Below are 71,912 nucleotides of genomic sequence, written 5' to 3'. Positions count from 1 at the left end.
CCCACTGAGATGGTGGGGCTGATCTAATGGGAACTCACCAAAGCAAGCTGGACTGGGACTGATGGAGCATATGATCCTTCAAGGTTTTATAACAGGATATTTTGACCTAAGGTGTGCTTCCAGAGTGTTTTGCCTAGACAAAATGATATTTTGACCTACAGTATGGTTACTTGATGTTTGGAGATGTATGGAGGAAATCACTTTGTTTGTTCTTTGTATCATGGCAAGGAAGTCTTTTGACTTGCCATCTTGCTTTTTGGATTGGGATATATTAGAACTTTGAGTAATAAACCTGAGGCGGATCACAGTATTCACTGGATGCCACCTCAATTCTGTCTATTGTCTCTTATCTATTCCTTTCTTCAATCCATACTCTCCTCCTCTGGAACATACAAACTCATTGGGCCAGACCCAACAACTACTCAAATGTGATCCTCATTAGTCTTATCAATAAAAACCAGGAGTCAGATCGGGGTAAAAATCTGGAAGATCAAAGAACCAGGAGAAGCTGACAGTTGCTTCCTTGCTCTCTCATTCCTCAGGCCAAAAGTACTGAGAGCCTGTCTACACCCTACCTTATCGCGTCTTGTCTCCACCTCCTGAGTGCTGGGATTAAAGGCATGTGCCATCATTGCCTAGCTTCTGTGGTTAACCAGTGGCTAGCTCCACCCTCTGATCACCAGGCAAGCTTTATTTGTAGGAACAAAAACAAAATATCACACAACAGACAACTAGGAGTGAAAAGGTTTAAATAGGATGAGGATGGAGAAAGGGAAGATAAGACAGAGGGTTAAGAAAAACAAAGGAAATATGAAAAGGCCATACAGAATCATATTACTTTACAATCCAACCAAAAATATAACTGAATAAAGAGCTTATATAGGTGAATAATGCTGCTCTCTGAAGTCACGGTGTTTTTGTTGTTATTATTTGTTTTTGTATTAGTTACTTTTAATATTTTGAGATTATAATTTGATTACAACATTCCTCCCTTCCCTCTCCTCCCTTTGAACTCTCTCATATACCATTCTCTACTCTCCTTCAAATTCATCATGATATGTATATTTTTTGTTTTAATAATTACTTATGCATGCATGTTAGTGTACAAATTCCAGAGCCAGGTGCAGGACATATTCATATGTTATTAGCTCCCCAAATAAAATACCTTTATCGCCATTGCTCTTGGTTGCCCACCAAGGTTAGATGGTGAGACCCTATTATCAAAACATAACACTTTGTCCACTGAACACAGAGAATCCAAGATAGAATTGAGTTGGGAGATTTCTGCTAGTTAGTGCTCATAGCGCCAGAAACTGCTGTGCAGACTGCTTGAAGAGAAAAGGTATTGGTGGTCTTACCCAACTGTGGAACCCGTATGATACAATACTGCTTGCCAAGCAAGATGTGCCCACTGGTACAATGTTTGGGGGTGTAGCCAACAGGTTTGTGGTAGGATTTGAGGCCCACACCATGGGAAGAAATACACTCTTGGTACTGTTATCTAAATCAAAACCTATTGCTGGGGGGCTCAGAGGTTAAGAGCATTGCCTGCTCTTCCAAAGGTCCTGAGTTCAATTCCCAGCAACCACATGGTGGCTCACAACCATCTGTAATGGGGTCTGGTGCCCTCTTCTGGCCTGCAGGCATACACACAGACAGAATATTGTATACATTATAAATAAATAAATATTTTTTTAAAAAAAACCTATGGCTGGGAGGAGGGTTCATAGGCCCTAGTGGGGAGCCTACCACTGTTGCTTTGTTGATGGGCAGGTACTCAAATATCTTCTAAATAATTCTGTTCATGCCCATAAACTAGTGCTGCTCTCAACCTTGCACGAAGATGCTTTTGTTGCAGTGGGTGAAGATTAGTGAATAGACATATCTGGTCAGTGGACTGAGAGAAAATGACTGTTGAAGGTCAACTGTAAACAGTCCACTTGCATCATATCTGTCAACACCCAGGGAACACTGTTGAAAAGGGGGTTGAAAGAATGTAAGATCTGGAGGATAGAGAGAAGTGCTAGGAAACTGACATCCAGGTAGAAAATGTTACAATCATAAATACATAGTATCTGTTCATATCTATATAAGGACTGTACAGATTTGGGCTCATCAATGTTTCATAAGCAGTGAAGAAATTGCCTCTGAGGCTCCTACCCTTTCTTAAAGAGCTGTTGGTGGTTAATGGTTCCAGTGAAGGGGGCAACATGACTTGCTTATGCTCCAGCAAATATTCCCCTATCCATGCTTATGCAACCAGTCCAAACTAAACTCGGTAGATACAAAGCAAGAGGGGACCTTGTGAAGGAAAAGCGTTCAGAGGGAGGGAGCTGAGGATAAGAGAGTAATATGGGAGACTGAATGTAATCACAATACATTGTATATTGCATAGAATTTAAGAAAGAAAAAGAGAAAAGAGTTTGTCATTTTTTTTACAAAGCTAAACATAATCTTGAATGATGCATCAATTGCTCTTTTAGATTTTTACACAGCTGATTGAAAAAGCCATGTCCTTACAAACTCCTGCATACTTTTTAGAAGACAGGGTCTTGAAAGGTAACCTAATCTGACTTCAGACTGGTGATCTTTCTGTGTGAACCTCTTGAGCACACTGTGGTGTTTGTCTGCATATGCTTATAACAGTATTGTGGTGTGGGAGGTCCTTCTGTTTATATGTTGATTTTATTGGTTAATGAATAAAGAAACTGGCTTGGCCTGATAGGGCAGAGGAAAGCTAGGCAGAGAAAACTAAACTGAATGCTGGGAGAAAGGAGACAGAGTCGAGGAGAAACCATTTAGCCCCATCCGAGACAGATGCTGGAAATTTACCCTGTAAGCCACTGCCATGTGGAGATACATAGATTAATAAAAATGGGTTAAATGAAGATGTAAGATTTAGCAGATAAGATGTTAGAGCTAACGAGTCAAGCAGTGAATTAAATAATATAGTTTCTGTGTGATTATTTCAGGGCTGAGCAGCTGGGAACCAACAAGCAACCTCCTTACAACAGTATTGTTCATAACTACCCAAACCAGAGAGCAACCAAGATGTTTCTTAATAGGTAAATTTATAATCTTTGGTACACCCATATATTCAGTTCTAAAGTAGAAATGAATATCAATTCATGAAAACACATGGAAGAAAATGTAAATGTAATAAAATAAGTCAGCCAAAGGAAATTATGTACCACACCATTGAGAGAATATTACATTTTAGAGAAGAGGCAGGTTTAGACACAACATTAATCATCACTAGTGCTTCAGTTGGTGGGAAGATGAAAGATAAAGCAGAAGGGATGTTTTAGGACACAAAAATAACTTCATAATAATGTAATGTTAGGTAATACATATTTCCCAAAACCCATGGGACAAGGAATGGATCTCAGGGTAGAGTGTGCAGTTCTCAAATGTCAGCTGGGTGGCCAGGGATCCTGGCAAGGAATGCAGACTGTGACAGGAGACTCTCAGAGCACAAGTAAGTGAAACAACGTCAGTGAAAGAAGTGAGGAGGAAAGGGTCCTGACCCTCACAGCCTTGGAAACGTGGAAACTGCAGGAGTACCACAAAGATCTATTCATAAGTACTGTGATAAAGCAGATAAAACCAGTTTCCCATAGGACTATGTGTTATCAATTATGATAGTGCTGTGCATACATACTGAAGTGAACAATTAATTATATAGATAGCCTATGGTGGGAACCAGATTTTTCACTGCTGGTGTAGAAATGTATAGATAAGCAAGAGGAGAAGGCTAAAATGATCCATGTGGTAAGTTAAAGCTGGAGACATCAGTATGAGCTCAGATTTAACTCAATGTAGATACAGATGGTTAAGTATAGAACTGGTTATAGAAATATCTATATAAACACATTAATATTCATGAATGTATTTCTTTGTTCTGTCAGCTGAGACTGTCTGAAAGCAATGAACCAAGCATACAGATCTTGGTTTCCAATACCATTTTTTTTTAAAAAAAAAAACAATGCATGAAAGCTTTTTGGGGAAATGGGCAATTTTAGGACTGTAGTGGGAAAGACATGAAATGAAAGCCTAGCGTTTTATAATGTCACAAATTGAGGAAGTGCTAAATGCACGCATACACTGAGGTTATGGCAAAGTGGTACCGGCTAAAGCTGGATGATTGGTTCTTTTTCTCCTTGAGTTAAAAAATTAAAAGACACTAGATCAGATAACTCATCAGTTAAGCTCTTGCTACGTTGTAGAACCCATGTTGAATGACTCATAACTATCTGTAGCTCTAGGGCCAGGGGTCTAATGCCTCTAGCCTCTGACATGTGTACACAACAACACAGAGATATGCATACATATACATAATTTAGAAGAAATAAAATTTTTATGAGAGAAAAGTGAGAGTGAAGTGTTTTGGCAAGTGGTACAGACTTCTGGAGTAGAGAAGGAGGTCCAGATCTGGGTCCTATTGATTCTGAGGAGGCTAGGCTTTTTGGGGGGTCTAAACACCCTCTTCCTGGTGATCCTCTTATCTCCTCTATTGGTCCAAGGTATCAATGTGTCCCCCTCACACAGGGATTGGGTTGCTCATTTCTTTCCAAGTGGATACTTGCTGGAAGGGTCTCTAGTACTGAAATGACTGCTGGTTGCTTATTTTGGGGTCTAACCTGGGAGGACTCTGTTGTAATAGCCAGGAAGAAGAAACTTAACAGGGCAGAGAAGGGGATCTGAAAACTTATCTCTCATCCCCTTCTCCCCTTTCCTGGGGCACAAGGCCTCAAAAGGAACCCAGGAGCCAGCTTAAAGAATTCCCAATGACTAAAGTCAGAATCAAGCTGGCAAGAAAAGAAATAAAATAGTACCTGATCATAACCTAAACCACAAGATAGATATCTGCAAATCTATGCTGACATAAATATCAGGATAAGGTAATAAATAGGGAGGAAACAAGTATTCTTTGCAGAATAATTATTAACATTTATGCAGGTACTATACTCTCAAGAAAGGAGAACACAATGACCAACTCTCTAGATGTGGGTAGGGCATTGTGATTTCCTTCCAAGTGGAATGGCATGGGGCGGGGGAAGAAATAGCAAATTCTAACAATACTACCCTGACAAGATCAAGAGCAACAGACATAAATCATTATCATATGTATCCTTATACTGTGTCATAAAATGGTACTTTAATTTTGTACTCTTCCTTCCGGTAATCCATGATCCAGTCTTACAGCTTGTCTGAGAAGGATATTCAACAAATTCCATAGTGTAGGTCCTAGAAAATACCTAACTGATGCTAAAAAAATTGCAAAGAAATCTGAGAGATTGCTGTAGCCGAAAGGAACTTAGGAAAGATGCTGTCAGCATATCATCTATTCTTAGTGAGATCCTGAAAGGTGAGAGTGATGGATATTAGGTTTAAAACTAGGGAAATCTAAATAAAGTATTGTTAGGTCTTAAACCCAGAAAAACAGGCTAACTGTGGAGCCTATTTATCATATCAAAGTGGACCTGGGTGTCAGATTATCCCAGCATCCCCCAGTCCCTAGTGTTAAAGAGTGTGGCTGACATACCTTGTCCCTATACTGAACTCTCCAGCCAAGAGGTTCTTCTCTTCCCCCTCCCACCTTGCCTCATCAACTCTTTGCTATACAATCCAGACATTTTGGCTATGCTAGTCCTGTTTTTCTTTTTACCCTTTACCCTCCTGGCTTCTTGGTCTCCTGGTCTCCTGGCTTCCCCCACTTTCCTTACATGGCCCAGCTCAGTGTATGTTCATTCTGAACTCTCCCAGATGTTTCTGCCTCTGGCTTTGTTCTCTAATATCTACAATAAACCTTTACCTCCACCATACTTAGGAACAGTCTTATCCTTCCTTTTTACTTCTTTGTTTTCACTCAAGTATGAACATTAGCAATAATAATGTTTTTTACTAGCTCATTATTTTGGTGAATAATATCATACTTATATAAAGCATTAATAATAGGATAAATTAGTTTTGGGGTACATGGGGACTCAAATATCATTTTTTTTCTAGAAATACAAAGCTGTTTCAGAAAACAAAGACTACTTTAAAATATTCCATAACCCAAAAAATGGTAAAGTCCATATCACTGTGTTTATTCTCAGTTTTCTTAAATGTGATGTTGAACAGCATTTTAATGTTTTAACAATTGTGCTTATTTTTCTATTTGTGTCCTTTGTCCACTTTTCCATTGGAGTATTTATACTTCTCTTAATAGCTTGTGATATAAAAAAGAAACCTTATCCTTTATATGACTCTTTCCAAACATTTTGCTTGTCTTTTAATCTTGTTTATGACATGTTCTGTTATATGGAAAATTTCTATTTTTATGTAGTCAAATCTGTCAATCTCCTCATTATGGTTTATGCATTTCATATTATGCCCCAAAAGGCCTCTGGTACCATGAGATTATAAAAATGCTCACTTATATTTCCTGCTGATTCGTTTTTGTTATGTCTTCCATTGTTATACCAAAGTATTATAGCTTTATTTAATTTCTAAACAACTAACTAGATATATCAACACTTACTTTGCCTAGTAACTTGCAATTGAGTCCTTTAACAACATAAATTTGTCTTTTGGAGCTGACTTCTGGATTTTTAAACTCTGATTCTAAGGAATTATTTCTCTCTTATTAGGATATTATAATATTTAATAAATGTAGCTTAAGATTCTCCTTGTTTACTTAGCTTCTCTGGGATTGTGGAATATAGGCTCATTATTGGTGTGGTAGAATGGTCTATATTCTGTCAATTATATTTTAAATAAACGCTGATTGGCAAGTAGCCAGGCAGGTAGTATAGGCGGGACAACCAGAAAGGAAGTAGAGGTGGGTCAATGAGAACAGGAGAATACTGGGAAGGAGGAAGCCCATTCCTCTGTAGTCCTGATCCATCCACAGAAGAAGCAAGATGTGACTATCTTGCTGAAAAAGGTACTGAGCCATGTGGTTAGCATAGACAAGAATAATGGGCTAATATAAGTTGTAAGAGTTAATAAGAAGCCTGAGTTAATGGACCAATCAGTTTATAGTTAATGTAGACCTCTGTGTGATTTCTTTGGGACTTAATGACTGTAGGAACTGGGCAGGACAGAAACCCTGACAACACATTATTCTTTGCTTTACAGCTAGTATCCACTTATAAGTGAGTACATACTATGCTCATCTTTCTGGGTTGAAGTTAACTCACTCAGGATGTTTTTTTACTAGTTCCATCCGTTTGCATGCAAATTTCAAGATGTCATTTTTTTTACCCCTGAGTAGTACTCCATTGTGTAAATGTACCACATTTTCCTTGGCCATTCTTCGGTTGAGAAACATCTAGGTTGTTTCCAGGTTCTAGCTATTATGAATAATGCTTCTATGGACATAGTTGAACAAATGTCCTTGTAGTATGATTGAGAATCCTTTGGGTATATGCTCAAGAGTGGTGTTGCTGGGTGCTGAGGTAGGTTGATTCCCAATTTTCTGAGAAACTGACAGACTGATTTCCAGAGTGGCTGTACAAGTTTGCATTACTACCAGCAAAAGAGGAGTGTTCTCCTTACTCAGCATCCTCTTCAACATAAGCTACCATTGGTGTTTTTGATCTTAGTCATTCTGACAGGAGTAAGATGCTATCTCTGAGTCGTTTTGATTTTCATTTCCCTGATGGCTAAAAATGTTGAATATTTCCTTATGTTTCTTTCAGCCATTTAAGATTCTTCTGTTGAGAATTCTCTGTTTAGATCTGTACCTACTTATTTATTGGATTATTTGATACTTTAATGTCTATTTTTGAGTTATTTATATATTTTGGAGATCAGTCTTTTGTCTGATGTGGGGTTGGTGAAGATCTTTTCCCACTCAGTAGGCTGCCTTTTTGTCTTATTGACTGTGTCCTTTACTTTACAGAAACTTCTCAGTTTCAGGAGGTCCCATTTATTTATTGTTTCTCTCAGTGTCTGTGTTACTGTTGTTATGTTTAGGACGTAATCTCCATGCATTGAAGGCTACTTCCCACTTTCTCATCTATCAGTTTCAGTGTGGTGGGATTTATATTGAGGTCTTTAATTCATATGGACTTGAGTTTTGTGCATGGGAATAAATATGGATCTATTTTCATTTTTCTACATGTTGACATCTAGTTAGAAACATATGTAGATCCCTTTGGGAAGGAGAAATAGACAAGATATCCTGAGAAAATCAGGAGTCTGGGAGTGGGGAGAAAAGGGAGGGCAGAAGGGAAGGAGGAAGAAGCATTTGAGGGAACAGGATAGACAAGATGGGGTAAGGACAGAGACCGAAAACAAGGAAAGAAATATCTTGATTGAGGGAACCATTTTGGGGCTAGCAAGAAACCTGGCACTAGAGAAATTCCCAGGAATCTACAAGAATGACCCCAGCTAAGACCCTAAGCAATAGTGGAGAGGGGGCCCGAACTGTAGTCAGATTGATGACTATCTTAAATGTCATCACCATAGAACCTTCATCCAGCAACTGATGGAAGCAAAGGCAAAGACCCACAGCAGAGCACTGGGCTGAGCTCCCAAAGTCCAGTTGAAGAGCAGGAAGAGTGAGAATATGAGCAAAGAGGTCAAGACCATAATGGGGACACCCACTGAAACAGTTTACCTGAGCTAATGGGAGCTCACCAACTCTGGCCAGACAGGGAAGGAACCAGCATAGGATGAAACTAGTCCCTCTGAATGTGGTTGACAGTTGTATGGCAAGGGCAGACTGTGGGGACACTGGCAGTGGCACCAGGATTCATCCCTACTGCTTATACTGGCTTTTTGGAAACCATTCTCTTTGGAGGGATACGTTGCTCAGTCTAGATATAGTAGGGAGGGCCTCGGTTCTCCTTCAGAGTAATGTGCCTTACCCTCTCTGAGGAGTGATGGGGGGTGGAGCATGAGGGAAGGTGGGAGAAGCGGAAGCGGGGAGGAGTGGGAATTGGGATAGGTATATAAAATTTAAAAAGATAGTTTTTTAAAAAAATAAAATAAAAAGAAATTAAAAAATAAATGTAGCTTTAAAAAATTTTACTTTTAAGTGTGTATATATTTATGTAAGTGTAAGTGAGTCATGTACCTTGGAGGCCAGAAAAAGGTGTCTGGTCTCCTGGGGCTGTAGTTACAGGCAGTTGCAAACTGCCTAACATGGATGCTGGAGATCAAATTTAGGTCCTCTGCAAAAGCAGTATTTGCTTGTAATGAGCAAACAGTCTCTCCGGCCTATTTTTAAGTCCATAATGAATTTCAGTGTACGATTGGGTAAATTCTTTCTTATGTTTCAAAATATCTTTTGTTCTTTAACATTTTTTTCTTCAGATAAGTTTCCTCAAAATGCTTAGAATTTTTGAGAATGTTTCTAATTTTAAGGCTAATTATGAGAAATTGGACAGTATTTACAGTACTTTAAATTAAGTCTTTTAATTTAAGAGAAAAGTATATCTTCCAAATCTTGTTTTACACTCGGCACTGTGGTAGTGGCAGGGCATTTATCTAATATGTACAAAATCCTGGATTTGATCTCCAGCACCAGAAAGAAAGAATTTTATTTTATCTACCTGTGGTGGTCTAAATGAAAAAAGAAAATCCCCCAAAGGCCCATATATTTGAATACTTGGTCCCCAGTTGGTGGCACTGCTGGAGGAAGATTGTGGAAACAGTAAGTGGTGCAGATTTGCTGCAGGGAGTCTATCTGGAGCGGGGGTCTCTAAAGGTTTAGAGCCTCGCCCTACTTGATCTGAGTGTACAAATTAGTCTCCTATTCTTGGGCCTTTTCTTGGACTTTTTTTCTTCTCTTAATTTGTCTTGTCCAGATCAGACGTGATAATTTTTGTTTTATCTTTTTATATTTTATTTTGCTGTATTCTATTATCTCTTTAAAGCCTGCACTTTTCTAATGAAAGACAGAAAGGGAGTAGTGGATCTGGTCAGGAGGGCAGGTGGGGAGGAACTGAGAGGAGTAGAAGGAGGTGAAACCATAATCAGGATATATTATGTGAGAAAAGAATCTATTTTCAATAAAAGGGAAATAGACTGTTTATCCTTTTGCTATTGATTTATATAATAGGGTTTCTGGGTGGTAGTATTATTGCTATTGGGGCCAAATAATCTTTCTTGTTTGTAGCTGCCCTGTACAATGTAAAATGTTTACCAGCATCCCTGCCTCTATCTCCTATGAAACACTAGAAACAAACCTCCCCACACCAATTTTGAAAACCAAAAATATCCCTAGACATGGTCGAGTATCCCCAAGATAAAAAAACCCACCAAGTTGAGAACCAATGATTTATAGAGACCCTTTATATATTCATGAAAAATCTTTTGTCATGCATATTTCTTACAAAATTTTGTTCCAGTCTGTGGCATACTTTTAAATTTTGTCAGTAATATCTTCTGAGGAACAGAAGATAAAGTACGTAATAGGTCTGAAGTCAATGGCATAGGAAAGAACTTTCTGGATGCCAATAGCACAGGCCTTAATAGCAACAATTAATAAATAGAACTCCTTGAAGCTAAATAGCTTCTCACAGAAAAGGATATCATCATTTGAGCAAAGTGGCAGCATCCAGAAAAGAAAAAAAACATTTATACATCTTAGAGAGGCTTATTATCTAGAATATATAAAGAACATTTTTAAAAAAAATACTCTCAATAAAACAACTCACTTAAAAATTGGGGCATGGAACTAAACAGAGTTCTCAAAAGATAAAACACAAATGGCTGAGAAACACTTTTTCTATTCTTCTCTCATACATTACATCCTGACCCCAATTTCTCCTTTCTCTACTCCTCCCAGATACCTCCTCCCCCTCCCCCAGATCCACCCACTTTTTAAAAAGTTCAATATCCTTCACGGTCATGAAAATGCAAATTAAAAGTACTTTGCGATTTCAACTCATGCCAGTAAGAATAGCCAAGACCAATACAATAAATCATAGCATATGCTTATGAGAATGTAGGGAAAGGGGAATGCTCATTCATTTTTGGTGGAAGTACAAACTATTAAATCAACTATGGAAATCAGTATGGAGGTTTCTCAGAAAGTTAAAAATTGATCTTCCTCAAGATCTAGAGCTACCATTCTTGGGCATATACCCAGAGGACTCTACGTCATACTGCATAGATACTTGCTCATCCTTGTTCATTGCTGCTCTATTCATAATAAACAGAATCTGGAAAGAGCCTAGATGTCCAACAACTGATGAATGCGATAATGAAAATGTGGTACATTGCACCAAGGAACATTATTCAGCTACTAAGACAAATGAAATTATAAATTTGTATAAATTAATGGATCTAGACAATTATCATGACTGAGGTAACCCAGACTCCAACAGTCAGATATTGCAAGTTTTTTTCTTGTACGTTGATGTTAGCTTTTAAGTTTTCCATAAGTATGCTCAGTCTGAATAACCACAGAGGGACCAGGAGGGAGGAGGAAATCTTCCAAGGAATGGGAAATAGAATATAGTGTTATGAAGAGATAGAAGTGATACTAGTTTAGGAGGAGGAGGAGAGTATGGGAGGGCAGGGATAAGGAGGGGCTTGGGGGAGGGAAAACTAACACTAAAGGCCTTTTGAAAAGGCATATGGAAACCTGCAACTGTAGATATTTCCTACATTATATACATATATTAAAGGAATTCAAATGGAATCACCATATAATGGAGCAGACAATGTCCCCCAACTAGACATCTTATACCTCCAAATACAACCTCTAGTACCAGAAATGGGTTACGGCATGTAGAGTCATTGGGTCATTGGCCCAATGGGTCCTATATACTTCCCAAACATTGCAGGACATTGCCAAGACTGTTGGTTATTCTCCATAACCCGATGGTAAGGCCCTATTGCTGAAGACACAACTTACTTAAGTCATCAAATATGGAGGAGTGGAGCTGGTACCCAACTGGATGTTTCATTCCTACTGACTAGCGTCCATATTCTGCAAAGTATTCTCCACCCTCCTAGAGGGAAAAAACAATTATCAAGATCACCTAGCTATAAACCCTGTGACCTATAAATACAACCTGCCTGCAAGATGCACTGGTGCAATAGTGGCACACATATTATGGGAGTAAGCAACCTCGTTTTGATTGGATTTAAGGCCCACACCGTGAAATGGAATCCAAACCCGAGATTGCTAAAGTAAGAAGTTGATGCTAGATAAGTTATGGGCCCCAGGGAGAAAACTCCTTCTGTTATTCTGCTAAAAGAACTTAAGAATAAAATAACTTCTTACAGCATACTGCTGCACTCAGCCCTCATCAGAGAAGCTTCTTTCAGTGGCTGATAACCAGCACAGAGACCCGCAACTGTGCAGTGTGCACAGAGTGAGGGACTTCAGAGCACTCAGCCCTAAACTGGATGTCTTCATCAAAGTTCTCCCTTCAGGGCTCATGGATCTATGAGGAAGAGGAGACAGAAAGGTTGGAATGACTCCAAGGAAACAGCATCTTTCAGACACAACAGGACTGATGCACATGAACTCGCAGAGGTTGAGACAGTACACACAGGAGCTGCCCTGGTCCCAAACAGCCAGAAATGTCAGCACTGGGAAGGGGAAGTAGACACAAAGTCCCACCCCTAACCAAGAAGCTATTTGCAACTGATACCTGCTGGGAAAGAGAAATCAGTTTTCTCCAGTGGAGTGTCACTGGACATATCTACTGCACTCCAGGGTATACCGCACGTCCAGGAGCAGTTAGCCAACACGAAACAAACCCCATGTGGTTTGTGGGGGCCTTTTGTTTCACTTTGTTGTTTGGGAATACTTTGTTCTTTGTGTGTGTGTGTGTTTTGAATTTTTTTAAAGAGAGAGACAGACATATTAATATAAAAGCATGCATATTTGGTTAACTCTTGTATCAAAGAAGGAACCGTATGTAAATGAGAAATACTTATAATCAATGCTAACGAAAATGCCTTACATCAAACTGTGTCAAGTGCAGCAAATGAAGACTGTACACAGAAAGAAATTAAGACTTTTTAAATTTTTATTTATTCATTTATTCTCCTCTCATCTATTACATCCCAACTGCAGTTTTCCCTTCCTCCTCTCCTCCCAGCCCCACTTGCACCTCCCCTTTCCCCCAGATCTATTCTTCTTCTTTTCCCTTCAGAAAAGAACAGGCCTCCCAGGGACATCAACCTACCACACGTAACAAGTTACAATAAGTTTAGGCACAAACCCTCATATTAGGGCTGGACAAGGCAGCCCAGTATAAGGAAAGGGTCCCCAAAGGAGGCAGAAGAGTCAGAGACAATGTACCAGGCTTTTTTTTTTGAGACACCAACCAGCTCCCGTATAATGACCCAGAGACTTCTTATTAGTTATAAACGCACCAACCTTAGCTTAATTCTTTTCTGACTCACTCTTTTACCTTAAATTAACCTGTTTCTCTTTATCTACCTTGTGCTTCAGGGTTTTTATTTTTCTTTTTGTGTAACTTACTTTCACTGCTTTCCATGTCTGTCTGTCTGTCTGTCAGCTGCCTGGCTTCTTACTCAGGCATGTCCCTCTCTTTCTTCCTTGTTTTTGTTTTGTTTTGGTATTTTTGTCTTGTTTTTCGAGAGAGGGTTTCTTAGTGTATCAGCTCTGGCTGTTCTGGAACTCACTCTGTAGACTAGACTGGCCTTGATCTCACTGAGAAACACCTACCTCTGTCTTCAGAGTGCTGCTGGGATTAAAGGTGTGTGCCCCACCGCCAGGCCTCCTACTTCCTCTTGTTCTTCCTTCTCTGAAGCCTAGACTTCGCCTCCTATTTATCATCTCTTCCTAGCAGCCCCAAGAGTTCCTTGGTAGCAGCTATAAGAGTTCCCTGGTAGAACTTTTGTAATCACTTATGTATACAATCATATCCTCTGCTAATAATGATATTTTGACTTCCTCCTCTTCAATTTGTATTCCCTTGATTTCTTTTAGTTATCTTATTGCTATAGCTAGAACTTCAACTACTATATTGAATAGATAGGGAAAGAGTGGACAGCCTTGTCTTGTTCCTGATTTTAGTGGAATTGCTTTGGGTTTCTCTCCATTTAGTTTGATGTTGTCAATTGACTTGCTGTATATTGCTCTTATTATGTTTATGTATGTCTTTTGTATCCTAATCTGCCCAAGACTTTTTTTTTTTATCATGAACGTGTGTTAGGTTTTGTCAAAGGTATTTTCAGCATCTAATGAGATGATCATGTGTTTTTTTTTCTTTTAGTTTATTTATATGGTGGATTACGTTGATAGATTTTCATATGTTGAACCATCCCTGCATCTCTAGGATAAAGCCTACTTTTTCTGTGTTCTTGGATTCAATTTGTGAGTATTTTATTGAGTATGTTTGCATCTATGTCCATAAGGGAAATTGGCATGTATTTTGTTTTGTTTTGTCTTTATGTGACTTGGGTATCAGGGTAACTGTAGCCTCAAAAATGAATTTGGCAATGTCCCTCCTGTTTCTACTTTGTGGAATAATTTGAGAAGTATTGGAATTAGCTCTTCTTTGAAAGTGTAGTAGAATTCTGCACTAAAACTGTCTGGTCCTTGGCATTTTTGGTTGGGAACCTTTTAACGACTGCTTCTATTTCACTAGGGGTTATAAGTCTATTTAAATTGTTTATCTGATCTTGTTTTAATTTTGGTAAGTGGTACCTCTAAGAAAAGGTATCCATTTCTTCAAGATTTTCCAGTTTTGTGGAGTACACTTTTTAAAGCATATGCTCATGTTTCTCTGATTTCCTCAGTGTCTATTCTTATGTCATCCCTTTCTTTTCTGGTTTTAATTTGTTTATTCTGTCTTTTTTTAAAAAAGTAATCATTTTTATTTTGCATATCAATTTCAGTTCCCTCTCCTTTCCCTCCTTCCACTCCCCCCACCTTCTCTCCTCACCCCATCCCTATCCACTCCTCAGAGAGGGTGAAGCCTCACATGGGGAGTCAACAAAGTCTCTCACATCACTTGAGGCAGAACCAAGGCCTCCCCTAACCTCCCCCCAACCGTATCTAGGCTGAGCAAGGTACCCTTCAACAGGGAATGGGCTCCAAAAAGCCAGTTCATGCACTAGTGATAAATCCTGATCCCACTGTCAGTGGTCCCACAATCTGTCCAAGCCACACAACTGTCACCCACATTCAGAGGGCCTATGCCAATTCCCCAAATGCCACCCTCTCTGTCTTTTAGTTAGTATGGGTAAGAGTTTATCCTATTGATTTTTCTCAAAGAACAAGCTCTTTGTTTCATTGATTCTTTGTATTGTTCTCTTTGTTTCTATCTTATTGATTTCAGCTCTCAGTTTGACTATCTCCTGCCTTCTACTCCTCTTGGATATGGTTACTTATTTATATTCTAGAGCTTTCAGATGTGCTGTTAAGTTGCTACTATGAGATCTCACTGCTTTCTTTGTGTCCCATAAGTTTAGGTATGTTGTGTATTCATTTTCATTCAGTTCTAGAAAGGCTTTAATTTCTTTCTTTTTTTTTTTCTGTGTTGACCCACTTTTTCAGTAAAGAATTGTTCAGTTTCCATGAGTTTTAAGTTTTCTGTTCTTTCTATTGTTGATATCCAGCTTTAATCCGTGGTGGTCTGAAAGTATGCAGGGATGTAGCTGGCTTTTTTTTCTGTTTTACTCTTTGGGGGCCCACCACCCAGCTGCTAAATAAATACATAGAGGCTTATTCTTACTTATGAATGACCAGCCTTAGCTTGGCTTATTTCTAGCCAGCTTTTCTAACTTAAATTATCCCATTTCTCTTTAACTACTTTTTGCCTCTGGGCTTTTTACTTTTGTTTATTCTATATATTTCTCTTTCCTTCTTACTCTGAGACTGGCTGTGTGGCTCTGTGGCTGTATTCTGGTGTCCTCCTCTCCTCCCTTTCTTGCTCCTTACCCTTCCTGTTCTTTTCTCAAGCCTAGAGTTCTCCTATTTATTCTCTCTGCCTAGCAACTCTATCTATCCCTCTCTTCTGCCCAGCTATTGACTGTTCAGATCTTTATTAGACAAATTGGCTTTCTAGGACAGGTAAAGTAACACAGCTTTACAGAGTTAAACAAATGGGACATAAGAAAGTGCAACATGTCTTTGTACCATTAAACAAATATTCCACGTCATGAATGAATGTAACACTTCTTAAACTAATATAGCACAACACAGGGATTTGTTTCAATTTTCTTACATCTATTGAAACTTGCTTTGTATTCAAGTATGGTGTCAGTTTTGGAGAAAGTTCCACGAGGTTTTGAGAAGAAAGTATATTCTTTCATGTTTAAGTAGAATGTTCTGTAAATATATGTTAGGTTCATTTGGTTTATAATGTCAGTTAACTCCAGCATCTCTCTGTGTTGTTTTCGTCTGAGTGACTTGTCTAGTGGTGCAAATGGGGTATTGATGTCTCCCACTATCAGTGTGTGAAAATCAAATATGATTTAAGGTGTAGTAGTGTTTCTTTGACAAAAGTGGGTACTCTCATATTTGGGACATAGATATTAAGAATTGAAATGTCATCTTGGTGGATTTTTCCTTTGATTATATGAAGTGTTCTTCATTATCTCTTGATTAATTTTGTTTTGAAGTCTATTCTCTTTTATTAGATAAAATGGCTACACCAGCTTGATTCTTAGGTCCATTTATTTGGAATTTATTTGAAAAAATCCAACCCTTTACCCTGAAGAAATGTCTATTCTAGATGTTGGGGTGTGTTTCTTGTATACAACAGAAAGATGGATCCTATTATCAAATTCATTCTGTTAGTCCCTTTTTTTTTACACAAAGACCGAAGTTTACCCTCCCTCCTCCTCTCCCCCAGTCCCTCACCTCCCCTAACATCCCTTCTGTTGTAAAAGAAGCGACGGGCTGCATACCACCACCTGGCTAGCTTAACCCCCGGAATAACCACACACAAATTGTATTAATTTAAACACTGCCTGGCCCATTAGTTCTAGCCTTTTATTGGCTAACTCTCACATCTTGATTCAACCCATTTCTAATAATCTGTATATCACCAGGAGCTCGTGGCTTACAGGGAAAGATTCAGCATGTCTGACCTGGCAGCTTCATGGCAGGCCGCTCTCTGACTCTGCCTCCTTTCTCCCAGCATTCTGTTCTGTCTACTCCACCTATCTAAGCTACAGTCCTATCAAAAGGCCAAGGCAGTTTCTTTATTTAACCAATGAAAGCAACACATAGAAAGAAGACCCTCCTACACCACCCTTCTGCTTCCCCCATCTACTTCTCTGCTTCTATTCAGAAAAGGATCCATGGATATTGTCAAAGCATGGCATATACAGTTCTAAGACTAGGCACTTTCTTTCATATTAAGACTGGACAGGCAATGCAGTATGAAAAGAAGGATCCCAAATGACACGAAAAAAGTCAAAAGCAGCCCTTGTTCCCTCTGTTAGGAGTTACACAAGAAGACCCAGCCACAAAACCATCACATACGTTCAGAGGGCCTAAGTCAGTCCCATGCAGACTCTCTGGTTGTTGGTTCAGTCTCTGCGAACTCCTATGAGCCCAGGTTAGTTGATCCTGTGAGTTTTCTTGTGACGTCCTTGATCCTTCTGGCTCCTACAATCCTTCTTTCCTCTCTTCAAAGGATTCCCTGAGCTCAGCCTAATGTTTGGGTCTCTGCATCTGTTTCCACCAGTTGCTGAATGAAGCCTCTCTGATGATTGTTGGGTTAGGCACCAATCTATGAGTATAGCAGAATATCATTAGGCATTATGACATTGAATTTTTTTCTCCAGTTGTGTTGGTTCTAGTCTAGGTCTCTGGACCATTCAGTCTCTGGATCCTGGTGTTCCAGGCAGTGTCGTGGGTAAGTTCACTCTTGTGACATGTGTCTCAGGCTGGACCAGTCATTGCTTGGCCACTCCCACAATCTCTGTGCCACCTTTACCCCAGCATATCTCACAGGCAGGACAGACTGTAGGTCAAAGGTTATGTGCTGGGTTGGTGTCCCAGTCCCTCCACTGGAAGTCTTGGCTGGTCACAGAAGATGGTCAGTTAAGGCTATGTATCTGCTATTGCTAGGAGTCTTAGCTGGGGTCATCCTTGTAGAATCCTTGAAATTTTCCTTGCTGGTATCTAGTCCCTAAATGCCCCCCTTTTCAGTCCCTCTGCACCCCACCTGATCTCCCACCTAACCCCGGTCCACCAGTGAAATCTCGTCCATTTCCCCTTCCCAGGGAGATCCATGCTCCCCCCCCCCCGAGGCCTCCTTGTTACTTAACCTCTCTGGGTCTGTGGAATGTAGCATGATTATTCTTTATTTACAGCTAATAACCGCTTTTTTAGTTTTTTGACAGAGAATTTCTCTGTGTAGCCTTGGAGCCTGTCCTGGCATTTGCTCTGTAGATCAGGCTGGCCTTGAACTCATAATATCCACTTATGAGTGAGTACACACCATGTTTGTTTTTCTGGGTCTGGGTTACCTCACTCAGGATGATTTTTTTCTAGCGAATTTCATAAAGTCGTTGCTTTTAACAGGTTAGGAAAATTTTTCTCTATGAATAATTGAAATATTTTCTGTCTTTTTGAGCTGGGATTCTTCTTCCTCTATTCCCATTCTTCTTAAGTTTGGTCGTTTCATTGTGTCCCAGATTTCCTGAATGTTTTGGGTCAGGAATTTTTTAGATTTAACATTTTCTTTGACCAATGTATCCATTTCTTCTACTGTATTTTCAATGCCTGAGATTCTTTGTTGCATCTCTTGTATTCTGTTGGCTTGCCTTTTTAGTTTCTGTTCGAATTCCCAAGTTTTTCATTTCCAGAATTCCCTTGGTTTGTGATTTCTTTATCGTTTCTATTTTCATTTTCAGGGCTTTAACAGTTTTATTCATTTCTTTTAACTGTTTGTTTTCTCTTGGCTTTCTTTAAATGATTTATTCCTTTCCTCCAGTTGTTTGTTTATGTTTTCTCAGATTTCTTTAAGGGGTTTATTAGTTTCATGTTTAAGGATCTCTATCATCTTCACAAAGTTGGGTTTAATGTCTTTTTCCTATGTTTCAGCTGTGTTGGAATATCCAGGGGCTGCTGTGGTAGGATAGCTAAACTCTCATGGTAACATATTGCCCTGAGTGATACTGATTGTGTTCTTATACTGGCATCTAGTTCTCTAGATGATTATAGACCTAGATGCTGATATCTGGAATGGTCTTTATTGGGTGGGTATTTTGTTCCTTGGTTTCTGTTTCTTTTCTGGATTTTCAGAGTGGGTTGACTGTGTGTTTTACTGACCTGCTTGGCTGGTGTGTTCAAGAGGAATGCTTATTGGTGCTGGAAGGTGGGGGATGGGGAAGTCAGGGAGAGATGGTTTGTTGCAGTGCTGGGGCAACCCTGACAACCCTGACAATTGGCTCTTGAGTAACAGAGTGGGTGGAGAAGGTCCACTGGCAGCCTACCTGGTAGTCTGGCAGGTGTGGCTTGTGTTTGAGCAGGTGGTGTGGTTGAGTTAAGGACTGGGATACAGCGACAACGTGGGGGAGGTGAGGCCAAGGGGGGTGGTCTGTGGGATCCACAGGAGGTGTGGAGGGGGGAGGGGAGCCTGCTGCTGGTGCTCTGTTGCACTGGCTAGGGGCAACCCTGAGAATTGGGTCTGGGGGAACAGAGAGAATGGAGAATGTTTATGGGCAGCCTACCTGGTCTTTTTGTCCTACGATGTCTTTTAAGGTGTTTTTTCTTTTAATTATGGGTATGTCTGTGCCCGGATATGTGCACATGTATTCAGATGCTCCAAGCATCAGGCATGGGTACTGGAAATCAGACTTAATTCCTCTGCAAGAGCAATACATGCTCTTAACCACTAAACCATCATCTTTTTGGTCCCTAAAAGTGACATAGTCTTTTAAAATTTCAACATTTTAAAATCCAAGTTAGCCATCTACTCTGCATCTACACTATGGCTCGGGAGACCTTAGCAGCCAGACCTTGTTCCTCTCACAGTCTCCAGTTTTTAGTCCTTGCAACTCCACCCCCATGTTCTGAGGCACATCTGGTCCAGGGCTCCATCCTGAAGAAGGTGCTGGTTACTCAAACCCCTCATCAATGGCACCTGCTGGGTCATCAACTTGTATGGTATGAACCTGCTGAGAAGAGATGCTCTGTATAGCTCCTTACATATCTCTCACGCTGCACTCTGAAGGCTTCCACAAAGGCTGCTTCAAACAACCTGGCCGTGGGCATGAGCTTCACCAGTATGTCCGAAATATTAACATGTGCTGGCAAAGAAGACATCATTATATTAAGGACTGAGGATAATGCTGACGCCTTAGGGCTAGTATTTGAAGCACCAAATCAAGAGAAAGTTTCAGCTCATGACATGAAGTTAATGGGCTTAGATGTTAAACAACTTGGTATCCCAGAACAGGAATACAGCTGTGCAATTAAGATGTCTTCTGGTGAATTTGCAATTAGATGCCTAGCCCTTAGCCATACTGGAGATTTTGTTGTTGTATCCTCTGCAAAGGGCAGGGTGAAGTTTTCTGCAAGTGGAGCGCTTAGAAATGGAAACATTAAGTTGTCACAAACAAGTAATGCTGATAAAGAGGAGGATACTGTAACCATAGAGATAAATGAGCCAGTTCAGCTAACTTTTCACTGAGGTACCTGAACTGTTTTACAAAAGCCACTCCTCCGTCTCCTACATTAACACCCAGTGTGTCTGCAGAGGGACCCCTTGTTGTAGGGTATAATATTGCTGACATGGGACACTTATATTATTATTTGGCTTTCAAGATAGAAGATGAAAAAGGATCTTAGGTATTGCTAGAATCTGAGAAAACCAAACCTTTGAGAACTGCTTCTGAGATGCCAGCATGTGCTGAAGTCTTTTCTATCACCAAGTCTGTTCCTGAGTACATATAAAAATATCTTCTGTAAATAATATATTTTTTTCTCCATTCTGAGGCACGGTTAATAAAACCTCAGGGTCAGAAATTGAGGTTCATCCTGAAGATCTGGAAAGCAAAACAGCCAGCCACTGGTTCCTACCTCAGTCTGAAATGGCGATCCTGCCTCCCACAATCTCAGAATAAGACTATATCTGAGAGCAGGCTCCCTTCACCCCCCCCCCCCGTCTTGTATTCATCTCTAGGGCTGGGATTAAAGGCATGCACCACCCGATTTCTATGGCAACCAGTGTGGCTACTGGGATTAAAGGTGTGTGTTATCATAACCTGGTCTGTAAGGCTGACCAGTGGGACTGTTTTACTCTCAGATCTTCAGACAGGCTTTATTAAAATAGAATTGAAATGCCTCTACACCATTCTCCACAATTTGTTTAAAGAATAAACTTGAGAGTAAGAACTGGTTTTGTTAACATAAATATTTCTACCTTAGACATACTGACAATATTTCAATCAAAATGGTTTTGATGCCAAACGCAGGGTTTTTTTTATTTTACATACCAACCACAGTCCTCCACTTCCCTCCTCCTGCTCTCTCCACCCCCCAACCCATCCCCATTCGCCGCTGGAACCACAGCTTCTGTGTATAGACCGAGAGGACATAGTCACAGGCTTCACCTCAGTGATGCTGGCCTCTGAATCACACAGTTCATGTCTCAGCCTCAGCTAATCTCTGTCCCAGGAAAGCAGAAGTTTCGTTTTAGTGATTCTGGTCACTTGTTCGTCACAGCTGATTCCTTTCTGCAGCTGACCAAAAGTCACATATTTATCCTCAAATACCACACAAATGGCCTCTTCCCTCTGAAACTTCACAAGTCGGGCCTCTATCATTGGCAACACTCTCAGAATTCCTATCTCCCAAGCTCCCACAACAACCCATTAAGTCCTGAACACTCAATGGTTTTTCCAGCCCAAAGTTTCAATCTCTTTCCACAATTTTCTCCAAGACAACATGTTCAGGTCAGTCACAGAACTCCCTCAGATCCGGGTATCAGTTTCTGTCTTAGTTTGTTTATCCTGTGATAAACACCATGATCAAAATCAATTTGTAAAGGAAAGAGTTAATTTTATCTTACAGCTTACAGATCATCATGAGAAGCCAGGACAGGAACTAAATGCAGGAAACTAAAGGCAGGAAGTAAAGCAGAGACCATGGAAGAGAACTGCTTACTGGCTTGTTCCTCATGATTGCTCAGACTGCTTTCTTATACCACCTAGGACCATATGCCAAAGGGTGGCACCATTTTCATTGGTCTGGGCTCTCTAATACAGATTGTTATTCAAGAAAGTACCCTCCATGGGATGAAGAATTGGCTCAGCTATTAAGAGAATTAATGCTCCTATAGAAGACTTGGGTTCAGTTTCCAGTACCTACATGGTATTTTAGACATACTTAAAGCTACTCAATTATACATTTATGTAGGTAAATCATACAGCATATGGATTGTGTATCAATGAAACTACTACAAAAAATAGAATGAAGTATCTGATACACACAGAAAATTTTCTGTTGGTGTAATCAAACGCTCTGACCAAAAGCAACATAAGGGAGGAAAGTGTTTAATTTCACTTTACACTTCCAAGTCACAGTCCATCGTGAAGGAAGTCAGGGCAGGAGATCAAGTCAGAAGTCTGAAGGCAGAAACCATCGACTGCTTGCTGGTTTCTCAGGCTCACATTCAGATAGCTTCTGTGGTGGTTTGAATAAGAATGGCCCCGAGACCAGGATCTAGCTCTAATTCATGAGCTGACTTTGTAGAGCCCATTCTCTATGGAGAGAGACCTTGCTCAGCCTAGGCATGGAGAGGAGGGGCTTGGTCTTGCCTCAAACAAGGTGATGGGACAGATTTAGTTGACTTCCCAGGGGAGGCCTTACCTCTCTGAGGAGCAGATGAGGATTAGGTAGGGCAGAGGGGAAAGGAGGAGGAAAGTGGAAACTGGAATTGGTACATAAAATAAATAAATAGATAAATAAAGAAAAAAAGAAAAGAATGGTCCCCATAGACTCATGTGGGTGAATGGTTGTCCACAGGGAGTGGCACTATTAAGAGGTGTAACCTTGTTGGAGTAGGTGTGGCCTCATTGTGGAAGCAGGCTTTGAGCTCTTATAAGCTCAAATCTGGCCAGTGTGACTTTTCACTTCCTGTTGCCTGTGGATCAAAATGTAGAGCTCTCAGCTCCTTCTCCAGCACCGTATCTGTCTGCATGCTGCCATGTTTCTTGCCATGATAATAGTGGACTAAATCTCCTAAACTGGAAGCCAGTCCTAATTAAATGTTTTCCTTTATATGAGTTGTTGTGGTCATGGTGTCATCACAGAAATAGAAACCCTAACTGAGATGGCTTCCTTACACAATCCAAGATCGCCTGTTCAAGGAATTGTATCACTCATATTGGCTTGGGCCCTTCTACAGCAACTAACAATCAGGTAATCCCATATAGACATGGCCACATGGTTCCTGCCTTGCTCTTTGTTTCTTGGTCTGTGATGATGTGAACAACGTTTCCCATCCACTCCTGACACTGTGAACTTTTCTACCATACATTCCCTCCATAGACAGAAAACCCTTTGAAACCATGTCTTACTTTTATAGAGACAAGAAAACACTATGATCAAAGTAACATAGAGAAAAAAGAGATTGTTGGGGGCTTACAGTTTCATAAAGTGAGTCCATGACCATCATAGTGGGGAGCCTGGCATCAGGCAGACAGACATCATGTTGGAACAGTAGCTTGTAGACAAAACATTTCTGTCTTGTCTGGTCCTGTAGCCATTCACTCCCAAAGAAACACAGAGGCTTATATGAACTATAAACTGGTTGACCTATTTGCTCAGGCTTATTATTAACTAGCTCTTACAACTTAAATTAACCCATAATTCTTGTCTCTGTTTAACCTTGTGGGTAGCTGAGAGCTTACATCTTATTCACAAGCAGGAAGCAGGACAAGCTAACTAGAAATGGTGTGGGATTTTTGTTTTTTTTTTTTTTTGGTTTGTTTGTTTTGTTGAAACAGAGTTTCCCTGTGTGGCCCTGGCTGTCCTGGACCTAGCTTTGCACACTAGGCTCACCTCAAACTCACAGAGATCTGCCTGCCTCTGCCTCCTGAGTGAATGCTGGGCTTAAAGGAGTGTGCCATCACCACCCAGCTGGTGTGAGCTTTTTGAAACCTCGACACCCACCCCAGTGGCACACCTCCTCTAACAAGGCCATACCTTCTAATCCTTACCAAATAGTTTTAACAACTGGGGACCAAGTATTCAAATATATGAGCCTATAGGTGCCATTCTCATTTAAACCACCACAATGCCCAAAGGTATATACTAAGACCAGAGGGTAGAATGTTGGGACAAACTTGAATTCTGGACTACCTCTGATCTTTCAGAGCTACCAGGCAAAGAGATGTAAAATCCAAATAATGGTTCCAAAGTTAAATTTGGAAACTTACTGTCCCTTTGTGCTGAGTTCTTGGGGTCCTTGGGAGCTTCAGGCTGCAGATTTGGAACAGAAGAAGAATCTACGCGGAGTGGTTCCATTTTCAGTGCTTAGAAACCTTCCCTTTCTCTGCACATTTTCCCGATCCCCAGAACAGCGCAGAGATGGGGAGTCTGGGTGCAGACCAGTGCGAACATCAACACCTCTGCAACAACCAAAATCTCAACACTCTCAGTCTTTTCCTGAATTTTGTCCTGCCCTTCTCCCAGGAGGAAGTCATGTTCCTAAAGGTGCTGTGCAGAAGAAAGACGTGACAACGTGAGTAGAAGTGTGGGAGTCTCGGCCTTTCCTCAGAAGTCACCCCACATGAGGAAAAGTAACCTCGGTTACCATGGGGGGGCAGCAGAGGCCAATTTACAGAACCTTAAGCCTAGACTAAGAACTCCTGGGTTACCCTGTTTGGGTGCTCCAACTCATGTCTGGGATCAGCCCCATTCCGCACATTCCTGCTGGCCAACATGGACCTGACCTGGCAGGTAGAGGACTGATCCAAAAAGCAGTCAGAGAAGTCCAAGAATAGGAAGGTTCCAGGACAGTAGGACAGACAGACATTGCAATAGAGAAATGTCTGGTAAGAAAGGAAACCGTTGTTTGCATACAATTCAGTTCCACCCTCACTGTATCTGTGCTTAGGAATTCTTTCCCAGCTGACTCAGTCCTACATTTTAGTTCCCTCCTTTTGATATTCTAAGCTCAACTCTCCTAGCCTAAAACTGCTCCGAAGAATTGCCTCAGCTTCAGCCCCAGATCACATTGGCAGCAACTTTTTTCCATGTTCACCATGCTGGGCCTTTCTGGCATGGAAGATCTACCTTCTTAATTTTACAGCTCATGAATTTAGGGTATTCAGGTTTTGTGAGGATGTAATTTGCTGCTATTAGGAAGCATTCCATCCTTCTCTGATACACCAGAGTGGCAAATCTGGAAGATGAGGGTAGTTACATGTGCTAGCTTGCTTAGTTATAAATACAAAAGACTTGACTCTTTAAACCCTAAGAATGAGCTAAAAGTCAAAAGCACTTCTGAACTAGGAAAGTCAAAAGGAAAGCTAAGATTTCAGAACAGGAAGAAAAAGGCTGCTAATTGATATACCCAAGCCCCAGACATCATCTGCTCTGGAGGTCACGTAGACAATGCGACTAACTGGCCCAGATAGGAACTTCGATCAGATCAACAAAGGAGGGCTCTGAGATTCTCAGAGAAAGGTCCTATGGTTTTTCATATGTTTTTTTCTCTTAAATTTCCTGGCCATGAGCCAGGTTCAAGCCAATTCCTTGGCTTCCTTACAACAGACTCAGGTACCCAGTCCCTTCCTTTTCTCCTTAAAGCTGCTGGCAACAGCCCATCTCTTTGTGTGAAATACACTTCTCCTTTGGGTTAGAGTGAGATAAAACCATTTTAACATACTCCCCACAGCTAACTCGAAAGACAACCTTTAGGTAAAAGGAATCTACTAGCCACCATGAAAACGAAGAAGAGCAGAGATCACAAAATAAAAAAGAATGCATTTGCTGGGTTTGGTAAACTGTTACACTGGAATAAATATAAAATGACAAAAGACTCCATCTTCCAGGGACAGGATAGCTGGCATTCGGAATCTATTTCCTAGACGGCCACTGGGAGCTCATTTTGACTTATTTTCTGCACTTTCCTTATCCTGAAGATGGGAGTCACTCCTTCCGTGATATACAACACACTCCCCTTATCCAGTTACACAGATATGATCCTCCTAACACACACCTAAAGCAAAGCTGTGCCGGCCTCCCTTCTTTGCATAAGGAATCTAGAGCTCCGAGGCTATTTGCACTGGGTGCTGAAAAGAAGCACTCAACCCACAGCTATACATAGAAACCGTCCCCTCTAGGGAGTTTCCTCCCAGCAGAGACTCAGACTTAATAACCTGCCTGGGAATGTGTCTCAAGCAACAGAACAGCACAGAAAGACACCAGGAGGGGAGGAAAATGGAGTGTTTATCCTGTCCTACAAAGCATAGTTTTAGGTGGACTAATATGTACCAAGGGCTCTGTATAACATAGTATAGAGCTATCAAGCTATCATAATGTTTAAGGTGCACACCAACCTTATAAAGCGGATATTTCCTCATTTTATTGAAGGGGAAAATGGCTGTGATCATTGGTACACAGAAGTAACAGGCTGGGTGTTAACCCAGGTCTACCTGACTCCAAAATGAATGTTGCATCCACTACCCATAATTGGTTGCTTTCTGAAGAGAGTGGGAGGTCTGGGACTCTCAGAATCATAAACTAAAGCCTACCAGGCTAGATTAAAAAGGCAAGCTTAAGAAAACAGATAATGGTCCAAATCACAGGAGAAAGACCACAGGCCCTAGGGAGCACAAGAAAGCCACAGGGCGCAAGTGCAGCATGTATCAGGTTATGCCTCCTACCCACCCAGGGACAATGGAAAAACAGGCTCTTGGAGGTACTCTGAATTGAAGCTCTGAGTCCACTTCAACCAAACTAACCATCATTGGGAACAAATTCCCAGTTCATGAGTGGGTCAACCTCCATGGACTCTAATGCATACGCCCACGTCTACTGTCTTAAGACTTACAGACAGCTTTTGTAGTGGCAGGAGGTCAGGGACACATTGATATTGTATTGGTTTATGGAAGATGGGATTCCTTTTCTGTTCCCCTGGGCCCACCTATCCCCACCTCCATGAGACGGCACCCCCAGATACAATGAAATGGGATTCCTAGGGAGCTTTCTGGCCTGGACAGAGCCATGGGGCCTTTCTTTGCCTAGAGACTGGCTCTGAAGAGGATCTGCACAGCAGTGCTGGTGGGGCCCCATCCACCTGCTGCTAGCGAGGAGGTCCACCTCTGTCTACATGGGTAGCTGTTTTGTTGACCTATGACAAAGTACTACGTGAGACAAGAGACTCAAGAGAAGTCTCCATGGGGGAAGAGGTCATAGACACTCTTTCAGCTTGGACCCTTTGAATCTCTAGTCTCCCTATAGGGTTCTCGATCTATTTATGACCTTAACACTTTCACTCCCTTGGTAACTGGGACATGGGGACCTCCAGGTCAGAATGAAAAAGATCTTTGGGAAGAAGTCATAGTAGAGAGAATCTGATTCTCTCTTTGTCTCATGGCCCCTGCTGCTCCCCTGCAGAGCCTCAGGTGTGTGTCACTATTTTTTAACACTCTGGCCTGAGAGGGCCACAGAGCCCAACCCTGACTTTTCCTGGGCACAGTGTGGGCAGCAGGAAGCATCAGCACAAAGAACTGCCTGAACCACTCTGAGAAGAAAGGACCACAGCAGAGCCAAAAGCAGCCCAGTGACCACAGACTCATAGCCTCCTCCTCACCCCCACTCAAGCCTGGATTTCCTCCATAAGGAATACATCTCTTCTGAAGATCATCCTCAGAACTCAGTTACAATCGATACAATTTATTAGGCCACACCCAGGTGAGAACTAACCCCCACATTGTGCTATTTAGTTTGACAACACTTCGGCTTTACAATACCTTAACATCCAAATACCAAGAATTACCTATACACAGCTGTCTTAGTTAGGGTTTCTATTGCTGGGAAGAGACACCCAAGTATTAGGCTGGGGTGTTAACCCAGGTCTGCCTGCCACACCAACTCTAATAAAGGAAAACATTTAATTTAGAATGGCTTACAGTTCAGAGGTTTAGTCCATGATTTTCCTGATAAGAAGCATGCAGGAAGACATGGTACTGGAAAAGGAGCTGAGAGTTCTACACCTGAATCAGCAGGCAGCAGGAAAATAGAGAGAGACATTGAGCCTGGCTTGGGCTTTTGAAATCTCAAAGCCCACCCCTAGTGACACACTTCCTCCAACAAGGCCACACCTGTTCCAGCAAGACCACACTTCTTAATAGTGCCACTCCATGGTGACTAAGCACTAAAATCTATAAGTCTGTGGGGGGTCATTCTTATTCAAACCACCACAACAGTACGACAAGGAACTGGTTCTTCCACAGATAGCACCTCATTTCTCTCTGCTGTGCAATGTGGGAACTTGCACTCAGCCTTAACTAAAGGCTGGGGATTTAGTTTAGAGGTATACCTGTTCCAGTTATGTGCAAGAGGGTCTGAATCCTCTTTGCAGGAGCTACTGTCTCCATGCACTCAGTCACTCTGGAGGCAGCCAGAGGAAATGATTATATTCCTACATGGTGCAGCTCATGGTTCTTATTACAACAGTCACGTTAGCAGGTGCATCAGGGTAAAGCCCTACCACATGATGGATCATTTAACTTGATGCATCTCTTCACTAACTCATTCATTCTTTCAATAAACACGGAACAATATGAGCTAGGCACTGCTCTTTGCAATAGAGAAATGAGGAAAAGCAAAACAAGCCATGATTCTTACTCTTACGGAGTTTGGAATATAGTGGGAGAGATCCAAGGAATTATACAAATATGGGTGAAAATACAAATAAATGCTACGAAGAAAGGAAGAGCATTTGCCATGAGGGAAAGTGTAGTATGTGGAGAAGTGTTGGTCAAGACTGTACATGACTTTGCAGACCACATTAATGATTATTATTATTATTATTAATACATATTATTGGAGATTTTTGGTACAACATGATAATATTATGAGGTTTAACTTTTGAAAACATTACTCTGGAAGTTATGTTTTTAAAAAGTGGTTGGGGGTAACTGGACAATATGCAGAGAGTAAGAGACACCAGAGTACCCAGTCCTAAATGGTATGTCTTCATCAAACCCCTTCCCTCAAAGCTCAGAGATTTATGTGGAAGAGGAGGCAGAAAGGTTGTAAGAGCCAGCGGTGGTGGGTAACTCCAAGGAGACAACACCTTACAGATACAACAGTCACTCATGGAGACTGTGACAGCACACACAGGCCTGTACAGGTTTAAGCCACAGAGTGTATCCCAGTACTAAGAGGGGGCATGGACATAAGGACACATGGACACATGGACATACACCCTTAACAAAGAAGCTATTTGCAATTGATAGCTGCTAGGAAGGGGAAATTGATTTATCCTTGAAGTGTCACTAAATATATCAAACACACTTCAGGGCAAGCCCATGCCCAGTAGTAGCAGGCAAACACAAAACAAACCCCATGTTTTTTTTTTCTTGAGCACATTTTGTTTCCTTTGGGTATATCTTACCATTGATCTTCTTCAGTTTTGGTTTTCATTGTTTTGTGTTGTGTTGTTTTTCTTATTTTCGAGAAATAGAAACACAGAGAGAGAACATAAGAGAGCATGAAGACGGGTGAGTAGGGAGGTGGGAAGATCATGCTAAACTTGGTGTCTAGAAGAACAACTACATATACATGGCTGGACTAAAGACTTCCAAATACAGAAAACTTATGGATGGACTGGATATGCAGAAGAGGGGACTAAGATCATCTCAGTAAATACAAAGATGTGGGATGCAAACCATGAGCATGGATGCATGAGATTTCCCAAGGAAATAGTAGAGTATAAGAGACAGATTCTGAGAACCCTAACATTTAGTCCCAGTGACTCGGGAGGCAGAGGCAGAAAGACTGAAGTTCAAGGTCAGCTTGGACTGCAGACTGAGTTCAAGGCTACGTTGGACAACTTAGTGAGACCCCTATCTCGTCATAAAAAGTAGAAAAGGGTCCTGGGATACAGATCAGTGGGAGAGAGAAACAGGCCCCAAAGGACACTTTAAGACATTCTCAAAGAAGTAGTAGAAAACAGAAATGAAATTAATGGAAGAAAGCTCAACAGGGGAAAAATGGACTGAAGATATAGATAAACTAAGAATTGAAAACATGTAGCACAAAAAATAAAATCCCAGAGACAGATATTGGGGTTCAACCTGAAGGTCATAAAAGCAAAGCAGCCAGCCACTGGCTCTTACCTCTACCTCAGATCAAAAAGGCGATCCTACCTCCAGGAATTTCAGAATGAGACTGAACTGATATCTGTCTCCTCCTGTTTTATACTTGTCTCTAATGTAGGAATTAAAGACATGTACCACCACTGCCTTGCCTCTATGGCTAACTGGTGTGGCTACTGGGATTAAAGGTGTGTGCAACCACTGCCTAATCTGTATGGCTGACCAGTGTGGTTGTTTTACTCTCTGATCTTCAAGCAAGATTCATTTATTAAAACACAAATGAAATATCACTACAAAACCATCCTTTGGGTTTACTAACATGAAGGTCACTAGTGACTTTGGAGAAAGAAGATTCTAGCTATTTATGAGAGGTTGGAGTTAGATGAGATAACTCTTCTGAGAAATTTCTTTAAAAGCAAAGACTGATAACTCAAGGAATACAGACTTGGGGGTGGCATTACTTTAAGATAGGATAAGATAGGAGGAACTAGTTCACCCTAAGGAACACCTGTTTGAAAGAAAAAAGTTTACCATATTGGAGAGAAAAGGGGAAGCTAGGAAGACATAAGAAGCACCCATGGAAAGCGTGGTCCCTGAAAAGAAAGGATATCCTCCACCAGTTCAGACAAGAGGACCTGCAGAGGAGAGAGATGGGGTGATGTGTAAATACGGTGGCAGGGAAAGGAGGCGCTGCATGAAACTTGCATTTTTTTCAATGAAATAGATGATAAGGTTATCTGCTAAGAGTAAGAAGGTGGGCCTGGGGACTGACGGTCTGAGAAAACAGTGAAGAAGCCTTTAAAAAGTTAGTCTGGAGAATGAGAGGCACTTAAAATTCTTAGTAGGACTGCAAAGCAGTGATGAGGACTTTATTGGGGGTACAGCTGGTGACAGTCAGGGGAAGTAACTAAGCTGCATAGGAATACATGATGGAACTTAAGAACCAGGAGACTCAGGTGATCAACTTATGCATTGATATCACCCCAGATGATGGCAGTCCTTGTGGCTACAGGTGGGGAATAAAGGGAGATAGAAACCAACGTCTTCACTGAGAGAGTTGGTGTAATATATATATATCTGACCTAACAGATTGTCAAAAACTGGATGCCTTAAGACAAGAGTTTATTCCTTTGTCATCTGCTTTGTCATCTGAGAGGCTATAAAGTCTGAGTTTGGGTATTTGAATGTGGGCAACAGGATCGTTCCAATCTCTGCCTCTGTTATCACATAAATGTGTTGTCTCTATGCACACTTGTGTTCAAATGTCTCCATTCTTTAAGAACGTTAATCACGGGACTGGGCTTCGCTCTACTATAGTACGACCTCATCTTACTTTGGTCTCATCTGTAAAGACCCTATGTTTAAATAAGGTCATGGGTACTTCATAAGGTACTTTAGGGTTAGGATCTCAACACATCTCTTCAGAGGACCACACAGATCTGGGAAGGACAACTAGTAGGTCTCCTAGAGGAAGGCTGGGGGAAGCAGAGTCCTCCAGCTAGAGCTAGGTTTCAGTTAGGCCAAAGGGCTTGAGAACGCCAGTTGGGAAGAGCTGACAGAGTGGCAGTTGGAGAAGGTAGAGGGAAAAAATGAGCCTAGATAGACTGAAGATAAAAGCAGAGCAGTTTGTGAATAAGTGTGAGGGGAGATATAGGGCTTACATTTTGGGAGCTGACATATAGGGCAGAATGAAGTCATTCACAGGAGCTTTGAAGAGGGTGGCTGCGCCTAGTGGCTAGAAATGTGTCTGTATCACGGTCTGTCAGAGTTGATGGAAGCTGCAGTACCTTCAGACTGTGGACCCTGTAGGCTCTGGAGTACTAGAAATCGTAGGGACAGGCACCTCTGCTCCTTTGTGTCCTGAAGTGGATATTGGGATGAGGCCACTCTGTCAGTATCTAAGGATCTGCTACCTTCCTCATTAATAATGGAAAAGCACACCAGGAGGAAGCATAGACATTCACTTCTATGGCTTTTGACTATGAAGATAGTGAGATCTTTACTTGGAATCTAGGCTATAGACCTTAAAATAGCACTCTATACCCCTAAGCCCTGCATACATCAGACTAATACTAAATAATCAAGAAGTGGAAAATGTTAACTGAGATGTCAGACTAGCCACAGCCCACCGCTTCTGAATGGAGCTACGGTAAGCATGGACTTTGGAGTAGGACTACAAGTGCTTACATTCTACTTCAGGCACTTGTTAGTTGTGTGACCTCTGACAAATAGCCTATCTGTACCTCAGTTTCTTCATCTGGAAAATGGAGACAATAATAATTCTGACTTTGCAGAATTATTGTCATAGAAAATTAAGGGGCATCACCCATATTTAGCACTGCTCACAACAGGCAACTTATGGAATCTGTTTAGGTACCCATCAATGAATAATTATCAGTAGAAAAAAATACAACACACACACACACACACCACATCCACTGGAATTTTTATTTGGTAAAAGAATAGAATTATGTCATTTTTCAGAAAAATGGATGGAGTTGAAGATAATCATGGTAAGCGAAATAAGACAGAATTCAGAAAAATACTATATTTTATCTTATGTACAGAATCTATATTTTAGGAAGGTGCAAAAGAAGGAGGGATTATTTGGAGGAAACTAAGAGGATGGGGTAGAGGGGAATATAAGGGGACAATGAGGGGCAAATATAAAAATATGTTCGTGTATGTGAAAATATGATAATGAAATCTGTTATTTTATATAATTATTATATACTAGTAAGCCATTTCTTTTGGAAAGAAAAGGAAACTTAAGTGACAGTATATACAAATGCATGAAACAGTATTGGGTTATTGGGTTGTGTTATGTTCAATGGAAATGTTTATTTTGATGTTTATCCTCCCTCCTGACCTCCCATTTAATCACTTTATACTATTCTGATTGCTAGCATGTCCAAGGCTTTGGACCCTAACCTAAATGAGCACTTCTCAACTTTCTGTCATGCTGTGTTCTTCTTTGAGTCTGTTTACCTCTAGACTGAACGTGCCCAGAGCTATCAACAGTTTTCCATATGGTGTTGCTGCTGTTATACCAGCCTAGTAACTCACTTTTGGACATCTTGCACTTTGTCATTGTGCCCCAGCTGAAATGGGCTGTCTAGAATGGTTCACAGTGCTCCAGGTAGGATGTGACAAGTGTAGGGAAGGGCAGGAGCATCACTTCTCTTGTTCTGGTTCTATACTTCTATTAATGCAGCCTAAAAATCTAATTAGCTTTTTTGGCAGCATCATCACTCTGTTGGCTCACATTGACTTTACAATCAAATCAAGGTCTTTTTCACATATGCTGCTGTTAAACCAGGCAGGTATCTTCTATCCTATGCTAGAGGAACAAACCAGCTGTAATTGCTAGGAGAAAGTCCAGTGCAGCAATCATAGCCACGTATCGAGAGAGTTTAGTTACAGACAAAAGACGGTATAGGCAAGCTGTTGATGGTTGGAGGTCATGGAAAATGCTACCAGTTTCCTGTCCATTAAGGATTCTCCTCTTCTTCCTTAGTTACAGAATACCACAATTATTCAGAGCAGCAATGTGCTAAGCAAAAAAATATTAAAAAATAAAATACTGTATTTCTCAGCTTCCTTTGTGGTTTAGAATGTTCGTATAATCTAGCTGCAGTCAAAGAGGTGCAGGTGATGTCACTGGGTGCAGGACATCATTGTGAATTAAAAAGCAAAGGCTCTGTCAACTGATCTCTGCCTTTAGTCTTCTTCCCATCCAGTGTGCTCCTTTCCTCCTGTCTAGAATACAGACAAGAAACCCAGAGCTGAAGCAGCTATCTTGTGATCCTAAAGCACAATGCAAATGAATGGAAGCCTACGTTAAAAACAGTAGAAATGAAAAGCAGGGATCTTTCTGTTGGGGTGAGTGTTGATAATACACTACACTGCTCAGGTTAGTCACAACTGCATTATTCTCCGGGCTCACCCTCTCAGGTAATGGGACGGTAGGAATGCACCACCACACCTGACAGAAGTCCTAGTGTCAAGAATGCTATTGAACTGCCCCAGTAGCCCTGGACCAAGGAAACTTTGTTAAATGAAGCAAATAAATATTTATCTGTTTAAGCTACAGCTGTAGACTTGTTTATTATTTGTAGCCAAAGACATTCCTAACTGGAACAAAGTAATAACAAACTGAGGATCCAAATGAAGGCAAAGAGGACTCTAGAAATCAAAAAAGGGGCTACTTAGGCAATACATAGGCAACTGGTCCTGCCAGGAGGCATCTGCAATGGAGTTACGCTTCAGGCTCAGGGTCAGTACTTCCTCCCTAGATGGCGGGGTAGAAGAGCATGGCCAAGACTGAGACTTACTAGGCGATAAGTATGAAGCTGGAGCTTGGGTATAGGATGTGAGACTCAAGGTTGAAGTCAAAGGACATGGGGAGAATAAGGCAGAGAATTGGGAAACTTGGGACCAAACTCGGAACAGCAGTAAAAGGACAAACTGATGCTGTATTCCAGGTTGAGAGTTGAGGCACACTGTGTTTACTTGAAGCCTTCTCATGTTTGTATAGGTGTGGGGTGTAGACAGAAAAAAAAATCCTCAGAAGGAGAAGGAGAAGGTGTCCTGCAATGTGATACAGAGTGTGACAAACTTTAACCCACACTGTGCTTTAGCCACCCTGACACTCCTTTTGAATTCACCCTCTGTTGCATGCTCGTCTTTCCTGCTTGTGCCCATGACTTTTAAAGGACCTGATCTCTTTAAACAGTTGCCACTGTCTTCTTCCTATTGTAAGTGTTTCACCATGGAAACCTTTCCCTCCTCCCTCTATTCCAAGTCGTCTAGTTTAAGGATGCTCTTCCTGGATAGTGTGTATCCCCTCAGGCAAGACTATCCTTCAGCCTCTGGTCTCCGCTTGGAGTGCATCTAGATGGCAAGAGCTAGAAAAAAGGGCTGACTGGAGTTTTCCGGGTGCAGAGATCAGAGTGCTCCACTCCCGCTTCTCACCTTGGCTTCCTTGCTCCAGCAGAGGCCAATGTTTTCCCCACCCCCATTCCGCCTTCCAGTGTAATGGAAAGTGAGAGAATGAGATCGCCCTCTGCCTGCTAGTGTGCTACCACTTCTCCTTTGTGTGTGCCAGGTGCTGTGTGCGGAAGCCATTGTGATATTGTGCTCCTATGATAAATGGACCTCTGTGAGACACTTTTCTCCTTGTGTATACAGGGATAGAGGGAGTCTTGCCTGAGTGACTTTTCACAGAAAGCTCCAGAGGTGCTCAGTGTTAATAGCCTGGGCCAGGCAGGTTGCTCTTTCAATTGGCAAGAGAGGGTGTCAATCACCACAGGCCTGCCAATCAGCTCTAAACTAGACATCTGTAGCCATTAGCCTTCTCTATGAATCACAACATTGAATCTTCCAAAGACTAAACAGAGAAGAGCTCCCAAAGACCGTTCCTAGGTGGGAAGGAGCAGGTCTGCTGGTGTCACTAATGGAGCTCTTTGGTTTCACCCTCCTTCTCACATAATTTGTCTCTACTTCTCACATCTAGGCCAGTTCCAGGTCCTTCCCATTAATCATACCTCGTTCATTCTCCTCCCAAGCGCATTTTTCTCCCACTCCAGCTGATGCTGTCTTTGTCCAGTCCTCAATGCCTCTCACTTGGACTCCTAAACAGTCTTCTAACTTGTCTCCTTGCAGCCAGCCTTGCCCCTCCAATGCACTCTCCATGCGGCAACCAAGTCAATCCTTTGAAAATACAAATCTGGTCAGATATCTCCTCGCAAAAATTGTCCAGCCTTTTCTGTGGCTTCAGGTACCCTTGGTTAGGATAAAGTCCAGGATCCTCATGATTAGGTTCCCGCAAAATGCTCAGTCTCCATTTTGGCAGTGTTCCCACTTTGCGTCTAGCTGCAGCAAGCTACTTTGTAGGTTTCTACCGTGTCTTTCCTAGCTTCGCTTCTACACCCTTATACATGACTTCCCTTCTCCTGCGATATCCTTCATCACCACCTTCTTTACTTTCTCTTTAGTCTAAACCCATTTATCCCTTAGCACCTCAACTAACCTTTCTATCCTAAGACACACATTGTACTCACATCTGTATCACTGTTAGGCAGTATGGCACATGGAATTTAATACATTCTCTGTAGATGTTTTCCAACTCGCCTGGCTATGGCAAAACTGCCTTTGAGAAAAGCTTTCAGAGATGACTAGTTCATCTCTCTATGGGAAGGAGACCTCTCGTTGATACCATTCTTTCATATTTGGCTATAATCCCTTCTTTAATGTCTACTTTCCCAATTCAACAGCAAGTACTCCCATAGCAAGGCTGTGTCTGAACAATTACATCCTATGTAGGTCCATGAAGTGCTCAAATATAATGAATGAATAAGTCTTGTGAACGTCTGACAGTTTTTTCCTTTTGCCATATCTTGTTTTACTTTGCCTCTAAAGTCTAAACTACCACATTCACACACATACATGGTTGCTTTCTACTGCTGAAAAATTTTTCCTTCTCATTTCTTTCATCTGGAATGTCCTTCTCACTCACCCACCCAACTTCACCACTTCTTTAGGGACCAGTTCCTCTTCCAGTACCCGCTCAGAAAGTTTCCATGCATGCTTTGCAGTTTTCCTCTGAGTAGTGCCAACAGTTCCCACCCATCTCATTTAGCCCTTAGCATCCCCTCGCGTTGCCAAAATGAGGACAAAGCATGGCCAGTTTTAGAAGTATTACTTGAACCCAACTCTATCCATAAATTCTACTAGCCAATATGTAAGTCTCACTTCCTTACTTCGAAGACTGTCACTTCCTTTAGGGCTGGTCTGTGTCTTCTATTCCTTCATCTTTCTATAGCCTTCCTGGAACTGTAGAGCGTTCTAGGGACACACTCCCTGGGTTTCTGTCTGAGATGCACTGGTTGTCTTGGGCGGTTTAAGGACACTAACCTTCAGCTTCCTTGTATGCAAATGAAGGAACGCTAACATCCATCTCATAAGTAAGCTTAGAAGAATAAAGCAAGTTAAAGTGCCAAGTGCAGTATCTAGCAAGTTGAACGCTGCTCAATAAAGACTCTTTTCTCCATTGTTATGATTAGTGACGAATCTCTGCTGCAGTGATCCCTTAAAAACTACAAGGAGAGAGTTACAGAGGAAAGGGAATGAAGAAAGGACGTAGACCACTGGAGACCTGTGATTTCTGTGAAGTCCAAATAAGGTTAGTAGCGCGGCAGGACATTTGTATGTCCGAGTTCCTAGAGCCATGTGACTCTATGAGCCCCAAGCACATGGTTCCACCCGGCGCAGCTTCTCTAACTCTGGCGCTCAGCTATTCTCAGCAGCCTGTAGGGGGAGCCAGGAAGCTAGGACAGGATTTTGGGGGAGGCTGCTTGAAATCTTCCTAAGGGCAAAAAAACGACACCCCACCACTACTACCGGTCTTAGTGCACTGCCTTGCCTCCTTCTGGACACACTCCTAGCTCAGTACTATTCAGCGGCTAAACTGGGAGCTGTCCTTCAGCACCAGGGCAGCCTTGGCCTCAGGCAGGACAGTGAGGGCGTCAGTGGAGTTAGGGAGTCCAGACCGGTCCGATCCGCAACCGGCTCCAGTGTCCCCTAGTCAAGAGGACGAGGGCAACGCTACCCAGAGAGGTAGCAAGAACCTAAGGAGATGCCTCCTGCTTCTTAGAATCACCCTCAGAAGTCCCCTAGCCCTCGGGGGGGAGCGAGGGGCGGTCCTGGGGAGGGAGGCGGGCGCCGGCTTGGTGGGGGGAAGGGGAGCGCCAGGCCTGGGACTCAGCGTGTGGCGTGTGCACGCGGGGAGCGGTCGGATGAACGGAGGCGCTGAAGTGAATGGAGTTGGGGGTGGACTGGAAACATCCCCAAACAGCACAGGCTGCGGCCGGCGGGGGCTGGGGTTGGGGAGGGGGGAGTCCTGAGGCGCAGGCGCAGTCGGGGCCCCAGTCCCGTTCCCTCCTCCTCCCGGTGCCTCTTTCTCCGCCCTGCTCCCCCCCAAACACACTCGCACACGGGCTCTCAAGGTGTTCTCCGCACAGCGGAAGATGGCGACAGACTGAGGGGGCATGGCCAGCGGGAGCCACGGGGCCATGCCTTTGGGCGGCCGCCACAGCGGTGCGAAGCAGAGGCGGAAGCGAGAGGCGCACTAAGTAAAGCCGGGGCGTCCGCGTCCGGGCGTCTGGGGCGCTGCGGGGAGCCAGGTGGCCCGCCCGAGCCGGAACTCCGGGAGCCGCGGGTGCCGAGGCAGGAGCATAGGCGACCCGGGACCGGCCCCGGCGGACGGCCAGAGCACGAGCAAAGCCCGAAGGGCCGGCCTAGGAGAAGCGCGAGCGAGCGAGGCAGGGAGCTGCACGGAGCGGGCAGCGGGCAGCGGGCAGACGGGCGGGAGAGGAGCGGCGCGGGCGACGGGAGCGGAGTGGAGCGGAGCGGAGCGCGGCGGGGCCCGCACGGCGGCGCTCAGGGGCGCAGAGCCGCGCTGCTGAGCCGAGACGGCCGGGACAGAGTGCGAGCCGGGGAGGGCACCGGTGGCACGGAGTGAAGTGGCGCGGAGCCCGGGGCAGCCGAGGGACCCGACACTATGAGTGCGGCGCCGCCGCCACTGCCGCCACCGCCCCAGTGCCCCGCACCGCCCCCCGCCGGGACGGCGGGCTGCGCCTAGCGGGTCGGGAGGCGGCGCCCCGGCTGCCAGCGAGGGAGCGCGGGAGGGGCGCGGAGACGACCCGAGAGCGCCCCGCGACTCCGATCTGAGCGGGGTCCCCCGGGCCGGCTGGCCTGCCTCGCCATGCAGCCCCCGAGGTAGAGCCTGGACGGCGCTGAGGAGCGCGGAGCGGTGCGCAACCCGCCCTTCTGAGACGGCCGTCCGGCCGCGCGCCTACCTACTCCCTCCAGCCCGAACCCCCCTGAAATATGTTCAGGGGCGCTTGGATGTGGCCCGGGAAAGACGCCGCCGCGCTGAGTATCTGCTGCTGCTGCTGCTGCTGGTCTCCCAGGTCGAGCGACAAACCTTGCGCCGATTCTGAGCGGGCGCAGCGATGGCGACTGTCCCTGGCGTCCCTGCTCTTCTTCACCGTGCTGCTCGCTGACCATCTGTGGCTGTGCGCGGGGGCCCGGCCCCGGGGCAGGGAGGTGAGCAGCACCTTGCGGCCGCCCTGGGGGGCCGGCCGCGAGCGGCAGCGGGTGCCTCCTCGCGCGGTGTTGCCACTTTCACCACCGTCGCAGGGCGAGTCCAGCGCGTCCTCGGGCACCTGCAGCCCGCGATACCGCAACCTGACCAAAGCCGCCCCCGCCGTCGGCCCCGGGCCGGTCTGCGGTGGTGTCCCAGAGCCCACGGGGCTGGACGCAGCTTGCACCAAATTGGAATATTTGCAGAGACTTTTTGAACCGACCACCCCGGCTCCCCCTCTGCGGCCCCCCGACGCGCCTTCTCATACCCCGGCTGAGTTCCCCCCCGCCAAAAAGAACTTGCTCAAAGGCCACTTTCGGAACTTTACTCTCTCTTTTTGCGACACCTACACGGTCTGGGACTTGCTGCTTGGCATGGACCGCCCAGAAAGACTGGACTGCACTCTGGACACCCTGCTGGGGGACCTGCTGGCCGTAATGGCCAGCCCGGGCTCCGGGACCTGGGAGGTATGTAACAACTGCATCGAGGCGTACCAGCGACTGGACCGACATGCTCAGGAAAAATATGATGAGTTCGACCTCGTGATGCATAAATACTTGCAGGCAAAAGAGTACTCTATCCGGTCCTGCACGAAAGGCTGCAAGGTAGGCATTGATGGCCCACGCCACGACAGCTACCTGGCTCGAGGCAGTTTCTGTGGCAGTGGGACTAGGGGGGAAAAGAGTCTCCCTCTCTATCCATCGCACCACTCCCACCATTCCCAGTGTAGCACTGTGTCACCTGGAACCCCTCCCTAGAGAAGGACCCGTAGGGATTTGGGTCAACTTCTTCGAGTTTAAGGTTTGAACCTTTTAAGGCTGGAGCTTCTGATGCACTGCTTCCCTTCCCGCATGAAGGGGGAGCGGGGCTCTGGACTGACAAAGTGGTTGAGGGGAGATTGGGAGTGTGCTCCCCAGTCTCCAGCATCCTGGTTGGCCTTAAACCCCATTCCTCGGCTAGAATTGATTCTGGAACTGGCCGTGAAGGAGGGGGGTGTACAGTAAGAGGAAGAATATTTGACTACCTAATCCTCACCCTTTAGTTCCTGCCAATAGATGAGAGGCCAGACCACGCCTGGTGACAGGGTACATTACACTGTTGACCTTATACAACCCAAGATACTGGCCAGATCCTAAACAGGGGAGCCCAAGGATGCCTGTCTTCTCTTAAGGAGGGAACCTGTAGGCTTCTGAATTCTGATGAGAGAACGCTCGGGGGAACAGGGCTTTTCAGCTTGTGGAGGGGCCATGGAAGGTTGGTGCGACACAAAGCAAAACTCCCAGGGCTCCTGGCTAGTGACGAGAAAAGCTGGGTTTCTGGCTGCTAGGGATGGGCATCTAGAGGAAACCAGGGGGCAAACAACTGTAAAGAGACTTTCCTCCAGAAGAACTGGGTGTTGAGAAATTTCTTGACCCTCAGCCGGGTTTTTCTGTATAGTAGGTAGGTGGGGCTGTGCACATTTGGGGCCTGAAGCTGCTCCCCTGTTTTTTTTCCTGCCTGGCCAGGTGGCCTGCTTTGGGAAGAAAGAGCACAGCAAGGTCAAAAAGGTCAAGTGACAACGAGACCAGGTGGGTCTCATACATTTTGGAGCTGGGAGCCACCAGCTGGAGAGTAAGGCAGTTGCCCCCTGGTCTATATCGTCTCCTCCCCAGGCTTTGAGAAGAGGCAGCAAGCACTTCTCGCAAGCATTGTTTCTGTGGACTTCTACAAGGTTCTGCTGTTCTCTGTGGGCCCCCTAGGGATTTGGGGTGGAGGACTGGGGAGGGAAGGAGTAGCTCCTAGATTCTGACTTCACTTTCTCCTTCTTCCTTTTCCTATTCTCGTAACCTAGCAGTCTCCTCCCGCCTCGCTCACCCTCAGCTGACTCACTGCCTCACTCACACTACCAAATGAGATATTCCACTTCTTAAAGGTGTACAGACAGAGAGACAGACATACACAGCCATGCACCACCAGCGATACTCCAGACTAAGTCATCCAGAGAAACAGTGAGGTTGCCACTTTCATAAGCAGTGCTGTCAAAGCAGGCACCATGCCACACACATCTCCCTATGGAGTCAGAGACATGCGTACAATCGCATGAGGAAAGACACATTTTGTCATACAGAGCTAGAGACACGAACTCTAATTGCCTGCCACCGACATACCCTTGGTGAGAGCAGAGATATTGTCCCCTAGCAGACAGAATAAATGATATCTTGCAGTCCTCTTTCCAAGCCTATAGCCACAACCGTTCTTTTTCAATATCCAAAATGAATGAAAACCATGGCACAACTTTTCTATGGGGTTTTCTTCCTGCTATAGCTGGCTCCAAGCTCCATCTGACCTCACACTGAATTAAAATCCCTCGCATTGGTTGCAGATGCAAAGCAGCTTGGTGTCCGAGGAGGCAGTGGTTCGCTCTGATTCTGGAGGTCTTATCGCCGCTGTCGAGGGCTAGTTAGCAGCTTGCTTTGGGGCGCATTACTTCACTTCCTCTAATCCTTTGTTTCCTCATTTGTAATGCAGGAAAAATATCCTTGCCCTGCCAAAGTCTTGAGTGTTTTGTGATATTTACATGGGAATGCATGGCTAGTAGCATTTTGTACTAAGAATTTAACACCTGGCTTAGATGTAATGTTTCAGTTGTTCACGTTTGTTATGAGAGTACAACTACCTAGGTTACCTCCATTTACAAATGAGGAAACTGAGGCACATATGGGTCGTACAGTTTGCCCCACAGCAACGAGCAGGAATTCCAGCACTCCAGCTCCCTGTCCTCATGCTAAATCCTTGCTTTTGCCCTGGCTTCCTATCAAGTTCCCCGGGCCCTTCTCTCCTGGATCATTCCTCTCCAGCCCGAGTGAGAGTTCTCCAGCTCTTCCTGTCTTATGCTGGCAACAGGGCTGTGGCAACTCCTCGATTCCTCTGTGTTTCCCACCTCTTCCAAAGCTTTCTCCTCCAGCTGAGGCCCAAACCTGTAGTCTTTAGTCCCGTTTTCTGCTGGGATGAAAGGAAAAGGCAGTTTGGTCCCCATTTCCTCAGCCACTCACCCCACCTTCTCACAGGCCTTCTTCACCCTGAGAAGCCTTCCCCTGAGCTCAGAGCTCTCCTTTCCAGCCCACATCCCAAGTGGGATCCCGTGGGGATAATGCCCCATACCTACAATCCTCTGAAGTGACAATCTGAAATCCTAGGAGGATAAGAAGGTTTCTTCTACGTCTGTAAACCAAGTCTGGAGACTGGTTCTTGAGCCAAATGACCCCCTATTCCCAGGGCCCTTGTTCTAAGTGCCTTGGTCAGATCCTTCCTATGTGACCCTAGAAACCCCTTTCTCTGCCTCTGAGATGTCTGCCCCTGTTTTGGGCCACACAGGGCCCCAAGAATCATACCTGCCCTCGCTGCTGCCTGTGACACCTCCCAATTTAGTACCAGCTGCAACATTTCCTTAATGTGCGACTGACTTCCTCTCGCATAACAGAGATGAGGCTAACCCGAGGCAATGCCCATCCCCATACTGGCCTCTCCTAGGTCTGAGGATGATATGATACTTCCTTATTTCCCCGTGAATCCCTTCCTCCTTCACACACACACACACACACACACACACACACACACACACACTCATACAGTCACTCCCTCGGCCTTGCCCAGGGTTACCATACAAATCCCCTCCCACATCTCCATCCTCCTAATCTTGCCCTGCCCCTGCCTGCTGCTGATTGCCTCTCCCACTTCTGTCTCTTTCCTCCTCTCTGTTCAGAACACTCAGGGTGAGGAGAATGAGGGTATGGGAGCAAACTCTGGCTTCTTTTCTCAGAGCTCTTCCTCCAAGAAGGCCAAGAGGGCTAAGAGAAGGGACATCGTCAGTTCTTTTGGCAGCCATTAGCTGCACTAATCAGCTAGCTGCGGAAGGATGGGCTAGTGTCGATCCACTCCAGACTGTCTGACACCCACCTGGCAGCTTGCGTGTTTGATACTGGGACGGATCAACTGATGGGGTTGAGAAGGAGGCTAGAGCCTGAATTCCCCGGAGAGAGTTAAAGGAGTTTGACTTGGGAAAGAGGGAGCTCAGGAAGGTATGGTCTCAGATTTAATGCCTCAAAAGTGTTGTCCTTGTATGCATGTCTTGATTGACCCCAAGGGACTTCACAGAAAGTCCTGCATTCCAACTTAGATTTCCCTTCTTACAAGCGTAACCTTGAACCTATGAACCTCAAGTCTCTGAGCCTCACTTTTTCATCTGTCAAATGGGGCTTATTCATCAGGAAAGCTCCGTAAGTTCAGTATTAATGTGAAGTCTGTACAGCATCTAGGCTTAGCACATCAGACACTCTCCCTTCTGGTTTTTGTTGTGAGAAGGAACAGACTGCCTTAGAGCTCCTATCCCCAGGAAGTATCTGGCCCAAGACAAGTGGACTGCTGGGTGAAATGCCACAGCGATGACCGACCGAGGACTCTATTTGCATGGAGGAAGGAATTGGATTAGGTGACCTCAAAGGTCTGCCTCAGAACAGAGGTTAGAGGTTAAAGTAGAGCCTGCTCCCTGATCAACAGCGTTGGATGGGAGAGGCTAAGGAAAGAGGTTTGGCCTCAATACCCCAGCTGAGGGAGAGGGTGGGGACTGCCAAAGCCAGCACCTTGCCTTCTGCCCATACCCACTGGGGCCCTGCTCTTCCTCCAGTCCGGCCTGGCAGCTGTTTCTGCCTCACTGCCTTCTCTCCTCCCACCTGCCACAGCTTTCCTGCCAAGCAGGACTGTCGGGCTAACACTGGAGATAATGGGAACTAAAGGCAAGGGGTTTGAAGTACTGGACAAAGGGCAGGAGTCTTAAGTTAAGTGGTGGTTCTTGTTATTGCTCAGGCATTCTCTCTGGCCCAGAACTCTTAAAGCCAGAAAGGGGGCCCCCGGCCCCTGTTCGGAGGCAGAGGAAAATGGAAGGCGTTAATAAGCAGCCTCCTAGGATTTCACAGCAAAGCTGGCCCTAGGGGCGGGGCCTCCAGATCCAGAGCAGTTCGTCTCATCATCACACATGGTGATCTAGGAGAGGTCAGGGGCACAGCATCTCAGAGCAGGCACAGAGAAGAGGCAAAGCTTACAGCTGGGACAAGGGTTAGTAAATTACAGCTGGCAGTGACAACGTAGTCACCTGTTGAAATACACCTCTAGATCCTTGACCTACATCCTGACCGCGCCCTCCACTCCAACCCTTATGCTCTGCCTGCATTGTAGGCCAGGCTTGACATTCCTATCCAGATTTCAGTGAGCGCTAACCGGACAGTGTTTTACGACCCTCAACCCTTCCCAAACTACGTCCCACACCACACTAACCCTCATCCATGTATCTGCTCACCTCTGTTTTATCCCAGAACTTACCCCTTGTCTTCCTGGCCTGACTACCTCCTGCCCCACTTTGTTGATCTCCAGCAGCTGAATGGCACCATCCCACTCTCCATCTACCTCCACCTTCCCAACCCTGCCAACTTCTACTGCGGGTTTCACACCCTTCTCTGCCTCCCCTGCCTCCCCTCCTTGGCACCATACTTCTTGCCCTTGGCACTTCCATGTCCCCGCGCCCCTTACATCCCTCACACTCTACTCACATGTCCCTGCGCCCCTTACATCCCTCACACTCTACTCACATGTCCCCGTGCCCCTTACATCCCTCGCACTCTACTCACAATGAATCTCCCTCGCTCCATTTCTCTTCTTGCCCTGATTTTCTTTCATCTTCCGATCTTCTCTTCTTTTGTCCCATTCCCCCTCCATCCTCTCCTCTGATCTTTCTTGTCCTTTTTCTCCCCTTTCTCCAGCCTACACAGGGCGTGTGCGCACACACACACACACATACACACACACACACACACACATACAGGGCATGCACACACACTCATATACATAGACACACAGGTACACACATCCCATAGTCTTCATGGCTACTTCCCATCTTTCCTACAAGCTGGTGACCTGACTACTATAGTCACTATAGCAATGGGAACCTTCAGGAAGGGTGTACTGGTATCTCCTGAAGATGTGGGAAGTAAAGAGGGAGGAAAGGCGCCCAGCAACCCGCCACCCAATATTGTTCTGGCTGGAAGTGTCCACTGAACATGGGATGGGGATGAGGAAAGAAAAAAAGTGATGGACCAAGATAAAAAGAGAGTCAAGGATCTTTGACTACATCAAGAAGGCTGGAAGGGTGCTCCCAAACTATGTGAATGTGTGCTGGTACCTTCTGTAGACATTAGTACCTGAGAGGAAAAGTACACCCGCTCTACTGTATGTGGTTGGGGATGTAGGCCAACACCTGAGACTCAGGGGTTTGGGGTTGTCTTAGAAAAATTTCACTGTTGGGGCAGGTTTTCTGTGAGCCCCATGCACCAAGGCTAATTACCTGCATCATGCTTCTGTAGAGTGGCCAGCTAACCTGACCCTCAGCTCCTCTCAGTCACGTGGCATGCCAGCTGCAGGTGTGTGCTGAATGCTAGGAGCCACCCCTCCTTCTGGGGACTCTGCACAATCTGGGGGCTCACAAACACATTTCTTCAACAATGGTCAGGTAGGACCCTGGAAAATGGTTATGTCTGCATCCCTGTGGTTACGGGGTACAGACCAGGATCTATTCAAGGAATGACATATCAGTGTTCTGTTCATGCTCAGAAGAGAGAGTTCAGAGAAGCCTGAATTTGAGGCCTTGTCAGGTAGGGTTTAGAGGGAAGAGTGAGGGCATTCAGTGGGCTAGGCTTGTGGCAAGAAGGAGCTACTACAAAAGGAGAAGGATTCCCACAGCCAAAGTTCTTGTTCAAATGGATTCTGGAAATGGGATCTGGAATCTGAGCCATAAGTTTTTGGGCCAAAAGATGAGTCCAGCTGGCTCCAAAGAAGAAAGGGATAAGAAAAGGGAGTTTAAAAAACAAAAACAAAAATCAAGCTTTTGAAAACCTAGACAATGTGTGTGCGCATGTGCGTATGCATGTGAGTGTGTGTGTGTGTGTGTGTGTGAACTCAGTCTTGACAATGTTCCTAGCAGGAAAGCACCATTATTATCCCCATTTTACAAATGTACTAGTTGAGGTTTGGCAAGAAGAAATGACCTCCTTAAGTCACATAGGACAGGGAGCTGGGTTAAAAAACCTTGTTCTTTCCCCAGTGCACAAATGTATAAAGAAGATGTTAATATTGTCTGTCAGCTGTTGGAGGCAATGCCCTGCTAGCTATGAATAGACTGGCGAGAAGTTGGGTTGGCTATATGGGAGGCTTGGCAGAACCTATTGGAAACTTAGGGTACCCTCTGGAGTAGCTCAGATTCACCAGCAACCTCTTTGTTCAAGGTACCTGTTTTTTGTCCTTAAGATCCAGCAACAGATTTCTCCCTCTCTTGGCAGCCATATTTTGCCTCATGATAGGCTATCCAATCCCAAGTGGTCAGCCTTAAACACATAAACATGGGAACAACATTAAATGGGCTTAGCAGATTTCTATATGTGTATGTGTATGTATGTGCCAATAATAATTAAAGAGGTCATAAATTGGGGAGTAGGGATAGCATGCGAGGAGTTATAGGATGAAGGAGTAGGGATAGCATGCGAGGAGTTATAGGATGAAGGAGGGGTAGAAGTGATGTGAATACAGTACATGTGTAGGAAGTTCTCAAAAAAATCAATTAAAATTTGATTTCAAAAGAAGACCCAGTGGAATCACTGAGGTGTCCTCTTAGGATAGTAACAGGAAGATCGGAAGAGGGGAGGTTTGTGCCTTCCTCATCTACAGGCTTAGCAAAGAAGAAGGGAAGACCGTGGCTCCACATATCTTAAGAAAAGGTATATATCTGTTAGTTTCCCAGTCTCAGTCTACTGGAAGTATCCGCCTGAGAACAGAAAAGGAGAAAGTGCCCTACACAGGCCTAATGCCTGCTGGAGCCCCACCCCATCCCTAGCACACACTGGAAGCTGGCAGAACCAAAAGAGAAAACAAATGCAGTGAGATCTTGTCACCTAAAAGCCAGATGATGTCTTGCCTGGACTCTGGATGTCCAGTTCCCATGCCAGGGCTTTGTTGAGTCCCCAGTCTGAGATGCCTTGTCTTTGCCTTGGAAACAGAAAGAAAGAGGTGGCCCATAACATTCTGCATGAGACAAGGACATGTGGTAGTGTGAACGTTTCCAGTGTCTCCATCTTTCTTGGTTTGAAGCAGTTAGCACATCTACCCAGCTAACTTCTGAAAGGTGAAGTATGTCTGTTCAGTTTTCAACTCAAGTTAATTCTTCAAAATTAGTTGGTTCTTTAAATAATAGACTCAAAATCTTTATTTTTCCTTGCTTATTAAAAATACAGTCTTTGAGAACTGTTAGAAACAAGAACTATAGTAGAGAAAAGGACCTAGAGACATTTAGGGGTTTTTCATTGTTATAAAGTATACGTAACAGAACTTAGCATTTCAAGGATATAATTCAATGGCATTGAGTACATTTCCATTTCATTACTACTTTTAAAGCATTTTCATTCTCCCAAACACAAATTTTCTACCTGTTAAACAATAATTCCTCTTTTCTCCTTCACTCTATTCCCTGGAAACCAACAATGTGCTTTCTATCTCTTTTAACTTGACTTTCTGGCTCCATACAGAAGTGGAATCATACATTATCTGTCCTTGTGCATGGCTCATTATATTATATGATGCTTTTAGGTTCTTCAAAGTTTTAGCATCTATCAGTATTTCATTTCTTCTTATGGCTGAATAATATTCTACTGTGTACATATGCCACATTTTGTTTATCTATTTATTTCTTAGTAGATATTTGAAATATTCTACTTTTTGACTATTGTGAATAATGTGTGTTATGAACATTGTTCTACTAATATTGGAGTACTTGTTTTCACTTCTTTTGAGTATATTTAGGAGAAGAATTACTTGGCCATACGATAATTCCATGCTGAAATTTTATTGGTTTGTTTTTGAGACAAGGTCTTGCTATGTAGCCTAGACTATCCCTGAACTCGGGATCCACTCTCCTTAGCCTCAAGTGCTGACGTGACAGGCATGCGCCACTATGCCCAGCTTATAGTTGACTTTTTGAGTGACCGCCTCCCAGGTCTCTAGAGCATCTGTGTCACTTTCTACTCCATTCTTACATTTTGCAATCTGCACCACTTTACATACATACCAGGAGTGACGTGAGCAAGGGTCCGAATCTCTAACATCTTTGTTAACACTTGTGATTTTCTGGGCTCTTTTAATAATACCCATATTGATGTGGCCACATGGTCCCCTAATATTTTATTGTAGGTCTTTTTAACTTGCTGGCACTCTGAGTACCTTTCCATGTACTTAAATATTCATAAGCTCCATCCTTGATGAGTGGATGATATTCTGTCACAAGTTACATAATTGATTTAACAGGCCATGTACCGTTAGATATTTACATTACTGCCTACTTTTTAAAATTATAAATAACCCTGTGGTGGATATCTTTGGTCATAGACTTGTTTCCAATCTATGGTTTTTGCTAATAAAGAGTTTCAATTCTTTTTCCTTATTCCTGTTCTTTGCTGAATTTTTGAATCACACATGATGCATGCTTATTTTATCAAATCTAACAATATGGAGATTTAGAAAGAGAACGTTAATAATCTTCCTATTCAGTCTTTCCTAGTTCCATTGCCCTAAGGTCGCGAATGTTAACAATTTTGTGTATATCCTCTCCTTCTCTGTAAGCTTACATAAACAACTACACAAAATGACTCTGTCTTTGTTTTGCATACAAATGGAAGTATAAACATCCATTCTGCAGACTGAAGTTTAAAACTAGACTTACAGAATCACATTATTAACCTCTGTAGTGCTACGGGCATACATTACTAAATCTCTTTCAAATTACTAGATTATTCTAGTTTATACCCTCAACAAAAAAATGTGAGGCTAATTTGCTTGAAAAATGATCTAACCTCAGCTTCTCATTGGCGTTCCTTTGGTTAGACATTTGTTTCCCTTGTTTATAAGTCATTTGTAATGCTTGTTTGTGAATTGCTAGTTCATGTTTTCTGTTTTTATTAACAATTTGTTTGCTCTCCTTCTTATGGATTAATGATATTACCCTTTTTCTGATCACATTTGTGACAGATTTGCAGAGCTTGCTGCTTGGATCTTAGAGCTGAAAGGAGAGAATGAAACGGAAGGGCACCATCCTAGTCACGTCAGTCCTTCATCTTCCTTAGTTCTTATGCAGGCCTTGTGAAGTGCGCACACACCATTCCCTTTCTGCAGTGGGCACTACAGTGGCAGAGTAGTCAAACGGCTTGGAGTCATCTAGCCCATGGAGTTGGAGCTGGAAACTGCAGGTTGGCAGACAGCACTACTACTCAATCTGTGCTAGTGCGCATATGGATAAAGCTTTCTACTTTTGTTTTGGAGACATCATTTACAGAGAGGCTGTTGTTTTAGCAGGACACAGCTTGTTTATCAGGAAAGGGTGGGTCGGGGAGGTCCACAACCTTGCCTGTGCTTTTATTACTGGCAAGAGCACACCTGGGATTTCGAGGACAGGCCTGTTTGAGATAAAGATGTTTGACTCCAACTTCCCACCACCCATGCGGCTTACTTAACAACCATCTTCTCGGATTCAAGTTGCAGCTCAGGGGTAGGGAGGATGTAGTTGGCTCATAGTCATAAGCAAATTAATGGTCACAGCTCATTTCCAGTGAGATGTCTAAGTTGACACAGCTAGTTATTGGCAGAGGCAGAACCAGAACCAGAACCAAGTTTTGACTGCCCATCTGTTAGAGTCAAGGCTTCTTGATGAAGAATTTTTGTGGGAAAGGAGCAATTATGTGGGGTGCATAAGATGTCACCTTTTCTCTGGTCTCTGACATTTGAGTGTTCCAGGACAAGGCTATTCCAGATTCCTAGAAGCCCTAAGATGGTAAGACTGGGGATAGAACTCATGCCCTTGGGGCAAGAAAACATTCCTACTAGAGACCGCTTTCAGGCCTGAACTAATTGTGCGTATGTGTAGAGGAAAAGGGGAAAGGAATACTTTGGGACTCTTTTTTTTTTGCTTCTTGTTTATTGGTTTGCAGTGCTAGAGCCTGAATTCTTGCCTTGCATTGGCTAGACAAGTGCTCTACCATTGAACTACATCTCCAGTCCGACTGGAGTGCTTTGACAGGGAACAGAAGTGATCACTTGTAGAATTCGAATGTCCTTTCCCTCGCACCCACTTACAAATCAAACTCTACTTCTACAGGAAGTGGGATGGATAGATTGATTTTGGAGAATCATTCTCTATCCAAGTCTAGAAACCTCTCCTCAAAAGGGCCTGAAACTACACCAAAAAGACATTTGAGTAACAGAGTTGGATGGTGACAAACTGAAGGGACTGTCCCCAGGGCAATATGGTTGGTATAGAAGAGCTGGCGCACTGAAGTACAGGGGTTCTCTGTAGACCGGTTGTTGTGCCCGTCCTTGCATTATGTTTTTTACATTTTAAAATTCTATTGATTTGCGTGAATGGGGGTTGCACATCCAACAGCACACCAGGGCAACTTCTGGGAGCCATTTATCTTCTTCCACAAAGTGGATCCTGGAGTTTGAACTCTCCCCTCAGGCCACCCTCTTTGCTAGCCTTTAATGTAGTCTCTGCTCTCACTTGGAACCCCACTTTTAACCTTCAAAACTAAGAAGTGGAGTCATTGTGAGGCTTGAAGGACAGACATCATCATAATTTCTTACAGTGTCTTTGTGGTAGAAGGTACTCAAGAAATGCTAACCACTGTTATGATTATCATTGTTTATGAGCCTTGGATAAGTTATTTAAACTCTCTGGTCCTCTCTGTCCTTATCTGTAAAGATTTGTTTGTCTCTCAGTGGGTGATTATGGGGAATCAATGAGTTAATAAATGTCAGGAGTAAATACTTAGAATAGAGTTTGGCATACAGTAAGCACTTAATAAATGGTAGCTATTTTCTCATCTTGATTAGATGTGCTTAGTCCAAACGATTGCTTAATACCCAGTTGAAATTCTCAACACTGAGGTGGGCTGCTGAGGAGGAGGAAAAAGTAGTGTTTGAAGAGGTAAAGTGTCTGGGGTGAGGGTGGGAATTAGAAGCTAGAAGGCAATTGGGAACATTTTTGTAAGTGCATAAAGACCTGTTTAGGTGGGTGAGGTGGCAGGTGGAGAGAGAGAAAAAGGTCTCCCAAAGGCCGTGATTCACATTATAGCAAAAGAATGGCCATAGTCACCTTTGACCAGATCTCTGTTCTTCCCAGCCTGTCATCTACCTGGAGGAGGGAAGGGAGGCAGGAGAAGGGAACTGGTTTTTCAGTGCCACTAAGTGATGGTGAAGATAGCTTTCTGAAAAAAAAAAAACAAGTGTGCTGTAGAGAGAGGAGTATGTGCAACTCAAAAGATGCTGTACTTGCCTGTGTCACACCAGTGTTATTCCTGTGGTGACCAGCATAACCACTGTGCAAAAAAAGCCTCAGAAACTCCCCCCCCACCCCCGCCCATCTTAGCTTCCCTCTTTGTCTATAAGACTCCTTGTTTGCTCTTTAGTTTGTTAAGTGCACCTGGATGGAGCCCAGAGCCCAGACACTCATGATGGAGTAGATGACCCAGGGTCTCTGGGGAAGGGCCATGTGGACTGAGTCTGGCAACGTTGGTTATATCAAGTCTTTGGTATTTTGCTTTGTTGTTTTTGAGGCTCTTGACTGCAGATGAGTTTCTTTCTATTTATTTTTTCATTTTATCAAAGTAATACATGTTCATACTTTTCAGTTACCGTCACGATACGCATGATACACATATGCACATGTACGTGTGTATGTCTCCAGTGGCTCCTGAATTTGCTCTTCAGAGTTAAAGACTTGAAACTTTCCTGGTTGCGTTTGTTTTTGCCACCACAGTATTAAATGCTATGCCAATATTGCAATGCTACTTGATTTTTCCTGTGTACATACACATATAAGCAGACAAAAGTCCACAACATGTGTATGTTTGTGCATGTATATGTCTTTTTGATAATATGTAAATACGGATGAATGCTTGTCATTGAAACAGTAGCCTGTGTTTCACCCTGGAGCTCACTCTTGAGTGTTAAATACTTCTTATTCTTCTGACTGTTTTTGTTGTTGTTTTGCTAATATTTCTTCACATTTCTAAATGGCACGTCAATATGCTATTTCTTTTTTTCTGTTTTAAATTATCTATTGACTTTTTTTTTTTAAAAAAAAAAATCTGGTCAGAGGAAGATTTAGCTCTCTTATTACGGGCAGCACCATATGTGTGCACACACTTTTCCTCCTTCCATACATCTAATATTGGTGCATCCAAATTTCTGATTCTAGCAGTTTAACTTATTTACATTGTTAATTTTATAACCATTGTTTACATCTACCAATGTAAGACTGTAGGATTAATATTTCATTCCTTGGTCAACTTGATTTCTTGGAGTTAACAATAGCCACTTATTTCCCCTTTGCTTGGTTTTCTTTGACATTTTGCTAACATATTGCCAATTTCTTCATTCACTGTAAAAATCCATGAAGACATATTCATAACACATTATTTTCATTTTTCCCTTTCTTGGAGGTCTTCACATTGAGCTAGCTGCTGGGAGCTTAGCTTTCAAGTACTTGGCCAACAGCTTCTTATGCATACATCCTCCAGTCTATATCAAGAGACCATGTGAGACACTGAAAAGAATGTACATGAAAGTAAGATATGATCTCTGTTCTCAACAAGCCTAAAGTCTTAGCGATGTCTCATTGGAAAGCTTGGACTCTATACTGTGACTTCGAATTAGGTTATCTTTTTGGTCCTATACTTGAGGCAAGTTTCCCCCTCTCCTTCTGCAATGAGTTATCAGTAGGTTAAGATATATTCCCGCAGAGAGCAAAGGGTATCTCAGACTACAGTAACAGAAACAGTTTCCAGGACAGGGAGCCTGATAGCTCTTCCACTTTGTGTCAATAAAACATATCTGGGGACTATGTTCAGTTGCAGAAAAAAAGACAACAGTGGCTTTTGTGGCTGAATGACCATACAGAAGAGGGAACTAAAAAACTCCATCTTTTGAAATGGTTGGAAAACCTGGAGGGATGTTTGGCTTCTTGGAAGCTTTGTGTACACATACTTACCTCTACTTTTCTTTTCTTGCATTCCCTTTTCAGATTCCTCCAGTCTTGTTCCTTCCCCTGCTGCTCCACTGAAACCATTCTCACTGTGAGGAGACTGTATCTTAATTACCCAAACGAAAGTGATCTCACCTACAGAAATCCTTATCTGCTGGCCGCCCCCACCCCCACCCCCAGTCTTTGACATTCTCTCCTCTCTTAATTTACAGAATGCCGCTCTCTTCCTCTTCTCCTCAAAGCAGAGCCTTGTGCAAGCTAGGCAAATATTCTACCACTGAGTCTACCACTGAGCAACACGCCCAGTTCTCCTCCAACCTCTTAAAACACTCCTCCATCTTCATCTTATTTCTTTCCTCCACCTGAACTTAAGTTACTGTTTCCCCAAGGCTACTGTCTATAAAGAAGCTCTTTTGTCTCCTCCCTAGACTTCTATATCACCTTAGCACCTGGGGCACACTAGGTTATACTGTCATAAAAAGTTACCACCAAATATCAGAGGCTTTAATACAACAAATGGTTATTTCTTGTCATTATTCATGCCCAAGACAGGTCAGCAGGGATGAAACATCTTTTTATAATGATCACTGTATAGGGAAGAAGGATCATCTATTTCAACTTTGCTTCCACAGTTAGAAGCAGAAGAAAGAATATGGCAAACATGTGTCAGCCCTAAACTGTCTCCTATCTGTGTAACTTCAAGTCAGGTTTCATTGACTATGTAAAGCTTATGATCATGCCCAACTTCAAAAAGAAAGCATAGTCCCACTGTGTTCCTAATGACTAATCCCTGAGCTCCCTATGACTTGGAGATCATTGTCAAGATTCCCATCTTTTATTTTTTACTTAAGGTTTTTGAGATAGAGTCTCATGTAGCTCAGATTTTCCTTGAATCTACCATGTAGACAAGGCTAGCCTTGAACTTGCAGCAAGCCCCCTTGTTCTGGCTCCTAACTACATGGTAGGATTATTGATTGGCATGTGCTACCACATCACTTTCAGATCCTTTTTTTAGAGCTCAGGCCATTAGTCCAGCTGCATCCTTAACATTTCCATTTAGTAGACCCTCATATACCTCAAAGCCACATGTCTCCAAGTTGACTTCATCTTCATTCTCAGATACACCCCTCCTGCATCTCTTTCCTTAATAAACAAAACCAGCAGGTGTGGTGGCACATGCCTTCGATCCTAGCACTAAGGATTTAGAGGGGAGAGGATCACAAGACTTCAAGGCTAACTTTGGCTACTTAGTGAGTTTGAGAGCAGCTTGGTCTACATGAGACTCTGTCTCAAAAGAACAGTTTTTAAAAGACTAAAATGAAATTGTATTCATCTTGCCACACAATCTGGAAGTCTAGTAGTTACCCTCGACCCGTCTACCTTGGCTGTTTTCTGCATCTATAAGTAATCTTGTCAGTTTCACTTCATTAACATTTTTTCTCAAGTCCACTCCTTCCTCACAATTTTTTCCCTCAGGCAAGAAAATTTTAAATTTTGTTGGATCATTCTCATAACCATTGTGAAACCAAAGTCTCACAAAAACCTTAATAATGTATCTTAACATTCATTCATTTAGTGTGCGTTATTGCTAACCTCAGTGCTAGGAGAGGTTCCTACACTCATAAAATATATTTATCCATTATTTTAATACTTACTCATCTTATTTTAATACTTACATTTTTTTGCACTCTCAAATGTTAAATTGTGCTGCTGCTGCTTTAATCGAAGCCCTCATAGTATTTTATTCAGACGTTTGCAATACTCTAGCTCGGTCTCCCTGCCTCCAGTCTTAATGTTAACACTCAGTCCTCCGCACTGGCAGACAAAAGTCGGAAAAGTTAGTTACAAAAGTGATAAGCAACCTCCTCAAACCCCTGAAAAACGGTCATACTAAATTGCCCAGATTGGCTCAAATTGGTGATAGTCCTGCCTCAGCCTACCAAGCAGCAGGGATTACACCAGGCCAGGAGTAAACATATTTAAATAAGCGGTTATTCTAACACATTAAAAGCTCTCCACTGCCTATAGGAAGGATCCTAGTTTCTCCCCGGTATCCAAGGCATGTTGGTATGGCCATGTCCTTCCTGTGCAGCCCCTGTTCCTTCGTAACCTCCCGTCTGCACCCTCTAATTACACTGAGCTACCTGCATTGTCTGAACCCAGAATTATTTCCTACTTGCAGGTTATTATGCCTGCTGGTTCCCGTGCCTGAAGAGTACTTTATTCCCTCTCTAGTTCACCCATTGAGCATCTACCCCACCCCCTTCAAGTTCTAATTCAAGCCTTCCCTACATGGAAATGTGTTTTCTGTCCTTCAGCCTCCAAAACAGTTAATCACTCTTCCCTTTATCCTACCATGGTGGCAAGTACATGCGATTTCACACAGAAGCTTATACTGATTAATTCACATGGCTGTTTCCCTTGCTCGAGACAGGAATCTTGTCCTATTCATCCCCTTTATCTGCAACTCCTAGCGTAGAGCCAGGCACTCAGGTATCCAGGGTGTGCTTATCATAGGAACAAATGAATGAGGAGACTGGATTCAGAGTTTACACATTCCTAAGAGCTGGCTCAAGAGAGGAGCAGGGCTGTAAGTGTTATATATGGCCCCAGAAGAGCTAGTAAGATACATGGGTGAAGTCACAGAAAGGCATTTCTTTTGACTCCAAAGAAGGAAGAACTTCATGAATCACCAGCGTTCTCGGAAGCTAAGGGCTACCTAAGAAGGCAGGAGCTCTCTGTGACAGTGTTTACGATTAGAAGCTGCATGACACTGTACTGTGATGATGGGGTGGATAATTTGGTGGAGTGATGACTCTCACAGTCCTTTCCATTACAGAATAGTTAGGCACTCGCCTCCTCTGCTCATCTAATTGCCATCACTCATCTAGGCCTTTTCCGAACTGTCCCCAGATCAGGGATAATACTCTTCCATTAGTCCACCCTTGGGCAGACTGGGCACATCCGGCCTTCAAGCAGATGGTCGAAGAGGCATGGAAGTATGAGGACCCTCTACACCAGAGTAGCTTTAGGCTCTCGCCCACCTCTCCAGCTCTTTCCCCCACCTTTCCTTCAGGCCAGACCAGGCCACTGTGACTCATAATTGCTCATACTAAGAAGGACAGCTGTGCTTATAGACCCTAAAGCAAAGCCCTGTCATAACCTGGATTTGTCTTGTAATGCCTCTAATCTGGTTCTGACTTTACCAATCCCAGCTGACTACTGCAGAATTACATCCAAGCTCTGACACTGGCCTTACTCTGTTCCGGTCCCACTCTGTTGGAGTCAAGAGTAGGAAAGCACTTTCTCTGCCTGGTAGAGCCCCTCCCATAATCCGATGCTCGCTCATAGATTCTGTGCAAGAAGGCATCAAGTTAGGAGCCAGGGTGTCTCTCAGATCTCTAACTCAGTTATTCCCTTTTTATGGACCTCAGTTTCCGTGGGGGTAAAAACTGAGGTTAGGTTGGTAGCTTGTATTCTGTGGCTTTTGCAGACCGTAGATTTTGTCCTAAGCTCAGCCCTCCTTGCTGAGTTGCTTTTACAAGCACTGCAGCTGCGGCTCCTGGCCAGGGGTCCCACGGGTACATTAAGAAAATAAGCAGCCATGAAGAAAGGGTCTGTGGGGAAGATTTGGATGGGGAAACAGACCCTAGGGAGAGAAGTGAGTTGGAAATCAGGAAGGAAACTGCTTGCTTCCTGGTTGTAAACTAACTGAAGCTTTCCCCTTGGAGGGCTTTCCAGCTCCAAATCTAGGAGCTACCAATGGCCTCCTCTCTCTAAACCTTCTGGCCCTGAGGCCTGACTTTGGGGTTTGGCTATGCCACAATCCTCTATGAAGTCAGACATTTCTTTGTAAAAGAATGTAGAACAAAAATGCCCTGGCCAGGGCTACAAGCCAGTAAGTTGAGGATAAGGCTAGCTGGGTCATTCCACTCCTCACTAAACTGACAATTGCAGGGCCCAGGAGAGGTGGGGATCCCCTTTGTCTCACCCCTCCAGTTTGAGGGGTGGTTCTGTTGCCCAGCTAGGAGGAGGGGTGAGACAGACTTCCTAGCTTCCTTTTTTGGGTTAATTGGTGTTCCCTCTAGTTACTCCCTATTTCCTTCCCCTCCCAGTTCCCATAGCAACTGGGCTGTAGCAGCCAGAACTTGATTGAGACCTGTGGTGGCCCTAGTGAGGTGGGGAAAAGGGGGTACTGGTAGTTCAAGGTTTCCTAACTACCTCTTGTTCCCTATCCCTGCTCCCTCAAGGATCTAGGATGGTTCCACTCAGAGAACAGAGCATAATGAAGAAGGCATTCTGATGGGTTGATTTGAAGATTCTGAAATTCTAGAATAGGCCTGTTCTTGTCAGCTGTCCTCTCCTGTCCAGCCCCTGGTGTCTGGCCCCTAGCTGAGGATCCAGTTGCCAACAGAATTTTTCAGTAGGAAGAAGATTCCTGGAGTTGGAATTATGAAAGCGGGTTTCCAGTTCCTTTCTCTACCATTATTTTATGTGGTTATACTCAAGTTCTTCTCCCCTTGCTAGACCTCAGTTTCTCCACCTATATAATGGTAAAACTGACATTCTCATCCCTGGCTGCATGGTGAAAAGTGCTTGAGGTCATTTTCTAATTACAGATGTGTGGGGTTCTGTCTGTGGAGATTTTGACTTTGTTGGTCTGAATGTCATGTGAACCAGGCGGGTATATATATTTTTAAACTCCCTAGTGATCCTGGTATATAACTAGAGTTAAGAATCTGAGAGCAAAAGGTCTCCAGGGTTCTCCCAACTTCCTTTATCTGGTTCTAAGGCACTTCCTCCTCTTCCTACAATGCTCACCTCAACAAGCCCTTATAGCCCCTTCCTATTCTTTCCAAGCAGTGCTGGCCTTATGTTCCAGCCCCAACCAGCCAGCCACCTGGCACAGGCATCAATCACACCGGTGAGACAGGACAAGGAATATAGTACGATCTTGGGAACAGAGTTTCAGAGTCTAAGGTGGCCTTATTGCCAGGTGGTAGCATTGTAAGCCAGACTATCACCCGAAACAGTCTCCAGGCCACCTTAATGCATATGGGCCAGCAGTGTCTCAGCTGGCCAGCTGTGGGGCTTAGGAATTCGATTACCTCTGAGCTCACTGTGGCTCTTCCACTTCTATTCCCCTCATTAGCTTCTTGCCTGTTCCTGCCTCACCACCCACAGGCCTGGTGTCCTCCCCAGGCAATCTGCTCACCCACTTGTTGCCATGGTGACTCCAACTGGGGGTGTGAGGACTGAAGGGGGGTCGGCTAATTAAGGAGAAAGGCCATACTCCCACTGTCAGGCCACCCCTTCTCCCTCCCCCACCCTCTCAGATGAAGGGAGCGCCCAGACTCTGTAGTTTGTTACTGAGCTAATTGCAGTCACCCCTGAGGAGAGCAGGCCCGTCACTGGGAACTCCTTGTCCAGAGGCAGAAACACTGGACTGGAAGAGCCAAGGAGACTCCCCCAGGGTCCTCTGAGCCCCCGCTCCACTGATGAGCGCAGAGCAGGGGGCTGATTACACAGTTTAGGGAGAGAGTGAGGTGGGCTCTTGGTCTAGGCTGCTGCAGTGGGATTGTGGCTGTGGACAGAAACACACCTTGGCACTTAGCGACCCAGAAGATGGAGGGATGGAGGGAGTTCTTGGGTGCTGAGGCCCTTGGCTCTCGAGATTTTAGTTTCTTTTCTGTCTCACTTCTGCTTCTCCTTTCCTCTGTCCAACTGTCAACCCTTTTTGTTTGTTTGTTTTTGTTTTGTTTTGTTTTTGAGACAGGGTTTCTCTGTGTAACAGCCCTAGCTGTCCTGGAACTCACTCTGTAGACCAGGCTGGTCTTAAACTCACAGATCCACCTGCCTCTGCCTCCCGAGTGCTGAGATTGAAAGCAGGCATCACCTCCTCTCGGCTGTCGAGCATTCTTTTAACATGTATCTTTCTCATTTATTCCTGTCCTTGTTTATCTTTCCCCATGTTCTCTTGCTCCTATTTTTTTAGTGACCCCTTCTCTTAACATCCCCCCTTGCCTCCATCTTACCCCTTCTGCCCCTGCCCCAGCTTACTTTCCTGCTCTTTTTTACACTTTTCTCACGTTCACCTCACTCTTACCCTGTGTACCCCATGCACACCCTCCATCTCTCTCTCTCCTTCTCTTCTTATTCCCAACTGTTATCTTACCTTGGTGATTGCTATCATCTCTCATCCTGTGCACCCCTACTTTTTATTATCCTCTTCCTTACGATCTTCTCTTTTACTACATATACCACTGCCACTTCCTCTTAGCCCTTAAGCGCCTTCCTTACTGCCCTGTTTTACCCTTCCAGCTCCTTCCCTGCTTCTTACCTTTGCCTGTTCATTTTCACTCTCTTTTTGAATCTACTATCCTCCTTTTGGATATATGCCTCATCTCAGTTGTTTCGCCTTTAGGAGTTTGTATAAATAAAACGGAAGACATGTGCCTTAGACTTAGACATGTCTGTAAAGATATCCGGTGAAGCACTGTTATCATGGTTAGCACTTAGAAGGAACTCTCAGATGTCCATGCCATTCATCTGAAGCCATTCTCTTCTCCTAGCCCATGTGTACTCATTCATTTCTATATCTTCGCTCAAACTGTCGCCTTGTAGGCACATCTTATCTAAAAATCCTTCTTTGAGTCCAATCTTGACCGCTTTTTCTTTCTTTATACAGGAGCTCAAAACTCACTATGTAGAGAGAGATGGCCTTGAACTCTTGATCCTTTTGCCTCCACCTCCCAAATGTGGCGATTACAAGCACACCGCCATAGCTACTTTATACAGTTCTAGGGACTGAATACGGGATGGATTACCGTACCACACATAAGGTACCAACACACCTACCTTATGGCTTGCTAGGGGATCGAGCCAAGAACTTTGTGCACTCTGTGCAAGGACTCTACTAATTAAACCCTATTCATAGCGCCCAATCTCAGCTGCTGTCTCCTCATTGAAATTTTTCCCAGTTTACTATTAGCTACCAGGAACCATTGTTCAACCCTTGTTGTGGAATCAATCGTATGTCACAGATTGTTAGGTATGCCTGCTTATGAAACTGGAATTTTCATGGGGGAAGGGACCTGTCCTCATTAACTTATCCTGTTCATTCAGTCATGAGATTTTTAAAATGTATATTGCACTGAATTCATGGTGGTTAATAAAGATCTTATATGCAGCTCACAGTTTAGCGGAGCCAACAGAAACGAAAACAAGGACGCAGACCAAGTAGCATCTGTGGCGAATAAACAGTTAAGAATAATTAGGGCTGTGTCCTTTGTTGAGAGTACTGAAAGAGACACTCAGCAGAAGGGATATTTAACCTGAGCCCCGAAAGATGTAAAGGGTTCATGTATATCAACAGTCGGGTGAGGAACAGTCCAAACCAGGCGATCATGTGTGCCAAGCCCAGAGGTAGAAAGAAGTAGGGCACGTTCAAGAAAAAGAAAACCTGCTTTGTGCAGCATGATGGGCTTGAAGAGAGATAGAAAATGAGGTTGGAGAGAGATGGGCAGAGGTCTGCAGGGCTTTGAAGTCTGTGCTTAGATATTAGGCTTTTAGTCTAAATGCATCTCGGCCTGAAGCACCAGAGTAACATAATTTGATAGCAGCTTGATTCCACTCTTATTCTAGCACAGTAGATTGGAACAAGCAAAAGTGGGGGTGGGAGGCATCTGCTATCCAGGTGAGAGATTATGGTGATCTCCAAAAAGGTGGCTTTGGCTTCCTCCAGGAGACATTGGACTAAAGCTGGGGACATTCTTTAAGAGGAGACACTGCTACTGGTATCTAATGTGTGGAGGCCAGGAATGCTACTCAGTACCCTTCAATGCACAGCACAAGCCCTAAGACAAATGATTATCTGTTTCTAAGTGCCTCAAGTTTTTCTGAGGAAGCAAAGACTTGAGGAGAGACAAGGTATAGAGCAGGGGAACTTTCTCACTAGAATCGGCCTGGGGTGAGAGTAGCCTAGATAAAGGAAAGAGAGTACAGATGGAGTGAAACCACAAAGAAAGATTCCAGGAGCAATGGAGCAGTGGCCATGATGTCTGCTCCAGACCAGGGCTGAAGCCAACAAGACAGAGCCTGGATTAAGTAGAGCTCAAAGACACATGTGGTGCCTGGAAAGGCAGATTACAGTTTTTATTAAAAATAACCCCTCACATTTGTATTGCCCTTTAGCGTTTATAAAACATTTTCATATGTGCCATACTATGTAGTCCAAAGTAGTCCAGTGAGGTAGAGCATTAATTGTTCTCATCTCTTTCTTGAACTTAGAAGCTTACCACCATCAACAAAGGATATGTTTATCAAGTTGAATGGAACTGAGATTTGCTTCATTATATATAGGGAACCTCAGAGGGATCAAAACGCCTCTTTGAACCAAGTGTAAAATGATAGAGCGGGATGAATTGATTAGGAACATTCCTTCTATTCTGACATAGGATTGATTTTGTGATTTTGGCCAACAATTCTAGATTTTCGATGGTGGTGAATTAGAGAACTCAAGAGCCCTGGCTTTGACATGGGTCATCTTAGGCTGGGATGTAGACACTTCTAACAAGGCCTCCTCCAAACTCTGGGATTAAGTTGGCTTAGCCGCATAGGGAGACACAAGAACCCCTCCCCCACATGACACAGGGGCTGACGCTGTTTTCTTTCCTCCACAGGCTGTCTACAAGGCCTGGCTGTGCTCAGAATACTTCAGTGTGACCCAACAGGAATGCCAGAGCTGGGTGCCTTGCAAACAATACTGCTTGGAGGTGCAGACCCGGTGCCCCTTTATCCTCCCTGACAACGCAGAGATGGTATACGGAGGTCTCCCTGGCTTTATCTGTACAGGTAAACTCAGGGCCCTGGGGAAGAAGGAGGAAGTGAAAGGGGTTAGGGGCATGGGGACAGAAAGGCATTAAGGGGAGTCAGGCTATATGGAGGTCAGTGGCAAGAGGAATGGGCAATCAGGTCCCCAATTTGAGATAGGGCCCAATGGAACATGACAAAAAGACCAGAGTGACCATATCTTTTCAGAATATACTGAGCCACAAGTCACTCTGGAGAAACTCGCGTAGTCCCTGGAAGAAGAGATCTTAGAAGGGAAGATGTGAGGGCTGGAAGGGAGGGTTTCTTGAGTAGGGCTACCTGAGCCTCAACTTTGAACATCCCCTTTCAGATAAGGCAGAGCCATGATCCCCCAAAGCACCGCCCCCCAACACACACACCTTCCTTATCCCTTGGCAGGGTTGGTTGATACTTCACCAAAGCGGCCGGAAACCAAGTGCTGTGACGTGAAGTGGGTCTCCTGTGAGTCGGAGAAGAAGAAGTTCAAGGACTCTGAGTACCCCAAAACCCACCACCAGCAATTTCACCATTCATTTTTCCACCACTACCCCCAACAGTACCAACACTACCACCCCCGCCATGAACCTCCAAACCGTGCCAGCAACAAACCCTCCCTGCTGCCGGTCTCTGGGGGCTCCTGCCTCAGTCCCAGCAGGATCCGGCTCTGTTTCCTTGTTCTTATACTCGTCCATACCGTAGTGTCCTTCTCTAGCAGCCAGGGTGGCGGGGGACTGGGGCTGGAGACACTGCCTGCCCTAGAGGAAGAGTGACCTCCACCACATCCTGACATCAGCTCCAGCCCTGCCCCAGGTTGGGGGGGAGGGAGCACCTCCCACGGGAAATGTAGGACCAGGTGTGGGTTGGGGGAGAAATGGGGGACCATATATTGTCCCCAGTCTACCCCTTCCCTAAAATCAGCTCCAATAGAATGGCCAGAAGGCCCACAAGGAGCTGTAAAACTCACCCTGGAGAAAAAGGTAGGAGCAGCAGGTGCTCCCCCCAAGCCCCCCCATAGGGCTTAGTGAAAAGGGGGGGGAGTGAGAGCTGGAATTGCCCACTCCTGCCAAGAGCCCTGACCCCAGGGAAGGAGGCTGCCTACCCCAGCCTCATCTCTGCATGGAATGTTGGGGGGCACAGAGGGGAGTAGTTCTCCCCCCTCCACATTCCTTTCGTTGCCAAGATCCTTAATTCCCTCCTGCCCGTATCCCTACAGGTGACGGCAGACAGTGTGGTCGCCCTCCTGCCACTTCAGCGCACCCTGAGTGTGGGGCCGTCACAGTGAGAAGCATCAGATGGGGGCCGGAGGCCCACAGGGCCACAGCTAGGAAGATGCCCCAGTAAAGCTGCCCCCACCGTCCTAGGCAATGAGGGATTGGAACTGGATATGGAATGGGTGGTAAAAGAGAAGGAAGATAGGGAAGGGAAGAAGACAGGGGAGAGAGAGGTGGACAGAGAGCATGAGGAGATGGTGGAATACTGCCACCTGTCTCTGGGAAGGTGGGCAATTAGCGCTGAGGCTCAAGAAAGGTCCCCTAAATCAGAATGAGGTGCACAAGGAGGCCCCTGGGGAAAGAGCCCAGGAGCCAAAACCCAGAAGGCTGAGGGCGCATGTTGGACTGCCGCTATCTGGAGGGACATATCTCACAGAAGGTGCACACACTCCCTAGGGCTGCCCTTGCCCTGGAAATCTTGGCCTTGTGGCCACAGACCTTTCATTTCCAATCTCCATAGGGAGGAGGGACTTGAGCCCAAGTGTGTCCGGCCTGGCCTGGGTCCCCACACTCCCCCATCCTGTCCTAGCCCAGGCCTCCATGAAGGAGAACCTGGTGGCGTTGCCCCAGAGCTCTCCAGAGATGAGCCTTCCCTAACCCAACCTGTGTCCATCCCCAGCCTACCAAAGAGTATTCATCCCTTCCCATCCCTAACCTTGTGGCCTATTGTCCCACTGAGGGACAGCTAGTCTCCTCCTCACCTTTTAGCGGGTCCCTTTCTCTAGCCACCCTTTGCCCTTGCTGGACAAAGTTCAGAGACTGGCAAGAGGCCTCTGCCTGGAGATAATACTTAATGTGCTGCTGCTGACCCTTGGCTGAGAACCTTCATTCAGTCTCGAAGGGTGAGTGAGATGAGGCTCGGAAGCCCTTGGCCTGCACTGATCTGAGGAAAAGGTAGGCCACATTGCCTGGGCGCCAAAAAGCCAATGGAAGCTGACAAGAACAGGAACCGGATTCTTTATGGGGCAGGCCAGGGGCTTTCAGAGATCAAAATGATGAGTAAAGGAGGACAGCCGTGGGGCAGCATTACAGAGAAACAGGCGAGGGCAAGGGAAGGAGGAGCTGCACCTTGCCAGCTTTAGGATGGATGGACGCCTCCCTAGTCAAAAAGGGTTTCTTCATCTGAGGGCGGTGGTTGGATCCCAATTCAGCTTCATGAGCCTATGGAGCCCTTCTCTCTGCCGGTTTACTCATATCTCACAGCCTGTCCTCTGCCTGGACCCTGTGTCCTCCATCTTTGGGCCCTCAGCACTTGGGGTCTGGCCACATGCCCCATCCCTAGAGTGCTCTTTTCAGCTGGGGAGGGTAAGAGGTGCTGGACCCTTCCCAGATGTGCTTATGTATTAGAGAAAGGTGGAGGCTTTAAGCTCCAGAGAGACCCAGGACTGCCTTCTAACTCCTGCATCCTCAGGAGGGGAAACAGGACTGGGCAGCAAAGGGGGACAACATGGTCCCAGGGAATGGACCCTTGGAGACTCCCATCCTCTCTTCCCCCTCACCAAGTGCCCTGGAGACCCCTGGCTCAGACCAGCCCAAGGCCTTGCCCAGTGGCAGGGGAAAGGGGCACCACACTCCACCTCAAAGTCATTTGACTGTCCCCATCTCCCCCCCCCCCCGACCTTCCTCCACCTCCCTGGCTGCCCCTGCCCTCCGTCACTGGAAGCAGAGCTGGGCGGCTTTTCTTATGCCATTTTCTACACTGTGCTTCATTAGTAGGATCTTCTTGCACTAGTTCCTCTAAGTGAGTCTCCAAGCTGGTTCCCTAGTAGTCTCCCAGCCCTTCCTCCTTCCCCTGGCTATGGTTCAGTTGTCTCTGCCCTCTTCCCTGCCTCTGTGTTTCAGTGAGAGTGTCTGTGTGTGTACTGCTTTCTGTTTTGTTGCGCTGTGGAGCAGTGAGCTCTCTGCTCTTGTTTATCCCCCTTAAAGAAATAAATGGTGTAAAAGTTGATAAGTCTCTCTTCATGAATTTATACCGTGGAATCGAGCTCGCTGCCCTAGAATGCAGTCTAAAGTCTGAGGCAGACAATGGGCCCAAGGAGGCCAATGCTCTAGGTGGTTTAAATCTTAGGGGGTGGGGCAGATTCTGTACTGTACCATTCTAGGCAAGAAGGTCACAAAGCTCTCCCCGGCAGTGGTCAGCTGGTAACTGTAACAAAGCTGAAGAAAAACACAGGCTCAACCTGTAGTGGTAAGAACTTCAAGGCATTCAGTCTGAGGACTTGTAGAGACAGGATACCCCATTTGGTCTAAGGATTTCATAGAGGTTAAGAACTAGTGGCTAGCTGCTCTTCTTCTCTGATCTTTCAGCTTTCACCCCCTAATATCTGACTCTGGGTTTTTATTATTAAGACAGGAGCTCAAGGGTGGCCTTGAACTCACAGAGATCTGTCTGTCATCTCGTCTCACAAGTGCTGGGATTAAAAATATGCACCACCACCGCCTGGCCTCTGTGGTTAACTAGTGGCTAGCTTCACACTCTGATCTCCAGGCAAGCTTTCTTTGTTGTGCCATAAGCAAAATATCACCATGGGTTGTTCCCTGAATGAGCCCTCCACCTTCTCACCTCCTGCCCTTTGCTCCCCTCTGTTTCTTCTTCCTGGAATATCTTCTCCCTTAGCTAGATTTCAAAATCCTGTTTACGGATTCTCTGCCATGAACACTTTCACATCCTTTCTTTTCTCTAGCAGGAAATAATCTTTCCCTGTACTTCAATAACACTTTGTACTTTAATCGTCGTGCATATCACATCCTGCCTGTGTTCAACTCATACACTGGTTCAAAATAGACTTTTGGAGGAATTACAATATGTCGACGGTGTTGGACTCTGGCAGTAGCAGAATAGATGCATTCTAGACACACAACATGATTTTTTTTATTTAAACCATAATATGCTCACTATGCATTGACCACACACATGTCCAAGCTCTATTGGCCTTGGGCATAGGACAGAGAGATGGACTCTCTATTAGCTACTGCCCACAAAAAGTCAAGGGGTAGGAAATATGCATAAAGGGAGTACAGGGTACAATGGCTGTGCCAAACGAGTAGCTCAACAAGCTGTATGCCACCCTTTGACTCCTGAAGCAAGCCAGCATCATCCTGCAACTACCTCTCTCTGTGCACCCCTCTATCTCGACCCAGACTCTGACACCCTCCCTCTGGTCAGTGCAACTACAGCCTGCCTCCATCTCTTGGCACAGCATGAAGGGGTGGGGCAGGGAGGACTTCAGTGGTCTGAAGCCCTGGCAATGCGCCATGATCACCTGGAAAATGTTAGCACAGGCCCCATCAGCAAAAAGTCTGATGTAATTAGTGTGTGGTGAGGGGCCCAGCGTTAGCATTATTTAACAAACTCCACAAGCGGTGCAAGCCGGCCTGGTTGTCCCCAGAGAAGAGGTGTTTGCATAGGTCCGTGAAGTCCCTGCTATCTCAGGAGAAGTGGTGCTAGGAAAAGGTTGCAATGAAGCTGCTTGCAGTGGGGACGGATATTTCACAGCAGAGTCAGAGAAAAGGGAAAGCCTTGATTGGAACTTGAGCTTGGGAAATGAGGTTGAACATGTTGAAAAGCTCTTAATTTCTTACTTAAAATGTGTGCACAATTGAAAATGGGTACTAATTCTTAGAGTGAACAAAAAATGGCTCAAAATGTTGCAGGATAGTACAATTTTTCAGGGCGAAGTGCACAATGTTGACTTTTGCGTCACAGTCATAAGCAAGGTATTGTTTTTCTAAAATTAGAGATCTTCCTCAATTATCCAAAGGACCACTTCTATTCCTTTTGAGAGTTGAGTTGTTCTCTTTGAAACCTTGATCCTGTCATTACCCAGGTAGTTTGCCAATGGGAGCTAACGGGTCTATCACTGCCAAGCCTCCATTTAGCAAGGGTTTTGTGTGACATTAGAAATGGTTTCCATTATCACTTTCCTTGACATCACGAAAGCTTGAATCTTCTTTAAGACTTGCAACTTCACCCCGAGGTTCACTTGCACTGAGCTATACAGTGCAACACAACAATTAAAAACACAATTTTAGCATAATGGATGTAGATAAATAATTGGGGTAAGCAGGAAGAAGAGCTTATGTAGACTCAAAATAGTGACCATTCTATGCTATGATGACTTTGACTTTCTACCCAACAGCCATAAACTCCTTTTTCTCCTTTTGGGTTTGGTCTCTAAAACAAAGGGATGAGATTAAGCATTAAATAAAGAACAACTCAAAGTAGCATAAGTGAAGGCATTGGGTCCAGTTGCTGACACAGAAGACACTGAGGGATAAAGAAAGAAAATGACAGAAGTCCATCACAGCAACATGCTCAAAGTCTGTCCCGCTGCTACTATGTCTTGTGACACGCAATGTGGTGCGTCACACAGAAATCTATTCACTTAGTATTGAATGCCATGGGGCTAACTGCCTTGGAGCATAGGATGAGTGTCAACAGGTTACTCTGACATGGCATCTTCCCTCAAGAGCTCCGGGTATGGATAGGGAGAAAGCCTTGAAGAGAAGTCTCTCAAAATGCCTTTAAATTCTGAGAATGTCTTCTATGCCCATTGGTGTCACCTAGTTCAGGTCACTAGTGACTCTTAGTCCAGAGTCAAACATGTCTCACAAATGACTCATCAAAAAAAAAATGGACCTGATATTCGAACAGAGAGTTCTCAAAAGACAAAAAAAAATATAGCTAAGAAATAGCTCGAAAAATGTTCATTATCCTTAGTAAATATAGAAATGAAGATCAAAACAAATTTGAGATTTCATCCTATCCCAGTCAGAATGGCGAAGACCAACAAAATAACTGACAACAAATGCTGTAGGGGTGTGGGGAAGTTGTCTCTCAGTTTCTGAGCTTGTATCCTTTCCTCAGAAATCTACTAAAGATGAAAACCATCCCATATTTCCCTGCTAAACACTTCCATTGTTTCGTATCACACATAGAATAAAATCTAAACTCCTTTCGGTGGTTCATCAGCCAGAGGCAACTGTCTGTCTGCTCCTTCCTCATCACTCCCCCCACCACTTACAGTCACTCCACCCATTTTCTTTTTCTCTGCTATGCTGAGCTTATGTTTGAATTCCTCAGGCTCAAATGTTCTTCCTGAGAGTTTTCCAAGGCCAACTCTTCATGATCAGGTTTCAGCCCATATGTCAGTTTCCCAGAGGGCTTCTCTTGACTACTCAGTGCATAATAGTACCCTTCTTACCCCAATATTCTAACGTGCCACCCTGCTTCTTATGCCATCTAGACCGCAAGGAGCATGTTAAATGCTAACTGGACACGGGACAATGGTTTTTTGCATCTGCTTTGCTGGTTTTTACATCTTGTTTGTTGTCTCTGCATTTGAATGGAATCTCTAAGGCAGACAAGGACCTTGTTGTCATTTTTTTGTCCTTTCTCTACTGCTTTAGTCAACACCCACAGAATGAATGAATGCGGAGGTGGTAAGAGTAGTTCATTTGGGCAAGAGAGTGGTTTAGAATGTGTAGAGTGGGCGGCAAGAGATGAGCTTGAAAGATTGCCTAAGGTAAAAACATGGAAGGTCTTGAAGGCCAGTCAGACCAGGAAATCTGAGCTGGTTTCACATCGTGGCCCATTGGCAGCCATGGAAGATTGTTGAGCCTGAGAAGATTGTCAGCTGACCTGAAGTAAGCCTCAAGTAGTGCCATTTTCTGGATGGATTGGTGGATGAAGCAAACGAAGGGTCTGGTTTAGAAAGCTCATCAACCACAAATTGTTAAGTCTTTGCACAAACTTTTCCTACAGGCTCTTCCCTTGGGCTCTGTACCACCCAGCTCCCAGCTCTTCCGGGGCAACGGAAAAGCCCTAACTGCCTTTCCCGGACACCGACCGCTGGGTGGCGCTGTGTCTCCTCCTACCCAGGCGGGAGGCGCCAGGGAGGCGGAGGCACAGCCGCTGAACAAGGCCCGGGAGCCGGGGTCCGCTGCAGCCCGCCCTGCCGGCCTTCTCTCGTTGGCCTCTTTCTCCTTCTTCGTGCTTTCCTCACGTCTGGGCCGTTTCCCGCCTCCATCCATACCCAGGCCCTCGGTTGCCTGCTCCCCTCCGCCTCTGACGGTCTTGGCTTTCCCACCGCCCTGTCAGGCCAAAGGCAGGCCGAGCTGGGGCTTGGGCGGGGCGCAGGAGGCTGGGCGGGAGCACCGGCCTCGAGGCCCCTGAAGGCTGGGGCCTCCCGGAACCCACGCCGTGCAATGCAGCTCTGAGTCCCAGAGCCTCAGCCTCAGCCTGGGAGCCGGCCGCCCCGTCCAGCCAGGCTGGAATAAAAGGATGTACTGGGCCGCATGGGTAGCCTTCTGGTGCAGAAGGAAGAGAGCCACTAATTTTGTGCTAATAGCCTGCTTTTCCCCCCTGGCGATTAGAGCAAGAAGCCAGCCAGTCATCATCTGGGATTCCTTTGGCGCCTTCCACTCTCCCATCACATGACCCAGATGGTGTCTGGGTGTCTGTCTGTCTCTGTTTCGCTCTCTCTCTCCTCTCTCTCTCTCTCTCACACACACACACACACACACATTCTTTCTCTCTCTGCTTCTCTCCACCTCCCTCTCTCCCTTCTTCCCCCTCCTTCCTCTCTCTCTCTCTCTCTCCATTTGCCCTAGCTTCCTTCCTCTCAGTCCCCTCTCCCTCCCTCCTCTCTCCTACTGATCCATCCTCATGTCTGCTATTTTGTCCCCAGACACTCATTCTTTCCGCACCTGCCTCCAGCCTCCAGCACTTGAAGAAAAGACACCCTGGAACGGGCCAGGAGCCTTCTAGAGCTCTGGTCCGGCTTCCTGCCCCTGCAAATGGTTCCCACTGGTTGGAAAAAGCAAAAGTTGCCATTCAAAGCCCACCACACTCTGACCACACCATTCTGGCCAGTTGACTTCTACCCATCTGTACTCAAAGGGCGACCTACCTACTTTGGTGGGCTGCTCCGAGTGGGAGTGGGACCGGAACAGTGAGAAATTCAAGGGAACTCTGTGAAGGGGTTCCGAGGCACTTCTTTCTCAGGAGCACATCGTGACAAGACTGGAGACCAGAAGCGAAGAACACGTACCTGTCTTCCCAGAGCAGCAGAGTACATCTCCGTTCTCTGCATTGTCCTCTCCTGCCCTCCTGAACTACTGGACTTGGTTACCTCCACCCTCCCACATCTTCCCCTCCTACCCTTCCGGTTGCTTACTGGAGGCTGATTCTCAGCAAGCATACATTGATCTTATCACAAAGTTGCTGATGGCGTGCATGGTCAAGTTTCACCACCATGTTGAGCCTCACTTTCTGCAGGCTGCTTTTGTTTTTATTATTCTTACGAAGCCTAATATTTACATATTCTAAGACAACTGATAGTTCTTCATGAGGAAAAGATATATTCTCTCTCTCCCCTCCCCCTTCTCTCCCCTCCCCCTTCTCTCCCCTCCCCCTCTCTGTGTATGCTTTGTCTTTTTGAACTCAGAACATAAATCTGTAAATTAATGTGAAAAAAATTATAAAAGTAGAGTCCTCAAGATACTCAGAGGGTGAAGGCTCTTGCTCCCAAACCTGAGTTTGATCAAGGCACACTTGGTGGAAGGATAAACCTTGTATGCATGCATTGTGGAATGTGTGTGTGTGTTCATGTAAGCACACACACAGGTAAATAAATGTAATAAAGATTTAAAAACAAAGTGAACAAAAGTGACAAAGGGCGATTTGTTGGCAAACAAGCACTTGTGGTAAGTTTCAAAATGCTCTAAGCCCTTGAACTCCAGAGATCAGTGCCCATGGTCAGATATAGCCATAGATGTGGCCTGGTGGATGAAAGGGCTTGGAATCAAAGCTAGAACGCTGGGAAGTACGCAATGACAGAAGAAGACAGCTCATCATTCCTGGTTCCATTTCTGGGTAGCTTTCCCCAGGAAATGGCATCTTGTCTATAAACAAGCCCTAACGCTAAGAATATCCTATTTGTACTGTTCATGTGCACACAGCATCCTGCTGGCCCTCACAATAAGCCTGTGCAGGACAGACTACTCGTTGGGGTTTACAGGTGAGAAAACAGACTGACAGACACCGAAAGATCCACCCACTCCAAACAAACAAGCCAACAGAGTCAGACCTAGCCAGGCATGGTGGTACATGTCTATAATCCCAGTACTTGGGAGGCAGGAGGATCACTGCAAAGTTGAGGTCAGCCTGGGTTACCTAGTGAGGTTCATGCCAGACTGGGCTACCTGGTAAAACTCTCTCCCCCAAACCCAAGGGCTAAGGATGTAGCTTGGTGGGAATGCATTTGCCTAGCGTGTTCAAAGCCCTGGGGTCCATCCCCAGCACAACCAA

General features: G+C 44.6%; 1 protein-coding gene and 1 pseudogene across 2 annotated transcripts; both read left to right on the top strand.

Annotated features, from left to right (window-relative positions):
• Positions 1-19,880: 19,880 nt before the first annotated feature.
• On the top strand, positions 19,881-20,740 carry LOC142840397 (proliferating cell nuclear antigen pseudogene; annotated as a pseudogene).
• A 17,450-nt stretch (positions 20,741-38,190) lies between these two features.
• On the top strand, positions 38,191-65,552 carry Nalf2 (NALCN channel auxiliary factor 2). 2 transcript variants are annotated; one of them, XM_075958062.1, is made up of 3 exons: positions 38,191-39,978; positions 62,162-62,333; positions 63,544-65,552. In XM_075958062.1, the coding sequence occupies exons 1-3, from the start codon at positions 39,118-39,120 to the stop codon at positions 63,669-63,671; spliced, it is 1,161 nt and encodes a 386-aa protein (XP_075814177.1). In that variant the 5' UTR covers positions 38,191-39,117; the 3' UTR covers positions 63,672-65,552. The 2 variants fall into 2 exon arrangements, with proteins under 2 accessions (XP_075814177.1, XP_075814176.1); XM_075958061.1 differs by having other exon boundaries at positions 62,730-65,552.
• The last annotated feature ends 6,360 nt before the right edge of the window (positions 65,553-71,912 follow it).

Source organism: Microtus pennsylvanicus, chromosome X (assembly GCF_037038515.1).
Source record: "Microtus pennsylvanicus isolate mMicPen1 chromosome X, mMicPen1.hap1, whole genome shotgun sequence".
Classification (NCBI taxonomy): Eukaryota; Metazoa; Chordata; class Mammalia; order Rodentia; family Cricetidae; genus Microtus; species Microtus pennsylvanicus.
This window is presented reverse-complemented; position numbering and strand designations above follow the sequence as displayed.

Excerpts from the sequence above, each read along its gene's own strand:
- Nalf2 (XM_075958061.1), top strand. The coding sequence starts at position 39,118 with ATGTTCAGGGGCGCTTGGATGTGGCCCGGGAAAGACGCCGCCGCGCTG. Across the intron at positions 39,979-62,161 it reads CCTGCACGAAAGGCTGCAAG|GCTGTCTACAAGGCCTGGCT; the intron begins GTAGGCATTGAT and ends TTTCCTCCACAG. Across the intron at positions 62,334-62,729 it reads CCCTGGCTTTATCTGTACAG|GGTTGGTTGATACTTCACCA; the intron begins GTAAACTCAGGG and ends ATCCCTTGGCAG.